Source organism: Drosophila takahashii, chromosome 2R (genome assembly GCF_030179915.1).
Source record: "Drosophila takahashii strain IR98-3 E-12201 chromosome 2R, DtakHiC1v2, whole genome shotgun sequence".
Taxonomy (NCBI): Eukaryota; Metazoa; Arthropoda; class Insecta; order Diptera; family Drosophilidae; genus Drosophila; species Drosophila takahashii.
The window spans coordinates 20,190,440-20,262,528 of record NC_091679.1 but is presented as its reverse complement, the minus strand read 5'-3'; the positions used below and the strand labels follow the sequence as shown (position 1 = coordinate 20,262,528).

Here is a 72,089-nt window from a genome sequence, read left to right as displayed (position 1 = left end):
TTTGCACGCGAATTTAAATAGGATGTTTTATATACATATGCGAGCAAGTAGCACTGTGGATCAAATTGGAAACTCACTCCCTTTACCGACGAAACAAGAGCCGGAACCAGCGCGTGCCCCACTTGAAGCTACACCCACCATCTTTCGTTGCTGTTAGAATCATTCGTTATACAAATGACTCATTTTACAGGCAATAGAATGCCCTCCAACTTTTTTATACACTGCATTGAGTTCCATTCATTAGTTTAGAAGCTACATTTCGTCAAAGTTGAAAAAGTTAGAAAAAAGGCAAAAATGCTGCCGAAATTAGTTTTATAACTTCTACTGGTTGAAGGTGCTTTGATAAAAAAAACAAGCTATTTATCATTACAATCCACCAGCAAATTAATTTGATATGCATTTTTGAAGCTTGCGACAACGGTGTTTTTTTGGACGTTTACAGCTGTTAACTGACACAACAGGGCTCTAACAGGGCTGTAATACCCCTGTTTTTCCCAACGTAAAAAATCGATATAAAATCGAACTATTGATTGATTTTTTTGTTGATGGTCTTGTTAGTTGGGTTAAAGATGTATCTTTAAGTATAAGTCATAAAACTAATTTCGGTTTTTAGGCGTGTATTTTTAACGAAGCCATTTATGCCAGCATCTTTGCATTTTTTCTAACTTTTTCAACTTTGACGAAATGTAGCTTCTAAACTAATGAATGGAACTCAATGCAGTGTATAAGAAAGTTAGAGGGCATTCTATTACCTGTAAAATGAGTCCGTTTTGGTTGAAATCGGTTAACCACAACTCAAGTTAGAAATTAAAAAAGTGTCAAAAAAAGATACAAGGCTGTAGCTTCAGTAATTTCCTAATTTCCTAAAAAATTAACGTTTCGCAAATAACGCATAACTAAGAGATGTGGCTGGCAAACTGCAATATGTTTTTCTTTTTTTTATGCAAAAGTATGTAACAGGGAGAAGGAAGCGCTTCCGACCCTATAACGTATATAAATGTGGGATAATACAAATTTTAGTTTTTTTGGGTAAGTAACAGAATATTGTAGTACACTTCTTCATTCTTGATATTACGTATGTATGTCTTTTAAAACCACGCACTGGACGACCTCGCTGAACTCTTATTGTCTAGCGTCGCTTTTTTACCCTCGATGCTTTTTGAATAAAGACTTGATATTCTTTCCAATGTACTCGATTAATATTTTATAGTATTGGATAACAAAAAATATTAGGAGAGCAATTCAAATTCAAAACAAGAGAGAACGCTATAGTCGGGTTGGTGTTCCGACTATCTAATACCCGTCACTCAGCTAAAAGGAGTGCGAGCGCTGTACTCGGGTTGGTGTCCCGACTAATAATTGTAACTCAGCTAAAGGGAGTGCGATGAATATAAAGTTTTTTTGGATTGCGTATAACTTTTTAATGAATGGTCCGATTTGAAAAACAAAATTGCATTTATACTTCTCGGAAATCATTAAAGATGTGGGCGCAGGACCCATTTTAAAATCGTAAGTGGGCGATTGTGGGCGTTAGAGGGGGCGTGGCGGTCGTCTGAAATAAACTTGCGCTGCGTAGGAAGCCAAAGAATATGTGTGGGAAATCTTAACCTTCTAGCTTTTGTAGTTTCTGAGATCTCAGCGTTCATACAGACGGACATAGCTAGATCGACTCGGCTAGTGACCCTGATCAAGAATATATATACTTTACTTACTTTATACTTCCTTCTAGCTGTTACGTACTTTTGCACGAATACAATATACCCTTTTACTCTACGAGTAACGGGTATATTTAGGTACAGGGCCTAAACCCTTGATGTCGCTCTTAATCTTACGCTGCAAGGGTGATACACTTATACTTAATTCCCCAATCCTACATTCGGCCATCCTACAATTTTAGTCGCCCCTGAATAAACTCCATTTCTCCATGAACTCTGCTGCTGTAGTTGTTAAATTCGGCCCCTCATGGTTTCCTACTTTTTGTACTTCGCAGTGCCCATGTTTCATCTTTTTTGTGAGTTTATAGGGTCCGAAAAATGTTGGTCTAAGCTTCATGCCTACCACATATTGAGTGCGTTTTATACCTACGAGATCACCTAAGTTGTAGGGGAGAGTGGGGTAATTTCGTCAGCATTTTTTAAAGCTATATTTTGTCCATCTTGAGACACGTTATCATATTTCTATTTTTATTGTTGAATGCGGTTAGCACCAAGCTTTAAAATGTGACATTCCCCTATTTTTTTAATTACCTTGGTGATTTATAAAAAATTAAAAAGTAAAACCAATACACTGGGGCAATTTCGCCACATAGAGGGGTAAAATCGCCACACCACTGGGGCAATTTCGTCACCTGAAAAATGTAGGGAACTTTACGCCTGTAAGTATGCTACACTGATCAAGCGTACCATTTTTGTTGACTTCCTATATTTGTTGCTGATGCCGGTTAGCCAGCTCGTAACTCTCTGCGCTATCTAAAACTGTTTTTAAGGCTTTAATCCACTTGTTCTGTTCTTCTCTTAAACGATATTTTGTCGAATCTTCGAGAGGAAGGCAAGTTAGGCGGCTGAGCGCATCGACGGAAAACTTAGACTCTTGTAAGTACATAGCCCATCTGGCGACTCTTGGTGGGACATCGTATTTTTTCATGGTCATCGTAAATGCTACGCAGTCGGTGACAATTGCAAAATTCATTCGCTATATTTTCGCACTGTGTAGTTTTTCTGCTCAATTCTACTGGGTGAAGTAGTTGATCTTCCGAGTCCTTTTGCATGAGAATTCCACCGAATCCGAATTTACTCGCGTCCGTATGAACTTCAGTTATGGCACAAGGATCGTACAGTCTAAGAACTAGGGCAGTGGCTAAAAGATACTTCAAAGCTAACTAAGCACTGATCGTCAAGCTGAATGTTTTTCCCGTCACGCGTCTTGTCAGTCTTGCAAAGTAGATCACTTAAGGGTTTTGCTTCCAGAGCAAATATGATGTTAACCCCAAAAATCGCTCAAGTGCCTTTCTGTTTTGCGGTGCTGGGTAGTTAACAACTGCTTTGACATTGTCCTCTGTTGGAGCAATCGTTGCGTTTTCGATTAGGTATCCAAGAAATGTGATTTTTCGCTTTAAAGACTTATCTTTCTCCCACTTGATGCGCAACCCTGCTTTAGATGCGACTTCTAAGACTTCCTTCAAAACTAAAAGTCCTGATTCCTCATCTGCTGTTGGTATGATGATGTCGTCCATGTAGACGACGATTTTGTTGTACTGCATCAGGTCTCTAAGCACAGCACCTATGCTTATACCAAATGGGACGTGCGTTATGTGTTACGATTGGCACGTGAAAAAATCACGTTGGCTAAATCTAGGGTGGTAAAAACTTTGGAACCCTGCAAACGATCTAGCACGTCATCGATTAACGTTGTTGTCCCTTTTTATCTTCAGATTGAGCCTTCTATAATCGCAACAGAAACGTTTCGATCCATCTTTTTTTGACACCAACACCACAGGTGATGCGTACTCTGAGCAACTTGGAATAACGATCCCTTCATCTAGCCATTCCTGAACTTGTTATACCCGTTACTCGTAGAGTAAAAGGGTATATTAGATTCGTGCAAAAGTATGTAACAGGTAGAAGGAAGCGTTTCCGACCCTATAAACTATATATATTCTTGATCAGGGGCACTAGCCGAGTCGATCTAGCCATGTCCGTCTGTCCGTCTCTCCGTCTGTCCGTCTGTATGAACGCTGAGATCTCAGAAACTACAAAAGCTAGAAGGTTGAGATTTCCCACACATATTCTTTGGCTTCCTACGCAATGCAAGTTTATTTGAGCCGAGCGCCACGCCCACTAACGATTTTAAAATGGGTCCTGCGCCCACATCTTTAAAGATTTCCGAGAAGTATAAATGCAATTGTATATTGTGTATATTTATACTTATCGAAATGTAGAAGACATTTTTCAAATCGGACCATTCATTAAAAAGTTATACGCAATCAAAATTTATATATCTATCTCCCTCGCACAATCCAGTACAGCGTTCGCACACCCTTTAGCTGAGTGACGGGTATTAGATAGTCGGGACACCAACCCGACTATAGCGTTCTCTCTTGTTTTTCGATTAGAGTCCTATTCTCGTAGGATGTTCGCCTCGGATGTTTAAATATTGGTACATCGTCTTCCGATATTATTTTCATCTCGACTGGAGACCTTATTGTTTGTTTCGGTTCATATCCTTTTCTACCTCAGATTTTTTGAGATTATCCAAATGACTCAATTCGATTCTGTCCACTACGCTATGCTCCTCAATCATCTCTGTGACGCACATCGCCTTGAAAGTTTCAGCAAATTCAACCTCGGTGGTTTTTGCAATGAAACGAATTCCTTTTGTGCTGAACTTTTCCATTTGTGTCGACTTTCTTAAGAATATTGTTTCCGACGATAGCTGTATACTCTAACTCATCCCGTTTGACTACGTGGAAGGTTATTGTAAAGCTGATATTGTTAACGATAACATCTAAGTCAAAACTTCCATTGGTAATCAGTTCACCTTTCCCAATGCCTTTGAGATCTTTGATCTCTTTCTTAAGCTGAATACCTTCGAATTTTCTAAACACATCATCTCTCATGAGGCTCAGATCACTGCCAAAATCTACCATAGCTGTAAAGGAAGTATTTTGAGCGCTGAAGCTTTTGTAAATAAGACTTTTGGGGGTATATCCTCAAGGACATTCGACGCTTCCTGATAGGGATGAATTAAATAAAACAACCTTTTCAGTTGAGTTCTGTATTAAAACTGAATTTTATTTTCTAAGTCCCTGCTTAGGAAACTAACATGAAATTCTTAGTCTGGTCTTATCTGTGGCCTACGCAGAGGCCGCGTCTGCCTGAGTTATTATTTGACCCCCGCACAGGAACCCTTGGCGCAGGGTGAGAAGCATCTCAAGTGATTATCTTCGGTTAGGCTCAAGTGGCCTGCACTTACAGATCACACGTGCTAACACCGCTCCCTTGTAGGGTCTACAATTTCAGATCATAGTTTATGGCTCTGGATCGATTTACAATTGTCACATGACATGCACAGAGCTTATAAAGTATTATATTTTATTTTTATTAGTGTTCGTGTGAACATTCTGGCCGGCAAGATTAGGTGTATGTGTTAATTACAATTTATTTTATTTATTCTCAAAAAATATTGCAATACAAAATTAGTGGACTATATTAATTCGATATATTTTATTTTGCATAATAATTTTGGTAACGCTATGGCTTGTAACTGCCTTCGTATTTTTATTTTCCTTATTAAATATACAATTAATATAATTATTACAATTGCTAAAATGAGGGATGCATGTCCAGTTAAATGGTGAAAGTCGAATTCCCTCAATTCTACACACAAAAAAAAAACTTGGTAAAATCAACTGTAATAATTGTCAAACAGGCCCCAACCAGCAAAATTGTCAATTCTACTAAGTAAATAGTCATTTCACAACAACAAAATACACACAATTAGCAAAGACACAAACCCAAAGCAAAAACAAAATACACGTAACTATTTTAATAGTTACGTAACTATCTTTGTTGGTCAATTTTACCAAGCAAATTTTTTTTCTGTGTAGCTTGTGAGTTTTTAAATATTTAACCTGCTTTGATAAACGATTTATTTCGTCCGTATGGTTAATTAATGACATGTCGAGCGGGTTCCAAATAATCTTTGGTATCTCGTTAACTTCTCCAATGTAAGACAACGCTAATGTTTCCTGATCTTCTAACGGAATACTGTGTTGAGCAACTAATATTTGATCATCAGTTCGAGCAGTACAATCTGACCTCAAAGTCATTATTTCTTGTTCAGGTAAATCTATTATCTTTATTTTTGATCTGCTACACTGAATTCTAGCCTAGAATTGAACTTTAAAATGCCAACTACTTTTCTTTTCCAACTCAACCCAATATAACTTACTCTCAACATTCGATTTATACCTGCAGTTCGATGCCTTATTTGGTTTGAGAGGTTTAATCTCACAACTATTGTCGTTAGCATGTCTACCAATCAATGGTATTTTGGCATTAATTATTAATTTTTTATCCACAAATAAACCTCTAGCCGTCAATAATGTATAAACCTCCTTTAATTCTGTGCCTGTTCTTTTCCCTGGCAACACTACCTTTTCAGACAAACTGTCTTTTATTCTGGAAATTTCACTCTTTAGCTGACTAGGTCTTAATATATTTGTATTAAGTCGGCCATGATTTATGTCTATTAAGAGGCTTATGATACTATGTTGAATTTTCTCGCATTCATCTATTATGTTACTTAGCTGTTTGGTTATCATAAAAAAGTTGATAGACTCTTTGTACACATAATATGATTCTTGCAATACCGCCGTCATATTCTTAATTCTTTCGTTCATTCCTTTAAAATTTGAGTTAACTTCATCAGTCGTTTTCTTTAAAGGAAGTTTGTTTCCTACACACAAAAAAATTTGCTTGGTAAAATTGACCAACAAAGATAGTTACGTAACTATTAAAATAGTTACGTGTATTTTGTTTTTGCTTTGGGTTTGTGTCTTCGCTAATTGTGTGCATTTTGTTGTTGTGAAATGACTATTTACTTAGTAGAATTGACTATTTTGCTGGTTGGGGCCTGTTTGACAATTATTACAGTTGATTTTACTAAGTTTTTTTTTGTGTGTACTTAACTCGTTAAGGCTATGCTGATTAGTTACTAAGTTTTTCATATTATCCTCCATTTGTATCCTGTCGTCTTCATCCATTATTCCAAATAGAATGTGATGAAGCGATCCCATAAAACCAAATGGAGCACGTTTACTTCTTGATTTTTTCTGAGCCATAAAAGTTTATTATTTTCTTCTATGTCTGAGATCTGCCTTTCGGTGTTACTCAGAACTAAAAGGCATTGATCCTCAAAACTATGAAGGCGTTCGCAAATTACCCTCATTTTTGGTATTAATTCTTTACCTTTTTTAAGCATTTCGAAGTAAGCGTCCATATTATAAAATATTATTAAATTCCAAAAGAGGCTACAATTTCAACATCCCCCATTGGGTCTAAATATATTGCCGAAGTCTTATTTATCTTCTCTATTGCATACCTTGGCTGATCAACTTTAGCTGATGCATTAGCAAATTGGCAGAATATAAATAATAACATAGCCATTACAAAACCAAGTTTTGAGATCTTTGATGTACCTCTTGTTTGTGTTTTCGGTTTTGTCTCTTTGGGATCAGATTCCATTTTATCGAAAGACTTTATTCCGTCTAAGGGACAAATTTTGCTTATCGGTCTAGTGATAAATCCATCTTGTAATTTCACTTCTACCACTCTAACCTTTTCGTCTTCACCCTTATGGACTTTTTCTACCTTTCCCATTGGCCACCTGGCTGGATGACTGTTCTCATCCTTCAACAAACAATTTGTCCGTTCTCTATATTTGGACCTTCTTCTTCCATTTGTTTCTCTGCTGAAGAGTATGCAAATACTCCCCTTTCCATTTAACCCAGAAGTCTCTTCTAATTTTTTGGATTAATTTCCACCTATCTAAATTATCAATTTTCTCGTTTTCAATTGGTTCAACAATCTCTAACGGTGGTCTACCAATCAAGAAATGACCTGGAGTTAATACTTCATGTTGATCCATTTCATTCTCAGAAGTATACAATGGTCTTGAATTCAGGCATGCTTCTATTTGACATTAAAGTGTTGACATCTCTTCGTTTGTCAGACTATTTCCCCTATTACCCGTTTCAAACTCCAGATTCCCAAATACCTCCGAAGTGAGGTTCTGCCTGGGGAATAAAATGCCAATCAATTCTATCTTTTTCAAGCTGCTCGGCAATCATTGTGTTTTCTTTTATTGCTTTAACGAACTCTTGATCCAACTTTCTTGAAGCTCCTACGAAATTTGTTCCGTTATCTGAATAAATATTGGTAACTTTTCCTCTTCTAGCGATAAATCTTCTTAGGGCTGCTAGAAATGCATCCGAGGTTAAATCACTTACCATTTCTAGACGAATGGCCTTGGTAGCCATACACACAAATACGGCAATGTATCCCTTAAATGTTTTTAGCCCACGATTCTTGGAACATTTAACAAAATAAGGACCTGCGTAATCTATCCCAGGATTTAAGAATGGGTACGACAATGTACATAACTCTGTATTTAGGCAGATTGCCCACACCCAAAAAAAATTCGAAAGTTTACAGTTAATGAGCGTTGTATTAAAAGTATACTACAGCTAGTGTTAAACTGTCAGTATTAATTCAAAACTAAATAATGTAGGGAGCAGACTCAATAGTGTTAAGTTAAGACTAAATAGTGTTGAGTTTATGCCCTGAGTTTAATTTCTATACCGAAGTTTCGGTTTTCGTTCCTGGTGTCAAGCCAGGATGCTCTGGTTTGGAACCTGGACATTTCGAACAGAAAAAGTGTTACCGATTTTTAATCTTATTCGACGCGTTAGTATTTTAATGGTTTGACATAAGTGTATTTTGTAAACGACGCTGCGGTCTGTTTAAGGTTTGTTTGTGAAAATTACTTGTGAAAATTTTAATATTTGCTTATTTTGGGCTTATTTAAAATGTAAGTACATTTAAATTGTGCTTTGCAGGGACCGAAAATAATCATTATTTGAGATTTTTATTTTAAAAGGCCTACTGAGGTTTTTACATATTTTAATCAACAATTTAACTGGTTTTTATGCACTTTATAGACATGAACAAATAACAGTTAATTTGCTTTCCAGATTTGTTGAAATGCATATACTTTGTGGAAAAGAGTAAAAAGAACGTTATTTTTGACGTTTAAAACAAAATATCACAGTAGTCTTTTTAAAATAAAAATCTCAAATAATGATTATTTACGGTCCCTGGTGCTTTGTGCATAACTAATTAGTAAATCCTTTTTCTTTTAACTGACACCACCTTGAATTGCGCTCCAGATGCCGGGAAACTAAGGATCTTGCAATTGGCTTGCATTTTTTCTGACCGCGGCCAGCGCAATGTTAACTTCAATATCAGCGGTATTCGGTATTCATCTGGACGGCCTTCACTCTGGAGATGATTAGCGACATAAGCGGTAAAACGGCTGCATTTGCCCAAATATGCATACATACGTACATATTTTTTACATGTATTGTATTTATGTTTATTTGTTAAATTAAAAATTACCTTCAGTAATTTATAAAAATGTAAAAAATATTTTTAATAATATATGAAAAGTACAAAACAACATTTTTTGAATTTTGTCTCTTTAATACGGGGTATAATATTTATATTGGCATTATACTAAATAGTATACAAAATAAACCTGCAGCCTAAATTTCAGTACACTGAGTGAATATAAACTGTATACTCGTTAGTTTAAACTTGACAACTTCGAAAGTTTCACTTTTATACTTTCGAAGTCCATTAGCTTAATACTCAGAGTATCGAGAAATTTTTGACACTCAATAGTTTACTATTAATGTAGAAATACTTTACTTTCTATGATCATTTTTTTTTTGGGTGCATTATTTGTTGAGCAGTATGTTGGGATTTTGCCCCAACAATGCAGATGCAGGTGATCCGAATAATAAGTAAAACGTTTGGTTATAATATCTTTATTGATAAACTGCGGCGCCTATTCTTGGCCGGTAACTTGAAACGAATAAAGTAAGAGAAGAAGTACAATGCAGGAGAAGAACAAAGTGTGGTGAAAAATAGAAACGTAATGCCAGATCAACTTAATGCTAGAGTTACCAGATTGGTACTTTGCTATTAACTGAGGTGAACAGCCAGTTTGAACACACCCTCTCAAAGTAGTAATCGCAAATCTAAATACTAGTCACACCTAGGGAATTTATACATTCGTTATGTTTGTTGCTGCTTAATCCCTTGGTCAGGACATCTGCTGGCATACGCTCCGTTTGCATATATTCGACCAAAATTTCTCCATTCCTGTGTTTCTCCTGAATAAAGTGGTGACGTACGTCAATATGCTTAGTACGAGGATGAAATCCGAAGCCTTTGACCAGTTGCTGCGCGCTTTGATTGTCATTGAAGATCCGTACCAATTCGCAGCTGTTGCCAATTCGGTTGAGTAGAGCTTTTAAATACAGGGCCTCCTTGACTGCCTCTGACATGGCCAAGTACTCCGACTCGGTGCTTGATAAAGCAACTGTCCGTTGCTTTCTTGCCTCCCAGCTTATTGCTGCTCCAGCCAATATGAATGCTTGACCAGAGTACGAACGACGATCCGATAAATTGGAGCCCCAATCTGCATCTACCACGCCATAAAGATCTTCTCCAGTTTTCCTGAAGAGGAGTCCAAGGCTCTTCGTACCGCTCAAATATCTCAGGATCCGTTTCGATGCCTTCCAGTGCTCAATGGTGTAGTTGGAATTGAATTGACTCATAAAATTCACGGCATATGCGATGTCTGGGCGCGTTGAGACTGCAAGAAACATTAGGGAACCAATTAGACTTTGATACGGATACCTTTTCATCTCGTTCTCGTTTGGTTCAGCTGAGCGTTTTAGAGTTGTCTTGGTCTCCATCGGGGTTACTGCCGGCTTGCAATCTAACATTCCATACTTTTTAAGAATGGCATCGATGTACTTTTCCTGCGACATAAAAACTGTATGTTTTTCGACGCTTTGCTTGAATGAGATGCCCAGGCACGTTTTCACTGCTCCAAAGTCCTTCATTTGAAACGATTTTGACAGATGTTCCTTTGTCTCTCGCAGCCATTCAGGATGATTCGACGCCAACAATAAATCGTCTACGTAGATCGTAACCAGCAAAAGTTTTCCTTTCTTCCTTTTTTCAAACAAGCATGGATCTTGTTCAGTTGGCTGTAGTCCGATTTCCTTTAACTTAGCTGTAAGCTTACAATACCAACGTAGTCCCGATTGGCGGAGTCCGTACAAAGCCTTCTTGATTAAACAAACAGGATTCGAGACTCGTTTTAAGGATTTTCTCCAAGAACTTGCGGCTTTGACATATTCTGCAGAGGGCGCTTGTTGTAGCGTTCCAATTGGTGCACCAGACTCCAATTTCCTCATGAACTCGTTGAAATGGTCTGGAATATCCATGAATACTTTTTCTTCAAGCTCACCATTAAGATATGCGGTGACCACATCCATCTGATGGATTTCCATGCCGTATTCAGCGGCGATTGCTGCCAACAGCCTGACCGACGTGAACCTGGCTACAGGTGAGTAAGTTTCAAAGAAATCTTCTCCGGGTTTCTGTGCATAGCCCTTCGCTACTAATCGAGCCTTCTTTCTGCCAGTTGAGGTGCCGTCATCCTTCGTTTGAAAAACCATCCTGTTTCCAATTACCTTCCGATTATCTGGACACTCTTTGACTTTCCAGGTATTGTTGAGAATCTGTGCCATAAACTCGTCCTCGACTGCTCGTGTCCAGTAGATCGCATCTCTGGAACTTTGCGCTTCCTTGAACGTTAATGGATCTCCTACAGCCGCCACAAACGCCATTTCGCACTCCTCGAACACGTCCTCAAGGGAACTATTCGAGACCACTGGATCGCCATCATCGTTTTCAGATGCATCGACTTTACTTCGATCATCGCGTACTGCTTGATATATTTTTCGCGGTCTCCCACGCTGTCCTGTTCGTAGGATTTTGGGACGACCTCTGCCTCGACGTGGTGCCGCATTCTGCTCTTCTTCGGTGTCATCATCGCTTGAGGACACATCTTGTGGGTCTGGATCATTGCAGGTCATCTCAATGGCAACACCATCCGAATCTTCGTCTTCGTAGAACTCCTGGTACTCGCTTTTGAAGCCTGAGACATGCATAAATTTAACATCTTTGCTTGTTATTATGGTACGCTTTTTCGGGGAGTACAGTCGATAGGCCTTCGATTCGTTTGAGTACCCAAGGAAAACACACTCTTCTGATCTCGACTCAAACTTTCCCTTGTTTACGCCTTTTATCAACGCAAAAGCTTTTGTACCGAACGTGCGCATGTAAACTACTGTGGGAATTTTAGATGTCCAGAAGGTGTATGGTAAATCGCCAGAAAGTGCCTTCGTTGGGCACCTGTTACGGATGTAACATGCCGTGTTGATCGCCTCAGCCCAAAACGTAGGTGGCGCCCCTGATTGTTTCATCATACACCTGGCCATTTCGACCAGTGTACGGTTTTGCCTTTCTGCGATGCCGTTTTGTTGCGGCGTGTGCGGAGTTGTCAATCGTCGCGCTATACCGTTGGTTCGAAGAAAATTGTCAGACTCCTTGTTTCGAAACTCAGTCCCATTGTCGCTCTGCAACGCCTTGATTTTGTTGCCCGTAGAATTTTCAGCTAAAGCTTTGTAGGATTTAAACGCTTCAAGTACTTCTGTTTTCTGCTTTAGAAAGTATACTGAACAGTAGCGAGAATAATCGTCAATAAACGTAACGAAATATTTGTATCCGCTCATGGACTGGGTACGCATTGGTCCGCACACATCACTGTGAACAATTTCCAGTGTACTTTCAGTTCTTCTCTCAGTAGCGCTTTTATAGTGATTCGCTGCTTGTTTTTCTGTGATACAAATTTCACACTGCGAAAGTTTGTCTCCTTGCTTGATGTTTATTCCGAATGCCTTTCCACTTATCGCCATGTTTTTTAGATCCTTCTCATTTAAATGACCCATGCGACTGTGCCACAGATCAATCTCGCTTTGCTTGTCACTAATCTTGTTAGCTTGAGGCTCAGCCGTGTTTAAGTAGTACAAATTACCGTACCGTTTTGCGCTAAGCCAGACTTCCTTATTGTTTTTCACAATTACGGCTTCTTGCTTACGAAAATGAACTTCATAACCTCTGTCAGTGATTCTTGAAACCGAAAGCAAATTTTGGCGTAGCTCCGAAACAAACAAAACTTCTTGCAGTGCTATTTCATTGTTTTTCTGTTTTCCTTTTACTTCGATATTTACTTCGCCGACTCCATTTACTTTTGCAGTGCTATGATCTGCCAAATGCAATGTTTTTTCAACTTTGGACATTTTCTCGAATATGTTTTCGTTGGGACTCATGTGAGTTGAGCATCCGCTGTCTAGACACCACATACTACTCTGTCCTTCCGCCATGTACGCACTTTCGCATATAGACATCAGCGCTTCCTTCTTGCTTTGACTTGTTTCACCCTGCTCGTTTTTTGCGTTCTTTTTGAACTTCATTTGGCAATTTCTTGCAAGATGGCCGACCTTGTTACACGAAAAACATTTCCTAGTTTCTTTTTGAAACTTCTCAACCTTAGGTTTTCCCTTTGATTTGTTTGCGTACAGTGCACTCTGCTCCTCACGGTCATTTTTCGTTCTAAGTGCTTGCGATTCTTCTAGTATTTTAACACGGAGAATATCTGGGGTTGGCAATTCGTCTCGTGTTTCAATCGCACATCGGAAAGTCTCATAGGAATCCGGCAAACTATACAACAAGAGAATCGCGAGCAGATCATCAGATATGGCCACCCCGATTTCTTTCAGTTTCTTTACTGCGTCAAAGAAATCATTAATGTGAACACGCGCGTCACTTCCTTCACTCATGCGATACAATGCTACTCGTTTTAGTAAACTAGCTTTGCGGACAGGCCCCTTTGATTGGAATGTATTTTGGAGTTTCAACCAGTATTCTCTTGCAGATGTACAGTCTTCAATTAGGGCCAACTCGGATGTACTTATGGACAGTAATATATCCGCACATGCTTTTTCGTCCTTGATTTGCCATAAAACCTTTGCTTCCTCCTCGTCAGGGCACTCCACTACGCCGTTTACATATTGCCATAAGTCATTTTTCACCAGAATAGCACACATTTGCAACTTCCATGTGTCGTAGTTCTCCGCGTTTAGCGGCTCAATTCTTATGAACGAATTTGCCATTTTTCACAGCTTCTCTTTCTCGACTTTTCACTTATTTTCGATCGTTGGCGCCTGGGCCCATAACCTGTTGGGATTTTGCACCAAAAAGGCAGATGCAGGTGATCCGAATAATAAGTAAAACGTTTGGTTATAATATCTTTATTGATAAACTGCGGCGTCTATTCTTGGCCGGTAACTTGAAACGAATAAAGTAAGAGAAGAAGTACAATGCAGGAGAAGAACAAAGTGTGGTGAAAAATAGAAACGTAATGCCAGATCAACTTAATGCTAGAGTTACCAGATTGGTACTTTGCTATTAACTGAGGTGAACAGCCAGTTTGAACACAGTATTTTGTCTGTACCTAGCACACCTGACACATTCTCTCAAATACTTCTTAAAGGAATTCTTTAACCCGAAAATCCAATATTTCCTTTGGGTATAATTTCGCATTAAGTTTATCCCTCCATGCAAAGTTTCTTTATGAGCCTTTTTGATCAATAAATTTGTTAAATGGCACTTGTCTAAAATAATTGGATGCTTTACTTCAAATTCTGCATGGAGTTTTGTAGTCTCCCTCCTACTCGAAGTATACCATCCTTATCTAAAAATGGATTCAACGACAATATCCTATTACTTGTCTTAATTTCTTTTTTTGTTTCCAGGCATTTTATCTCTACACCCAAAAAAAAATGATCATAGAAACTAAACTATTTCTACATTAAAAGTAAACTATTGAGTGTCAAAAATTTCTCGATACTCTGAGTATTAAGCTAATGGACTTCGAAAGTATAAAAGTGAAACTTTCGAAGTTGTCAAGTTTAAACTAACGAGTATACAGTTTATATTCACTCAGTGTACTGAAATTTAGGCTGCAGGTTTATTTTGTATACTATTTAGTATAATGTCAATATAAATATTATACCCCGTATTAAAGAGACAAAATTCAAAAAATGTTGTTTTGTACTTTTCATATATTATTAAAAATATTTTTTACATTTTTATAAATTACTGAAGGTAATTTTTAATTTAACAAATAAACATAAATACAATACATGTACAAAATATGTACGTATGTATGCATATTTGGGCAAATGCAGCCGTTTTACCGCTTATGTCGCTGATCATCTCCAGAGTGAAGGCCGTCCAGATGAATACCGAAGCTTGGTCGAGGAAGCTGATATTGAAGTTAACATTGCGCTGGCCGCGGTCAGAAAAAATGCAAGCCAATTGCAAGATCCTTAGTTTCCCGGCATCTGGAGCGCAATTCAAGGTGGTGTCAGTTAAAAGAAAAAGAATTTACTAATTAGTTATGCACAAAGCACAATTTAAATGTACTTACATTTCAAATAATCCCAAAATAAGCAAATATTAAAATTTTCACAAGTAATTTTCACAAACAAACCTAAAACAGACCGCAGCGTCGTTTACAAAATACACTTATGTCAAACCATTAAAATACTAACGCGTCGAATAAGATTAAAAAGCGGTAACACTTTTTCTGTTCGAAATGTCCAGGTTCCAAACCAGAGCATCCTGGCCCCACACCAGGAACGAAAATCGAAACTTCGGTATAGAAATTAAACTGAGGGCACAAACTTAACACTATTTAGTCTTAACTTAACACTATTTAGTCTGCTCCCTACTTTACACTGTGGGCAAAAAACCCGTTTTTGGTGCATAAACTCTAGATACAAAGATATTGACTTGAAATTTTTTTGGTGTGCTATTTGAAACTAAACAAAATTTCGAATTTTGTTTTTTTTTTTAAATTTGTCCCCCGCACAGTGGTTAACATTTTTTTTTTTTAATTAAGTATTTGGTGAAAATTATAATTCCTAAATATTTGGTATCACTTTGGAGAAAAATTAAACTAAAATCTATTACATGTTTAGGATCCATTATAAAATTTGAAGAACACTGAAAAAAATTTTTTTTTACATTTTTGAAAAAAATTTAAAATTATAACTTACTTGTTTTTTTCTTAGTTTTTTAGCTTTCAATATCGTCTGGTACCTCTTCCTCTAAGTCAATTTCAAATGTGCCACTTATATCCTCCATATCATTTTCTTCATCTGTGTCATCTGCGCACGAGTTTTGGGAAGTACACTCAGGGAAAAAATCAAGTATTTCGTGCTTGAATCTAGCATTTTGAGTGTCAAAAGTGAGCCAAGCAACGAAAATCTGATCTTGAGAACGAAATACTGCTTTCAAGAACGAATATTCAAGACCGAAAATACTTGATTTTAGTACGTTTTAAGAACGCTCCGGTTTAAAATTAAGAATGAATCATTCTTTAATGTAGACATATTTGTAATTGAAATAATAAAGTTTAATTAACAAAATAAGAAAAGTGCAGGCTTGAATTAAGAACGTATAATTCTTAATCTTAGTAAGATATATTCTAGAAGATAGATTATAAATGCGTAAATCAAGAATATTAAATTGTTATATAAAAAATATATATATATATATATATATAAAAAATAAGAATACTTCTTTTATTAAGATAGCAGGTGCTTGACCTTAGAGTTTCAAGTTCTTATAACAAATCTAAAATATTCTTGAAACAAGGTATAATAAAATTTCAAAATCGTTTATATTTTTGGTATTTACTTTGGTGGTTTGATTTTATTTATAGGTACTTAAATTTAACATAAGATTTTGCGTTGTATATTGTACATGAGTGCAAAGGAAGAGTAGTAAGTTCACAAATGCTAACAATACATACGATGTCGGATGGATAACCTATCTCGTAAGAATGAAAATTTTTTCAAATTAATTTCATTACATAAAATGAAAACGTTATTTTTTAAATTAACAAAACTTAAAATTTTATATAATTTTACATTAGGATTTTGTGTGGCAACAAAATAATTTTGTTTTTATTTCGTAATCCATTATCTGATTATCCATTATCCATTATCTTATCTTGTAATCCAGTTCCTGAAATAAAATACTATTTTCAAAAGCAAAGCTAACTATTTATAGCAAAAATTTTACCTTCACGCTTATCTGGCTTGGAAAAAGCAAACATCACTATGGACGGCAGTCCATGTAGTGACGAAGCGCACCAGGAGAGTGTGCGAAGGCGACTACTATATATACACAAAGAAATGAAAATCTGCTGTGATAGTCCGATCGTAATAAGTAATACACCAATCGAAAGGTATTGCAAAAACTTAAAGAATTGCATACCAAGACCTCAAGAAAATCAATTGGTTTGGGAGAGAGAGCGGTGAAAGTGTAAAAGTAAAAATTTAGAAATTTGGATCTGATGGGGCCGTTGGGGATTAATGCCCCCTCGCAATGTTTTAGTAGTTTTTCTATTGAAAATTCCCGTCGAATGAGGGGTCATATGATAAAATCCGATGCTCCGTTCAAAAGTTATAGCCAAAATAAGATTTTCTTCTTCTTCCCAAAATGAAATAATTTGTCCCTTTGTTTGTGGGTATGCATCAAATCGTGGTTTTAGGATCCTGAACTAAATTTTACTGTGCTTAGCAGCAGGATATGAACAACGTTTGTTCTACAACTTTTGGAAAAACCCGCTAGTTTGGCGGCAAATCATTGAAAAAAGCTAGATTTTGACGGCTTATAGTTTCTAAACGACCAAAGCTACAGACTCGTGCTATACCTCGTTAAAAAGGTAATTTAAAATGCTAATCGCGTTGCCTTGGGTAAAATTGGCTTTATGCAATAGTTTAAAATTTATGGCTAAAAGTTGTTTTTTTAAATCACTTTATAGAAATTTTCTCAAAAACGGCTCTAACGATTTCTTTTTAACTTTGAAACTATATAGCCCTTGAGATTCCTCAACTTGTTATATATAACACTCTTTCTCATAAAACTGCACGTTTGGGTGTAATTGAGCGATGAAAAGTGAAACCCGTTTCAGATTAGTATGAAAAACATTTAATGCTTACTTGAATGGCCAAAAACCAATTTGGCGAGAACAAATTCTTATTAGACATTTTCAAGGTACAAGTCTAACTTGCAGTGTGTAGTGACGAAGCGCACCAGGAGAGTGTGCGAAGGCGACTACTATATATACACGAAGAAATAAAAATCTGCTGTGATAGTCAGATCGTAATGAGTAATACACCAATCGAAAGGTATTGCAAAAACTTAAAGGATTGCATACCAAAACTTTAAGAAAACCAATTGGATTGGGAGAGAGAGCGGTGAAAGTGAAATAGTGCAAATTTCGAAATCGGAAAATTGTTTTTTATCTCCACTCTACAAAATTTAATCTATTTACTTAAATTATATTTACACATTTATAGTTGGTCACGTACCTGGGAATTCCTCCATTGGTAGAGTTTTTGTCTAAACTCAATGCGCAGACCTAATGGCGCAACTGCCTCCTTAATATCGTCGTCGTTCATGTATTGCAGTTGCTGGATGTTAGCTTGCGCAGCTAAGATAATGCACAAAAATATTTAAATTTATGTAGATAAATAAAGTAAAAGTAAAGAAAGTAAAGACAATTTTCCTAAGTAATGAGATATTTGCTAAAAACTATTTTTGGCATTCAATATTAAAAACGGATTTTCTATGAATTTAGCGTACATATGTGAGATTCGCATGATTAGTTGACATCGACATACATACATACAGCTGTGAAAAAAATAATAGCACCACTAACCCAAAAAAATTTTAACTAGTCACCCTACTCACATTTTTTAACTTTTTTAACTTTCCAAAACGGGTTTTAAATAGTAAGACTAAACATAATTTGAATATGAAAAAAAATGTTAGCTTTATAAAATGTTTCTGGACTTATTTAAGAAAATCTATGCAACACTGGAAAAACGTACGAAAAAAATAATAGCACCACTTCTCTAAAAATAGAATAAAAGGTAGAAAAATGACAAATGGGTAACTTAATCTTTAGTTGGCGGTAGCTAACAAGTAAATCTAAGTTTAAAGTGTAAATATCTTTTGCGATTTTTGGATATAATGACTTACTATCGATTAAACAAGCCAGGACCCTACCTATAAAGGAATTGGGGCCCAAAACTCATGATATATTTTGAAAGTTATTCGGAAATGATTTAAGACGTTTTAGATTAACTGTATAAACTGTCTTTAAAAAAAAACTCGAAGATTTTTTGTTGTGTTATGGTCAAGCGAGTACACAAGTCACTGTATATTGCTGACTGAGTACTTTCGAACTCTTTCTTTGCTATCCTGACCGTGATCCTGGCCGGATTTTATTGCTCAAAGATTCATTTAAGAAGTATTTTGTATTCAGTTTAAGCTTTCAATTACTACCGTATTACTATTTACATCATATGATGATTCATTAACGATGTATTCATCCGTATTGATCTTACTTTAAGAAGGAAAAACAAGCCTATGTTAATACTAGGTCCATGCTCAGTAAATGGATGTTTTGGTACCATGTTCTTGGTCAATTTAGGTGTTTAGAAGACACATGACTTATAAAAAGGATTTCTTCTTACCCAATTTAACTTTGCCTTCACACATTCTCATAAGTTTGCGGGCATTCATTTGTAAGTTTTTTTGACGAGCCCTATGCCCTTGTAAATGTGTTTCGCATTTCGGCTAGGATTTTTTTTTTAAGTGCATGTTTTATAAATTTGTTTATTGAAACATTATCTAACTATTAAAATATTCGATTTTATTTTAAGCACGTGTTTTAGTTTAGTTTTGGCCCTGATAAGATTCTTTGTGCTTTGTGATATAACATTTTGGAAGGAAAAATGGGCCCGGACTCGGTTTTTCTGTGTTATTCCTCAAAGTTTTTGCCATTCTTAATGAAGATGATCCAAAACCTAACCAATCAAACCGGTTTTCATGACCGTTTTCCATCCAATATGTTTCTTTTTTGAATATTATTCTTTTCCAACTTGGAAAATTTTCCACATGTCGTTGTATTGCCAAATGGTAATCAATTTGATGTCTGGATATCAAAAGAAGTTAGTTTTAGTCAAATCTCATAAAATATATCCTTTATACACAAGAATATTAGCGCATCGTAACGTTTTTTTTAAAGAAAACGGAAGTGGTGCTATTATTTTTTTCGGCCTTTTTTTGACTTTTTTTCTTAAAATCTGAAAAAATTATATGTAGACCATATTTTTGATATCCGTATCAATTTTTTCAAATTGGTGGAATACTAATCAAGATAATAAAAAACACTTCTTATATAAAAATCCCCGTTTTCCACATATTTCTTTAATATTAAGAACCTGTGACGAAGTGGTGCTATTATTTTTTTCGCAACTGTATGTACTTATCGCGGTATTACTTTCAATGCACATGCATACATTCATATGTACATACATACTTAAATACATACATACTTGTGTACATCTATGAAAGACTGCATAAGTCAGTACAGAAATAGGCCTAAATTATAATAATTCCGATTAGAATCGGAAAATTTCTAATGAAAGTAATACCACGAGCATTAACCCGATTTTTTTTCTCTTTTTCGATATATATACACGTGTATATATACATATGTGTCCTAGCGCCACAACGCCGGCCTTTAAATCACTCACTCATTTTTAAGCTTTTGTATCATTAAACTTGAAGAAAATTGTATATTTACTTATTTTATAATTGAAGGAAAAGGAAGTTAGTAACTATAATGTGAGTACCGGCGTTGTGGCGCTAGGGCACACACATATGTACACATATAAGAAACTGCACGTGTCCCTGTAGTTCGCCGGGACTGGTCCCGAACTAGCGAAATCGCCATACACCGGGGGCTTGGGACTAACTCCCGTTCATACCACCCGCAATGTAAATTTCTATCCACTTTTACCACGGCATGTCCTAGGCGGTGGTCATATGGCGAAGTTCTGCATTACCTTTCGCCACAAAAGGGACCGATAGGTGGTCCCATATTATACCCCTTTTCGCCACAAAAGGGGCCACCTATCGGACCATCTATCGGACCACCTATCGGTCCCTTTTGTGGCGAAAAGGGGTATTAAATGGGACCACCTATCGGTCCCTTTTGTGGCGAAAAGGGGTATGAAATGGGGTTGGTGTTTTCAATACCAAAAAAGCTGAATGCTATGAAACTTCCCAAGAAAAAATACTTTTTGTTAAATTAATTTATTGTATTATAAGTAGACAATTTTTCTATTTTTTTAATTTATATTTATTGAACAAATTCCTCTGCTGACACGTTTTTGTTGAGTGCCTCATTGTTGTTATTATTTGATTTGGATTTATTTTTAAAAAATCGTTTCTTTTGCAATTGAATTGCCTTGGGAATCAATATTTCTGCATTACCAGATTCTGAAACAATATCTAAAAAAAAATAAGATTTTAGTGTTTTAAAATAAAATGAGAACAGAAACTAACTTCGGCAAGCCAAAGTTTTAATACCCTTGCAGCTTTCAGGAATAAAATTGTGACTAGAAAAGCATAAATATAAAATAAGAATAACCAACAGTTAAATGTAGACTTATTTCACGCTTTTGAAACTTGAACCGACAGACAGACGGACATGGTTAAATGGATTTACTTTATAGGTTTGAAAAGGTCTCCTTTACTGCGTAAAAAACTTCTGGACTAAATTATAATTCCCTCTGCATGGGTTTAAATATATATTTTAAGATTTTGTTATACAAGCCTGTTTACATCAAACCATGTTTTAAAAGTGAAAAGCAGAAAAAGACAGAAAGAAATAGGATTAAAGACAGATGGCATTCTAAGTAAATAGATTGAAATTGAATCAAGAAACTAAGTGTAGGGGAGAGTGGGGGAATTTCGTCAGCATTTTTTCAAAGCTATTTTTTTGTCCATCTTGAGACACGTTATCATATTTCTATTTTTATTGTTGAATGCGGTTAGCACCAAGCTTTAAAATGTGACATTCCCCTATTTTTTTAATTAGCTTGGTGATTTATAAAAAAAATAAAATGTAAAACCAATATACTGGGGCAATCTCACCACACAGGGGGGTAAAATCACCACACAACTGGGGAAATTTCGTCACCTGAAAAATGTAGGGAGTTTAACGCCTGAAAATATGCTACACTGATCAAGCGTACCATTTTTGTTGACGTCCTATATTTGTTGCTGCTGCTGGTAGTCTGTTCGTTAGCCAGCTCGTCAAATATAAAAATATGTATTTAAAATAGGTGCGAATTTACCCTTAGCGTAGGGTGGCGAAATTTCCCTAGACCGTACTTTTTTAGAAATAATTATTTTTCTTGCGAAATTAGGCGCGAAGTTAAAAATCACTGACGCAGAAATGCACATTATAGCACTGTGTATTATATAAAAAATCGTGTATCTTATTCCTTTTGAATTGTGGCATACAGAAAAAATTTCGTCGAGAACTAAATGTAGCTTTTGAACTGTTAAAACACATTTAATATTATAGCTTAATTATTTTGGCCTTCTGTACAAAACAAATGCATTGGTTGTGTCTGGCCGTCTTGAAGGACTGAAACAAAAAAATTATATATTTTTACGACTTATGGATTCCGAGATATTGCAGGTGACGAAATTGCCCCTGTGACGAAATTCCCCCACTCTCCCCTATTATAAAAACAAGAGAGAACGCTATAGTCGGGTTGGTGTCCCGACTATCTAATACCCGTCACTCAGCTAAAGGGAGTGCGAACGCTGTGTCGGGTTTGTGTCCCGACTAATAATCGTAACTCAGCTAAAGGGAGTGCGAGGGAGATAGATATATTTTTTTTGATTGCGTATAACTTTTTAATGAATGGTCCGATTTGAAAAATGTCTTCTACATTTCGATAGGTATAAATATATACAACAAAATTGCATTTATACTTATCGGAAATCTTTAAGGATGTGGGCGCAGGACCCATTTTAAAATCGTTAATGGGCGATTGTGGGCGTTAGAGGGGGCGTGGCGCTCGGCTAAAATAAACTTGCGCTGCGTAGGAAGCCAAAGAATATGTGTGGGAAATCTCAACCTTCTAGCTTTTGTAGTTTCTGAGATCTCAGCGTTCATACAGACGGACAGACGGACAGACGGACAGACGGACAGACGGACAGACAGACAGACGGACAGACGGACATGGCTAGATCGACTCGGCTACTGACCCTGATCAAGAATATATATACTTTATGGGGTCGGAAACGCTTCCTTCTAGCTGTTACATACTTTTGCACGAATCTAGTATACCCTTTTACTCTACGAGTAACGGGTATAAAAATTCTTTTACATTTTGATAAGTAAACACAATAAAACTGCATTTTTACACAGAGAAAATTATCAAAAGTTTTAGGTGCAAAATAAGGGGTGAAACATTTTAAAAAGTAAAACGGTTAATACAAATTTATTTTATTTTGCATTTTCAAAACGTTTTTATATGAAAACGGCACCTAAAACGTTGTATAATTTTCTCTGTGTATTTTCCGAAATATTGAAATTTTGTAAATCGTATATAAGCGATTGTGGGCGTTAGAGGGGGCGTGGCACCCTTTTAAAACAAACTTGCGCTGCGTAGGAACTCCTAGAATCTGCATGCAAAATGTCAATCCTCTAGCTTTTATAGTTTCCGAGATCTCAGCGTTCATACGGACGGACAGACAGACAGACAGACGGACAGAGGAACATGGCTAGATCGACTCGGCTAGTGACCCTGATCAAGAATATATATACTTTATAGGGTCGGAAATGCTTCCTTCTAGCTGTTACATACTTTTGCACGAATACAATATACCCTTTTACTCTACGAGTAACGGCTATAACCACAACAAATGTACTCCATTTTAGATCAAAGGATTAGTGTCCAAAGTGTCCAATAAAATTTTATAAAAATTATCTCTTTTACCTTATACCGTTAACAGCGAAAGTAAGTTTCGAACTGTTGTTACCCTAGTATTGGGGCTAGACCAGTTTAAAAAGTATATTGACATTTTGCAACGTTTCTCGAAGGCTTTGCAATTGACTTTAAAATTATGTAGGAAAAAGTTATAGCCAAAAGAAGAGCCTTTCCGGTGCAACCAGTCTAACCAAACTTTTCTCCCTACTCGTGCCCCACTCTTCCCTACGAATATTTTAGCTTCTATGTTCATTTTTTTCGGTGTATCCAAAAACAGAATGTTTTCAACTTATAGCTTCTTTTTCTTTTTTATACCCTTGCAGAGGGTATTATAATTTTGGTCAGAAGTTTGTAACGCAGTGAAGGAGACGTTTCCGACCCCATAAAGTATATATATTCTTGATCAGGATCAATAGGGGAGTCGATATAGCCATGTCCGTCTGTCCGTCCGTCCGTCTGTCCGTCTGTTTCAATACCGTTTGCGAGCTCAGTTTAAGAGCTAGCAACTTAAAACTTTCACAGTCGTCCTAAAACATGTGTACGCAGATCAAATTTGAAAACCGACCCGATCGGACGTCTATATCCCATAGCTCCGATAGGAACAATCGGATATAGCTTTCACAAAATTAAGATATTTCGCTCAGTGTAAGAGCTTTTGACATGAATCGTATTCTTTTACGCATACCTTGATCAGGGTAAAAGCGCGTGCCTATCGGACGTCTATATCTTATAGCTTCCATAGGAACAATAGGGAGAAATCGGTCAAAATTTGATGTTTTTCAGGATATTTCGGGCAGAATATAAGCTATTGACATGAAACTTTTCAAATCTTATACATACCTTGATTAGGGTAAAAGCGCGTGCCGATTGGGCGTCTACATCCTATAGCTCCCATAGGAACAATAGGGATACAATTTTATTTTTTTCAATTATAAAATATTTTGTTCTCTGCAAGGGTATTAAAACTTCGGCTTGTTGAAGTTAGCTTCCGTCCACGTTATACCCTTGTAGAGGGTATTATAATTTCAGTCAGATGTTTGCAACGCAGTGAAGGAGACGTTTCCGACCACATAAAGTATATATATTCTTGATCAGCACCAATAGCCGAGTCTATCTAGCCATGTCCGTCTGTCCGTCTGTCCGTTTCTATGCGAACTAGTCTCTCAGTTTTAAAGCTATCGCGATGAAACTTTCCCGAAGGTCTTCTTTCTATTGCAGGTAGTACATATGTCGGAGCGAGCCGGATCGGACCACTATATCTTAAGGCTCCCAAACAAATATAAGAAAATTCATTGTAACTTTGTAGGAAGTAGGCGTTTTGATTCTTGACTACTTAAAAACAAAATTGAAATAAATCGAAACGCTGAATCTGAAATCCCTGGAACTGCACCGAGTGAGTATTCTTTTATCTACAAGGGTATATAAGCTTCGGCTGGCCGAAGGTAGCTTCCTTTCTTGTTTTAAATAAAAAAACAATCTAAGTGGCTTTCATTAATCTTAAAAATTGAATTCATGGAAAGGGACAAGTCAAGTGAAAATCCTGGCTGCAAAGGACTCAAATATAAAGAAGCTGGACCCCCGTTAAAGCTAAAATTGGCATCTGCTCTAAGATAATATTTCACTTTTCTTGTACATGACACCAATTTTTTTTTTTGACAAATTTTAAAAATTAATGTAAACCGAAATTATTTTACCGTCTTACCAATACAAATACAAATTTTTTAAAATCCCTGCCAATTAATTTGAATATGCGGCGTGGGCGGTGGATGAAAACAATGGTCCGATTCAAAAAGCAACAAAAACCGAAATTACAGCTTTATCTTAATAGTATATATACAAAATTTCTAAATTGTATCTCTAAAACTAGAGTTTATGCCAAAAAAATAGACTTTTTCCCATAGTGCATTGACGACGATCCTTTTTAAATTCCGGCAAGGCAAGGTAGCAGTATGTGCTGATATAAAGGAAATGTTTTTGCAAGTGCAAGTCCGTAAGGAAGATCAGGATTCGTTGAGATTTCTTTGGAGACATGGTAAACGCGATGCTCAGGTTGATACATACAAGATGACAGTCCTTATATTTGGAGCAGCATGCTCGCCTTCATGTGCTCAATATATAAAAAATATTAACGTCGAAAACGCTGAGATTTACAGGGAACGAGTAATTGATGCCATTCAAACGAAGCATTACGTGGATGACTTCGTAGCTAGTTTCGAGTCTGAAGATGATGCCCTCCAAATCAGCCGGGAAGTCAAGAGGGTCCATAAGTTGGGAAAGTTTCAACTCAGAGGTTTCGTTTCCAACTCAAAGAAAATTCAGCAGTCCCTTAACAACACGGAGGAAAACGAATTGGTAGCACCGACTGTCCAACTAGACAGCGACACGACAGACAAGATTTTAGGAATGTGCTGGGATAGTCGGTCTGACAAGTTCGTATTTGATCTTAAGCTAAACCGAGTGGATAAAGAAATTGTTAAAGGACTGAAGTGCCCCACTAAACGCCAACTGCTGAGTTTGCTTATGTCTGTATATGATCCCTTTGGTATGTTAGCAGATCTAATGATACATGGCAAGATCTTGATACAAGATGTTTGGAGATCTGGAATACATTGGAACGACTTGATGCCGGACAATTTGTTTTGCAAGTTTAAGCTTTGGGTACTTGAATTGGAAAAGGCAAAACAGTTTGAGTTAAGTAGGTGCTATCTGCCAGAATTTTTGTCAGCTAAAGATAACATAGAGCTCCAAATTTTTGTTGATGCGAGCGAACAGGCCTTTGCAACTGTAGCATACTGGCGCATATGCTGTGGCGGAGATACAAAATTAGTCTTTGTTGCTGGTAAGACCAGATGCGCACCGTTAAAAATGTTATCAATTCCCAGACTTGAGTTGCAAGCAGAAGTGTTGGGTACGCGTATGAGAAAGACCATCTTAGATAATCATGATGTCATTTTAAATGGAACAACACTGAGGTCAGACTCCCGAACTGTCATCTCTTGGATTCGGTCAGATCATCGACCATTTGTTGCTCATCGGGTTAGCGAAATTCCTGAAACGACATCTGAAACAGATTGGAGCTGTGCCAACGCACTTAAACACAGCAGACAAGGCAACAAAAGCCACCAAGTGTCCAAAATACGTTACCGGAAGCGAATGGATAAGCGGTCCAGAGTTTTTGCTTGCTGAAAAGGATTCTTGGCCTACGATGGACTTCAGCTTTTCGTCAGATGACGGCACAGAGAGGCGTAAAACTACCATGACTGTTCAAACTACCCAGTTTATAGATATCAGCCGATTCTCGAATTATCTTCGATTAAAACGCATGATGGGATGGTGCTTGAGGTTCGTAAACAATTGTCAAAAACGGATTCAAGAAAGGGAGAAAGGAGAATTATCTGCCCATGAATTATTCCTCGCGGAATTAAAATTGTGCAAGGTGGTACAAAATCAAGTATATAAATCAGATAAGGTGGCTGAGTTACAAAGATCTCAATCTGGAGCCAAGAGCAGTTCCATTTATAGCCTTTTTCGAATCTAAATGCTCATGGAGTTTTAGTGGTTGCGGGAAGATTGGATTATGCCATCGACATTCCAATATCTCAACGCCAGCCAATAATATTGCCGTCCCGAAATATCTTCACTAAACTTATCGTTAGATGGTATCATGAGGCATACCATCACCAAAATGACGATACCATTGTGAACGAAATAAGACGCACGTTCTGGATCACAAATATAAGAAAAGCGGTTACTCGGGCAAAATCACTTTGTCAACATTGAAAGAATTTCAAAGCCAAACCAATCACTCCTTTAATGGGTCAACTGCCCAAAGAGAGAGTGACACCGTATCAACGACCGTTCTCCTTTGTAGGACTAGACTACTTCGGCCCAGTTTTTCGTCACCATCGGAAGGCGACAAGAAAAAAGATGGGTTGCACTCTTTACGTGTTTGACCGTAAGAGCCATGCATTTGGAGCTGGCTGCCGATTTGTCCACCGACGCATGCATTTTGTGCATACGAAACTTCGTAAATAGAAGAGGTATCTCCGTAACTATAAAATCAGACATGGGAACAACTTTCGTTGGTGCCGATAATGAGCTAAAAAAGATCAAAGACCTCTTTGACTGGGATTATATCAAATCAGAAATGGCAAATAAAGCAATTGATTGGCAGTTCAATTGCCCTTCGAATCCCAGTTCAGGCGGTGAGATCAACCAAACGTGTTCTGAGTGTAACGCTTAAGGAGAAAGCTCCCCACGTTGAAACGCTAAGGAGTTTGCTAATTGAATCTGAAAATATAGTAAATAGCCGTCCTTCGACTTATCTTCCCGTTAACATAGAGGATAATCAACCTAGAGGAAGTTGGAAAAAAGGAATCATCATAAGCACAATTCCAGCTAAAGACGGCAACATCAGATTGGCAGAAGTCGAGACATCCTCAGGGATTCTTAAGCGTCCAGTATCAAAGCTAGCAGTTTTGGATGTATTGGGTAAAACTCCATAGTTGTTTTACGGTGGGTGGGATGTTGCTAGTTCATTAAAATCCATATAAATTTATCGCCATTTACCCTTTAACTTATCAGCCCGCTTTCGATATTTATGCCTTATCACGAGATCGCGTCGCCCATCACCGAGTTTCAGTTTGTGTAAAGAAGTCGCGACAACACAATTTAATAAATGTATCTTCATTTTCTGTTCAAAACTTGCGATTAAACTTTATAATTTGTTCATAAATAAACTAAAAGCATAGTTTAAATGAATATTCTATTTGGTGTTGTCTTTTGCCACACGGAGTGGCAACATGCACTGTTAACTTGATATCAAGTTAGCAGAGCAATAACATTATTTAAAAAAAATATATATTTAGAGAAGAGCAACAAATTTAATTGTTTCACGAATAATTTACGGATAATTAACTTTATGCATAATTAACGGCAAATTCTGAAAAAACAAGAAAGGAAGCTAGCTTCGGCCAGCCGAAGCTTATATACCCTTGCAGATCATTCCTATTAATTAACAAATCGCAAAAATGTTCAATTTTCTAATATTTCTCATTAATTTTCCGATCGTTTCTATGGCAGCTATATGATATAGTCGTCCGATTTTGATCAAATTAAAATTGAAATTCGGAAATATTTAAAAAGAGTCATATCCTAGAGTAGAAGATAAAACAATAAAAACCAAAGAAGCTAGAATTTATTTCCTATTACTTTTCCATTAATTTTCCGATCGTTCCTATGGCAGCTATATGATATAGTCGTCCGATTTTGATTAAATTAAAATTGAAATTCGGAAATATTTAAAAAGAGTCATATCCTAGAGTAGAAGATAATACAATAAAAACCAAAGAAGCTAGAATTTATTTCCTATTACTTTTCCATTAATTTTCCGATCGTTCCTATGGCAGCTATATGATATAGTAGTCCGATTTTTTAAATAATTAATTCGAAATTCAAAAATATTTAAAAAATAACATCCCCAAAAGTAGAAGGTAATATTTCAAAAAACACCGAAGCTAGAATTTTTTAAAGTTTTTTTTTTCCGATTGTTCCTATGGGAGCTATAAGATATAGTTGTCCGATCCGGTCGGCTCCGACATATATACTACCTGCAATGGAAAGAAGACTTTTGCGAAAGTTTTGTCTCGATAGCTCAAAAACTGAGAGACTAGTTTGCGTAGAAACAGACAGACGGACAGACGGACAGACGGACGGACAGACGGACAGACGGACATGGCTAGATCGGCTCGTCTTGTGATGCTGATCAAGAATATATATACTTTATGGGGTCGGAAACGTCTCCTTCACTGCGTTGCAAACTTCTGACTGAAATCATAATACCCTCTGCAAGGGTATAAAAATTTGTTGGAAAAGTCGAAGATTAAGATATCAAGTTAGCAGAGCATCCAAAAACTTTTAAAAAAACTGAGCGACACATTTTTTTCTTTCACGAATAATTTACGAATAATTAACGGCAAATTATAGGAAAAAAAATTTTTTGAAAATCAAAAGTTGCACTGCTTACTTTATGCATATAATCCAAAGAAGATGTGGTTTTGGTAAATTGTATTCTAAATAACAAAACCGATGACCCCATTTACAAATTATTGGAGAAGTTTTCCAGCATTGAAAAAATTATACGAATAATAGTATATTTAAATAGATTCATTCGATCAAAACTTAAGAAAGAATCTTTTCCTTCTTTTCTATCGGTAAAGGAGCTGAATCGAGCTGAAAAGATCGTTATTAAAAAACAGCAAGAATATCAATTCAGTCTACACCCAAAAAAAAATCCGAAAGTTTACAGTTATTGAGCGTTGTATTAAAAGTATACTACAGCTAGTGTTAAACTGTCAGTATTAATTCAAAACTAAATAATGCACTATGGGTAAAAATCCCAATTATTTTTTATGAACGGACCATACTTATCGATTCTAGACATCTTCATTTGAAAAAAACCGCTTTCCAAAAATTTTTGGTGGCAAATCTTTAGTGTTGCCACTGCAACAAAGTTGACTGATAGAGAGACCTTTCAGTGTCGAAAAAATCAAGAAAAAATTAACCAACTTTGTTTGTCTATTGTGTGGTGTCAAAGAAGACTTTCATAAATCTAAAAATGGAAATTCCTTGCAAAGGTATTTGTTAACGTAAATTAGCTTAAAAGTTTGCTTTTATGTGTCTTGGTGTCCAACTGTGAACTGTTTTATATATGTATCTTTATAGATTTGAGCTAGCAATTGTGTTTGTCTTTTGTGGAGTATAACTTCTTAATGGCACAGAGTTGCAAAGAAGTAAAAACGAGGAATTAACCACAATAGTGTCCTTGTTGCCATACAACTAATCATTTTTGCTCATTTTTGCTCTTTTTTGGTAAATTTGCGTTTATCTAGCCAAATATGTGTATCTTTATAGAGTTGAGATAGCAATTGTGTTTGTGTTTTGTGGAGTATAACTTCTTAATAGCACATAGTGGCAAAAAAGTAAAAACGAGGAATTAACCACAAAAGTGTCCTTGTTGCCATACAACTAATCATTTTTGCTCCTTTTTGGTAAACTTGCGTTTATCTAATTTGATTCAGCGCTTACATGTAATTCTGATTGCCATAAATTGTCATTACCCTATAAATTCAGAGAAATTCAAAATATTCTGTTCTTAAACGTTCACCGTGTATAGGACCAATTACTTTTGGTATCCCATGTCGCCAACTGTGCATAAAATTTTAGTACACGGATACATCATAATTGAAAAGTCAATTGTTCCTGTTGGCTCCTTAGCAGAAAGTGCATCAGAAGCAAGACACAAACTTTTCAAGGCAGACAGACAATATCATGCCAGAAAATGTAGCAGGGCTGACAATATGTCAGATGTTTTTCACAGAGCTTTGGATACGTCTGATCCCTTACTATCTAGTTTCTGCTTAGTTAAAACCAAAAGGATGCGCCTGCCAGCAGAGGTAGTCGATCTTTTGGATTCGCCAATCATATCCTCAGGTGTTAACCACAATGACGAAGGTACACTCAGAAAAAAACACCGTGCTAAAATCAAGCAAAATCAGTCTTGATTTAAGAACGATTTCATACTTAACAAGAAAGGAAGCTAGCTTCGGCCAGCCGAAGCTTATATACCCTTGCAGATCATTCCTATTAATTAACAAATCGCAAAAATGTTCAATTTTCTAATATTTCTCATTAATTTTCCGATCGTTCCTATGGCAGCTATATGATATAGTCGTCCGATTTTGATCAAATTAAAATTGAAATTCGAAAATATTTAAAAAGAGTCATATCCTAGAGTAGAAGATAATACAATAAAAACCAAAGAAGCTAGAATTTATTTCCTATTACTTTTCCATTAATTTTCCGATCGTTCCTATGGCAGCTATATGATATAGTCGTCCGATTTTGATTAAATTAAAATTGAAATTCGGAAATATTTAAAAAGTGTCATATCCTAGAGTAGAAGATAATACAATAAAATCCAAAGAAGCTAGAATTTATTTCCTATTACTTTTCCATTAATTTTCCGATCGTTCCTATGGCAGCTATATGATATAGTAGTCCGATTTTTTAAATAATTAATTCGAAATTCAGATATATTTAAAAAATCAAATAAAAACACCTCTTAACGAGGTAAAAAACTAGTGACGAACGCACATTCAACATACAAAAGTTCTGATATCAACATTTGTGACGAAAAATTATTACACTCGTCATTAAATAGACTTTCTAATATTTTCTCATTCGGCCCGCCCTAGCAAACTATTCCAGCCTTTTTCCCTTCACAGGCATTTTCTATTGCAGCGTGCCGAATGAGAAAATATTAGAAAGTCTATTTAATGACGAGTGTAATAATTTTTCGTCACAAATGTTGATATCAGAACTTTTGTATGTTGAAGGTGCGTTCGTCACTAGTTTTTTACCTCGTTAAGAGGTGTTTTTATTTGATATCAGAAGTTTTTGTTTGTTTACTTTTGCTCTCATAGGTGCTAATATAAACATTTAAATTTAAATTGGTCATAAATCATAATTTTTAAACTATTGTATTTTAACGAATTCAGTTAAAAAGGCGTTGAAGTATTTCAAAATACCTTTTAAACGAGGTATAGCACATGTCTGTACCTTTAGTAGTGTAGAACTTACAAACTAACGAAATGTAGCTATTTTTAGCTTTTTCCCGCTAAAGTAGCGGCTTTTTCCAAAAGTCGTAGAACAAAAGATTCCTATATGGAACTCTTAAGTGCAAATTTACTGATTCCATGACCCTAAAATACAGTTCGGATACCCTCACACAAAATTCAATACTCAGGGAGCGTTAGTAGTTCGAGCTTGCAAAAGTGGCTATTTTCGTATAAAAATAACTTTTAAACGTGACTTTTTACAGTAATGTGTTATATACCAAAATTTAAGGAATCTCAAGGGCTATACAGTTTAAAGTTTTAAAGAAAATCGTTAGAGCCGTTTTTGAAAAAAATAAAAAAAAGCTAAAAAAAAAGTTTTAAAAAATTGTCTTTTGTTCATATTTTTTTAACTATTACATTTACACAAGTTGCATATAGATGGCGTTTATAGCATTTCAAAATACCTTTCAAACGAGATGCAGCACAAGTCTGTAGCTTTAGTAGTATAGAAGTTACGGCTTTCCGAATTTTAGCTACTTATAGCTGTTTTCCCGCTAGACTAGCGAGTTTTTCCAAAAGTGGTAGAACAAAAGTTTTTTATATCGATGTGATGAACGTCATATCAAATTTTCAAAACTTAGAAAACATGTTTTGGACAAACTGACAAACTGACAAACAGAATTAAATTTTCATTTTGGGAAGACGAAGAAAATCTTATTTTGGCTATAACTTTTGAACGGAGCGTCGGATTTTGACAAATGACCCCTCATTCGACGGGTATTTTCAAAAGGAATACAACTAAAACATTGAGAGGGGGCAATTATCCCCACCGGCCCCAACAGCTCCAAATTTCGAAATATTCACTTTTTTACTTTCACCGCTCTCTCTCCCAAGCCAATTGATTTTCTTAGAGTCTTGGTATGCAATCCTGTTAGTTTTCGCAATACCTTTCGATAGGTGTATCATTCATTATGATCGGACCATCACAGTAGATTTTCATTTCTTCGTGTATATATAGTAGTCGCCTTCGCACACCCTCCTGGTGCGCTTCGTCACTACATGGACTGCCGTCCATAGTGATAACATCCCCAAAAGTAGAAGGTAATATTTCAAAAAACACCGAAGCTAGAATTTTTTAAAGTTTTTTTTTTCCGATTGTTCCTATGGGAGCTATAAGATATAGTTGTCCGATCCGGTCGGCTCCGACATATATACTACCTGCAATAGAAAGAAGACTTTTGGGAAAGTTTCATCCTGATAGCTCAAAAACTGAGAGACTAGTTTGCGTAGAAACAGACAGACGGACAGACGGACAGACGGACAGACGGACAGACGGACAGACGGACGGACAGACGGACAGACGGACAGACGGACAGACGGACATGGCTAGATCGACTCGTCTTGTGATGCTGATCAAGAATATATATACTTTATGGGGTCGGAAACGTCTCCTTCACTGCGTTGCAAACTTCTGACTGAAATCATAATACCCTCTGCAAGGGTATAAAAATTTTAAGAACGTTTCGTACTGAAAGTTCTTGAATTGAGCACGATTTAAACTTAAATGCCAATCAAGCACAAATATTCTTAAACTCAATACAAAAATACTTCAATTGAGTTTAAAAGTATTTTTTTATACCCTTGCAGAGGGTATTATGATTTCAGTCAGAAGTTTGCAACGCAGTGAAGGAGACGTTTCCGACCCCATAAAGTATATATATTCTTGATCAGCATCACAAGACGAGTCGATCTAGCCATGTCCGTCTGTCCGTCTGTCCGTCCGTCTGTCCGTCTGTCCGTCTGTCCGTCTGTCTGTTTCTACGCAAACTAGTCTCTCAGTTTTTGAGCTATCGGGACGAAACTTTCGCAAAAGTCTTCTTTCTATTGCAGGTAGTATATATGTCGGAGCCGACCGGATCGGACAACTATATCTTATAGCTCCCATAGGAACAATCGGAAAAAAAAACTTTAAAAAATTCTAGCTTCGGTGTTTTTTGAAATATTACCTTCTACTTTTGGGGATGTTATTTTTTAAATATTTTTGAATTTCGAATAAATTATTTAAAAAATCGGACTACTATATCATATAGCTGCCATAGGAACGATCGGAAAATTAATGGAAAAGTAATAGGAAATAAATTCAAGCTTCTTTGCTTTTTATTGTATTATCTTCTACTCTAGGATATGACTCTTTTTAAATATTTCCGAATTTCAATTTTAATTTAATCAAAATCGGACGACTATATCATATAGCTGCCATAGGAACGATCGGAAAATTAATGAGAAATATTAAAAAATTGAACATTTTTGCGATTTGTTAATTAATAGGAATGATCTGCAAGGGTATATAAGCTTCGGCTGGCCGAAGCTAGCTTCCTTTCTTGTTTGAGACTGAATCAAACTTATTTCCAGTTCAGAAAGTGATTGCCATATATGTGTGTTATGTAACAAGTTCTCGTTTATTAAATGGTGTAAAGGTAATAATAGAAAATACTACTTAAAAACATTATTATTTATAATAATTATTATTTTATTTATATCGCCAATTATGCATTTGCAAGGTAGGAAATTACTAAAAACTTTAAATGTGTACAGAAATTCTAACAATGTAATATAATATATTATATAATATAATATAATACTTCTAATAATACTTTATTGCTACGGGCAGATTATCCCATTCAATTTATTAAAATTGAAATATAAATATTTTCTTGGCTCCATTTGATACTTTTGTTTACGTAGTGTGGCCGTCAGACCGAAGCCTGAGGAATATTTCTCATTTGTCGTTTTTCTATAAATAATTCGGACGGTCACTCTAATTCACTCAAGTTTTACAAGCGTGTTCGTGAAGTGAAGTTTTTAAGTGGAATCACAAACATAAAGCGATCGGTAAAATGAGTGGAGAAGACAGCAATGATGATCTTCACGAACTGTTAAAGTTGAAAATTAAAGAAGTTTACACTTATCTAAAAGGTAAGCAAAGTGCGCGTTTTTTCTAATACATATGGGACGCTCCATATCAACCCGGCCACCCCCCTTTTTTTTTAATTTTCTATGTGGAAAGTACCACATTGATTGCAAAGCCCCTTGCTTCCAATATTTTACCTCATACCCATTTTTTCAATGTTACCACTCTTTCGCCGTATAATCGCGTAAAAAAGAAAACACAAAATCATTTTTATCCTGCGAACGAAAGAAACAATTGGCATGGTTCAAAATCAGAAAAACCTGTCTTTCCATAGCCGGTTACGAGAAAAATAATAGATTTTATTAGACCGTAGATGACCAAGCGATAGCGTTTTTAAAGTCTAAAAGTAGGATTTCGTCCAAAGGGCCAGTCTGCAAAAATACCATTATATTTTTCTCAGAAAGCCCCATATTTAACGGATTTTATGCCACTGATTTCAAAGTGGGATCTCTCTTGAGGAATTAGCTATGAATTCTTTTGTACGTTTTTGTAGTAGTTAACTGTCAGAAAAAGCTAATAAGTAATATAAAATAATCGTATATGCTTTGGAAAAAATTAACAAATCAATGAAAAGAATTCATAGCTAATTCCTCAAGAGAGATCCCACTTTGAAACCAGTGGCATAAAATCCGTTAAAACTCGGGCCTTTTGAGAAAAATATAATGGTATTTTTGCAGACTGGCCCTTTAGACGAAATCCTACTTTTAGACTTTAAAAACGCTATCGTTTGGTCATCTACGGTCTTAAAAAATCTATTATTTTTCTCGTAATCGGCCATCGAAAGACAGATTTTTCTGCTTTTGAACTATGCTGATTGTGCCTTTCGTTCGCAGGTTAAAAATGATTTTGTGTTTTCCTTTCAGCGCGAATATACGGCGAAAGAGTGGTAACATTGAAAAAATGGGTATGAGGTAAAATATTGGAAGCAAGGGGCTTTGCAATCAATGTGGTACTGTCCACATACAAAAAAAATCAAAAAAGGGGGTGGCCGGGTTGATATGGAACGTCTCATATGTATGTATGTATGTTTTTCGAATCAAGGGCACCCCTGTAGTTCTCAAGGGGGCCGGTGGCACTTTCGGGGTAGAAAAGGGATCGACCACCCAGTGGTCCCTTAAGGGTCAATAGGTGGCGTGTGTATTTTTTACAAGAGCAAAAGAGTTATCGGAGAGTGAACACTTCTATGTGAACACTTCTATATGAGTTAAAAAAATTGTAAAATGAAATTTTTGACAAGTATATAATGATTTTAATAACGAATACAACTTTATTTTGTTTATATAAAAAACAAATTTAAAAAAAGTTAAAATAATAAAATAAAAACTTGATAATGAGATAAAATAAAATAATAAATGATAGAATTTTATTTCTTTTTATATTATTTATATTTAATAATGAGCAATTTAGCTGCAGCAATATTTTTAACAGTAGCGGTGGTTCAGTAGCAAAACGTTTTCTTTTCTTCCATAACAAGCGGATTTTATTGGTGCTTAGATATATAAAATAAATATATAAGTACCTAATTTTATATACATAGAACTAAACAAAAATAATATTAGCGAATGTTTTTATTGCCATCGATTATACGATATCGGTAGTCGCAATATTAATCGTAACGGATTGCCATAACTACCCAACCCCGCTACCATCACTAGCCCAACGTTTGCGCCAAATTTTGTAAACATGTATTTAATTTGTCTTATTGTGCATTTAAAGTGTTATATTTTGTTGTGATCTGAAGTGTCGTCAACAGGTGAGTAACACCATGAGTTGTGCAAGTGAAATACCTAATAATGTGTGATATTTAGCCATGAACAGCAACAGGCACATTCGTCGATTTGTTAAAGAGGAGAAGGAGAAATAGTGGTGCAAAGGACTCCTACGTAAGTCTTTTTTCTTTGATATAAATATTTTAGTGAAATTTTCTTCCTTTTTAGATTAAAGCCATGAGATCGTTGTTGCTGCCAGAAGGGGGTTTAAAAAACTTGCGGAGGGCTCTCACATATGAGTTTGTTGTGGGATTTAATGTTAAAGGCCTTTCTGGAAAAAAAGCCGTAAACTCCTTTACACATTTCTATGGTGCACTTCACGGTAGGTTATTTTTATAACTGTATTTTTTATAATACACTTAGTTTCTTGATTCAATTTCAATCTATTTACTTAGAATGCCATCTGTCTTTAATCCTATTTCTTTCTGTCTTTTTCTGCTTTTCACTTTTAAAACATGGTTTGATGTAAACAGGCTTGTATAACAAAATCTTAAAATATATATTTAAACCCATGCAGAGGGAATTATAATTTAGTCCAGAAGTTTTTTACGCAGTAAAGGAGACCTTTTCAAACCTATAAAGTAAATCCATTTAACCATGTCCGTCTGTCTGTCGGTTCAAGTTTCAAAAGCGTGAAATAAGTCTACATTTAACTGTTGGTTATTCTTATTTTATATTTATGCTTTTCTAGTCACAATTTTATTCCTGAAAGCTGCAAGGGTATTAAAACTTTGGCTTGCCGAAGTTAGTTTCTGTTCTCATTTTATTTTAAAACACTAAAATCGTATTTTTTTTTAGATATTGTTTCAGAATCTGGTAATGCAGAAATATTGATTCCCAAGGCAATTCAATTGCAAAAGAAACGATTTTTTAAAAATAAATCCAAATCAAATAATAACAACAATGAGGCACTCAACAAAAACGTGTCAGCAGAGGAATTTGTTCAATAAATATAAATTAAAAAAATAGAAAAATTGTCTACTTATAATACAATAAATTAATTTAACAAAAAGTATTTTTTCTTGGGAAGTTTCATAGCATTCAGCTTTTTTGGTATTGAAAACACCAACCCCATTTCATACCCCTTTTCGCCACAAAAGGGACCGATAGGTGGTCCCATTTAATACCCCTTTTCGCCACAAAAGGGACCGATAGGTGGTCCGATAGATGGTCCGATAGGTGGCCCCTTTTGTGGCGAAAAGGGGTATAATATGGGACCACCTATCGGTCCCTTTTGTGGCGAAAGGTAATGCAGAACTTCGCCATATGACCACCGCCTAGGACATGCCGTGGTAAAAGTGGATAGAAATTTACATTGCGGGTGGTATGAACGGGAGTTAGTCCCAAGCCCCCGGTGTATGGCGATTTCGCTAGTTCGGGACCAGTCCCGGCGAACTACAGGGTTGTGTCTACTTGCAGTCAGTCACAAAAGTATTCGTTGCGAGGTGGTTCATAAACAAACTAAGTTTTTTTTTAACATTAAAGTAACCAATTAATTCTTTTATTAATTTTTTTAGTTTCAACACATTCAAAATATCTAAAATAAAATAACATGATAATAATTTCTGAAAAAATTATTAAAAGAATTAATTGGTTACTTTAATGTTAAAAAAAACTTAATTTGTTTATGAACCACCTCGCAACGAATACTTTTGTGACTGTCTGTATATGTACTTCCATGTTCATAAATATAAACATTTGGAAAACGCAATTTTAAATCTTTCCTAATATTTTTTCAAGGGGAAATTACAAACATCGACAGGAAATCATAGAGAGGTAAAATATATGAAAATAACGGAAAAAAAGTGTATTAAAGCAAATTAAATAATTTCAGATTGATTTACCACAAATTCTAGCAAAAAACGAAAAAGCCACTTTAATTTTTAAATTTTTTGCCAAAGAAAATCGTTTGGACTCAAAATATCGAAAATTATTAAGTAACATTATTTCGGAATACATGGTAATAAATGATATTTTACCAAAGCAGCCCGTACTAGATAAAGTTGCTTTTGATATTACAACATTGTTCGATTGTGAAATAAAGGTTTGCCAAATCAAAAAAAAAAATATAAAATAAATTTAAAATAATAAAATCAATTGATTGCAGGAAACTTATTTTATAAAAATAAAAGGAAAAAAACCGGGTGGACTGCTTTACAGCAATTGGTACAATTTTCAAACAAAATTTAAGGAGTCATCTATTCGCAAAAATAAGGAAAACATCCCACCTAGCCAAGTACTAACTTTAGGTAAATTTTATTTTATTTAATTTATTTATTTATTTATCTTTTTATTTATATTTTTATTTTCATTTCTATTTATTTTTTCTATTTTTATTTTACTTTCATTTATATTTTTTTTTTCATTTCTATTTTCATTTTTATTTCTGTTTTTTATTTTTATTTTCATTTCTTTTTTTATTTATATTTTTATTTTCATTTCTATTTTATTTTTATTTCTATTTCTATTTTCATTTATATTTTTATTTCACTGTTTTCTTTTTGGTTTTGCTTCTATTCAAGCTGATGAAGTCGCAGTCGACTTGGATTGGCTTAAATACAATATTGAGCCGAGGGAAGTTGTACTCGAAAAATGGTCTAATACATATCAATGGAGGTTTGATCTTTTAAAAACAAACATTTCATTAGAAAATGTTTTTGAAGATTTTCCCATTTTAAAACAGTCATTTGGGTATCAATTGGTAAGTCTCTTAGCCTTCAGCTCATTTCCAATATGTAATTTTTAAATTTCGTTGCAGATCGAAGCTGATTTTCAAAAAGCGTATGAAGGCAGCAGCCATTATTTTGACCAATGGGACACTTTTAAAACCCGTTTTGTATCAGCAGCTCTTTTGAAAATTAAGGATAAGCAAAGCCTTAATATTTTAAAGTCGTTTAATGAACAGTTGGAAGGTAATATATCTTTTAAAGTTTAATATTAAATGTAATTTGGCTTTACTTTGAAAACCATACAAACATATTTCGCAAAATTTATTTTTTCACATATTTGACTTGTTTGAAACTTTGGTAGTTCCCATAATTATTTTTTATTTATTTTGTTTTAACAATTCCTTTTTTTTTCAACAGAAACTCAAAATCTTTTGGTACTACTGCTGATGCATGCTGTTTTGCCTCCAACGGCAAGGATAAAAAGGAGTGACAAATTAAAAAGGCTTACAGTAGAGGACTCCAGGATCGCATTTGTTATTTGGAGACCCACTGTTGGTGAAATAGAAACCTATTTAAAAGAGATTATAGAATTAAGATACCTAAGTAAGACTACTTTGCAACCCATTATTTGTCTAAAAGGTTCAAGCCCTTACGACATTACAGAGTATTACTTGTATGTCTCAAGTGTATTTTATAAGTTTGATAATATTCTTAATTGTTTGGACGTATGTTTTAAGTGTTTCTTTGTTTTAAATTTAAAATATCCGGTTGAGTGCTCGTTGTTCTGGACATTCATTCAGAAATTTTTTTACAACATTCATTTAACAACAGATTTAAAAAGCAGATCGTTGTCCGAGTTATTGAAAGAACTTCAACCAAACAACATTAATCTTTTAAAAAATGATGTTGATATGCAAACTTTGTAAAAGTCGTAGTTTTGACGATATAAATATTTTCATTTCTCATATTAAAGAGTTACATACGTATGACCCGTACATACAACTTCCTTGTGGATACTCTGATTGTTCTAACGTTTTTTCCAGTTTTAAACATTTCAAGAGTCACATGCTAACAAAAAATGAACATCAATCTGAATATTTTAATGAAGTCGTTCAATCGGAAAATGATATTTTAACGTATCCAGAAAGAGACAATATAATATTTCAGCATGAATTGCCTCAAGCAAAAGAAAGTATTCCGATGGACATAGAAGAAGAAAACTTATATCAACATTCATTCGCATTTAATTTAAATTTAGGTTCACAGTTAAATTTTCCCCGCAGTGAAGTTTATAAGATTCAGAAACAAGTAGAACTAAACATAACAACTCCAATACATAAAGAAATCAAATGTATTTTAGAAAACACTTCAACCTTAAGTGAAATTAAAGAACGGCTAGTAAATTTGTCTACTTTTTGTGAACATCCTTTTAAAAACGTTGAAAACGAATATAAAACCATTAAAAATCTTGAAAAGTTAAATTTATATAGGGAGCCTCAGATTATCACAATTAACAGCGAAATTGCCCCACTAAGAGTAAAAAACAAAATGACTTTAGGAGATAAAAAAAATAAAGGGGTCATATTACCTTTAGAGTTTCAGTTAAAATCTTTCTTCGAGCTTCCAAATGTTTTTAAAAGCTGTATGAAAAATCTTAATTTCTATGAAGCTCAAACAAAAATTACAAATTTTACAAACGGACTTTTGTGGAAAAAAATTAAGTCAAACAATATAAAATTCCATATTTTTTATACACTGACGATTTTGAAATAAATAATCCTTTAGGACCACATCGCAGTCCGCTTACAGGAGTGTATCTTTCCTTTCCGTCAGTACCTCTGGAATACAATACTATTTTTACAGCAGCTATTTACAAATCAGAAGACGTTAAAAGACTAGGCAATTCTAAATGTTTTTTTAAATTTATAGAAGTGCTAAAGAAATTTGAAGATAGAGGTGTTCACATAAAAGTAGATGGCGAGGAATATACAGTTTATTTAATCCTTGGTTTAATACTAGGCGATAACTTAGGGTTGAACGGTATTTTAGGATTCACCACTTCATTTGTTTCAAATTTTTTTTGGAGGTTTTGCAAAATATCAAAGCAAGATAGCTATGTCTCATTTAATGTATGTACTCAAAGCTTAAGAAATGAAGAAAATTATAAAAATTACTTAAGCCTCTCAGATCTCTCTATGACGGGAATAAAATCAGATTGTCTCTTTAATCAACTTCAAAATTTCTCCGTAACATCTAATTATGCTGTAGACATTTTGCATGACTTATTTGAAGGCGTGCTGAGATATGATATTTGTCATATTATTATGTATTATATTAAACAAAAAATATTTGACTTGGAATTCTTGAACATAAGAAAAACAGATTTTGATTATGGAGAAGCTGAGATAGGAAACATATGTCCAGCCTTTCAATTAAATTTATTAAAAAAATTCAATATCAAAGCAACTGCTCGTGAGCTATTGACCTTCATAACATTCTTTCCGCTAATGATTTCCGATAAAATTCCCAAGAACGATAGTGTTTGGCAATTTGTTAAAAATTTACTTAAATTAATTGACTTAGTAACTTTATCAGACTATTCTAAAGACGATATAAAAACTTTACAATCAGTAATACTTGCTCATAACCGAGACTACCAGATTTTATTTGAAGACAATTTAAAACCAAAACATCATTTTTTAAACCATTACCCCAAAATAGTTGAGCAATCGGGTCCATTAAAATACTTGTGGACATTTCCGTTTGAAGCTAAACACAAGTCTCTGAAATCGTATTGCCAAAACACTATGTCCAGAAGAAATATTTTATTATCCCTTTCTATGAAAATTAGTTTTCAGTTTGCTAAGAAGTTACAAAACTCAAAAACTAATGAGTTAGTACTAAGCAAAACAAAGTGCTTTGTAAGTAACTCTTTGTTTTACACAGAAATTTCAAAACTTATACCATATTCTCAACAAATTTGTTGTTATTCCTTTGTCAAGCTACGAAATGTCTTATACAAAAAAACATTTATATTATACTCATTTGAACCTTTTTTTAAATCTTTTGAGATTAAAGAAGTAATGTTGGTGGAAAATGAGATAACATTTTTGTGCGTTGAAATTGAAACTATTTTTTGCGAGCATACAACCTGCTTCATGAAAACTGGATATTTAAATTATAAATTAATTAGGTTATCAGACATATGTCACCCACCCGCACAATTTATTTTACTTAACAACAACAGCTATATTAAGCCAAAATTTTATTTTTAATTATATTTTGTTTTGATATTATGTTTAAAACGTAAACTATAAAGTGTGTTGAAATGCTAGAAAAGTGACCTCGAGTCCGATAAAGTGCTCAATAAAACATTTAAATAAAAAAAAACATTTCTAGTTTTTATATATTTAGTTGTGGGTTTATTTAAACAAATTTAAAAAAAAATTACAGCCTTTTTAGGAACATATTATTAAAAATGCAGGCATCGTTTTCTAAAACAAAATACATATTATTCTAGATTTATGGAAAATGTTTTTCTTTCTGGGAAACAATTTTCTTAATTTCGAATTTTTTTTCCTTTAAATAAGGAAAAGTTTTTTAAAAAACATAAAACTTTTTCTTTGGGTTTAGAAAATATGTTTCTATATTAAAAAAAACGGTATTTCTATTTCTTAGAAAACCTTTATTTCTAATTGTAAGACATAACTTTTTTACTTTCTAGTAAAATATTTCTCAATCGCAGATGTTTTTTTTTTGTTTTTTAGAATAAAACGCCTTTGATTTTAAAAACCTACTTTCTTTAATATAAACAAAATCGCCAGTAAAGCAAATCCGTAGGCGATTTTCTAAAACCAAAGGCGATTCTAGGCGTTTTTTTTTTTTGAGTGTGAGTGGCATCTTACCTACCAGGCTCTCTATCAGGGCAGGATTTTGTAAATGTTGAGTGGCATTGGCAGATTTCAAAAATATAACTAAATTGTCAACCTTAGATGCAAATAAGACTATCTTTTCTAAGTTATTCTCTGTTACCGGCGTCATTTGGTTAACCATATTCATCTGACTGTTAATTAACATTTCTGGCCTTCCATATGTAAACTGAAGCCGCTCTGTAATGTACCTTACATTAGCCGGATTAATTGATAGACCCTTAACCTCTTCTCTAGCTACTCCTTTTAGACTTTTCTGCAATCGTAAAAGGTTCTCCAAGTTTGTATACCCATATGCGTTCGATGCTTCCCAAAACATAGTTGAGAATACAGGCCATGATTCTGGATTTCCATTGAATTCTTGGATGTATATTTCGGGAGTGCTGTTGTTCAACCATGTTACTATTAATGTCACCAATACCATTCCAATTAACCCCATTAACATTATCAGACCCGTACATACCGACATTTCTAGTTTGACGACCGAATGTTTCTCCAGTGATGACAGAACCATGACATCCTCCAGTAGGGCCTAGACCAAATGCTTCTTCGTTAAATGCGTTCGCGCCTCCAGTAGCGCCCTGAGTATCAGCGCCTCCAGTAGCGCTACGAGTATAAGCGCCTCCATGAGCGCCAGCAACAGCGCCTAGCCTAAGCGCTGATCCAACAGCTCCATGAGTATAAGCGCCTCCACACTCATAAAAAAAATCGAAGAATTTCCTTAAAATCTAGGAAATTCTTTCTTGAATTTTTGCCAAAGGCGACCTCACCTTTGTTTCAAGAAATGGTTTTTTTTAAAGGCACCATTAAAACAAGAAAAAATATTTCTTAAAACAAGAAAGGGTTTTTTAGAAAGCCACCATAAAAACAAGAAAAAATATTTCTTAAAACAAGAAAGGCGATTCTTGTTTCAAAGGTGGTTTGTTTCTTGAAAAAAGGCACCTTTTAAACAAGAAAAGTTCTTTCTTGTTCAAATTTCCTTTAAAAAAATTGTATTTCTTAATTTAAGAAATAATATTTCTTGAAAGCAAGTTTTATATTAACACTGAAACCCTAAAAATAAAATGTAACTTGGTTTTTTCTTTTGCATATTATATTTAATTACATTTAAAACATTTAACACTTAACATTTAAACATTTTTAAATAACACATTTTTATTATTACCCAAGGTCTGTTGAACTTCATATGACCTAAGGTGATCCATTTTCTTCGCCTTTCCTCATCTAGAAAAAAAAAGAGTTATTGGGATATCAATGATTTGTTTTTAGATAAACAACTTTTTTGAAATAATGTAATGTTAATAATAGCCAAAATACAAACACGTTGGTCAGACGACCGAGAGAGAGGAGCAAGACAGGTAGAAAATGAAGGGTTGAAAATCGAATTTCAGAGAGAGAGAGGCACGGGAGAAACACGTACATACATACATATATATTTACATACAGTCCTTTGCGCGAAGGGAGACCGAATGTAAGCAGGGCAGATCGTGTCAGTTTTAAGAAGGTGAAGAGAGAAACGTCGCGACGCGTAGGTCAAGCGAGCGAGAGAGAGGAGCAGAATATGAAAGGGTTGAAAATCGGGTTTCAGATCGGGTGAGCCGCGTACATGCAAATTAAATTTGATCGTTGTGGTTGATTTAAAAAAATAATTTTTTATTTTATAATTTTTATTTATTGGTAATAAACCTTAATTCACTAACTCACTATTACATCAAGACACTTTTACTTTTGATTCTAAGATTTGACCGATCGAGGTTTCAATCCGAATAAGACTAACCTCTTAATTCTGAAATCTTCTCCAACGAACCTCGGCCAGAAGCTTTTTCTTTTTTAAGCTTCTAGAACTTTGATTTTTGTTTAAAATAAAAGCTTATGCTGAAACTGTCGCATCTCGTTGTGAAATTAAATTATGCTGACCGATGCAATTTTGATTGAAAATCGGAACGCAATACTTTGGGCTTTGAGCGTGAGAGTTCGGCTTCGAACGGAAGCTGTTATTTACTTTACGATAGGTTTATTTATCTTAGCCGGACGGTCAAGCGCGGCCCTCGAAGTTAATGAAAAAGGCGGAGGCAGAATCTCAAACAAAGGCAAAGGCAATTTAGCTGGGATTGAATTTAAAAATTTGTTTATTAATTCCATAAATGGAACCGTTTCACGGGCTGGATAACTCTCCCCCTTCTAAAATGGATCGTCCCGATTCATTATGGATTTCGTTTAAATGATCTTTTAATTCTGTTAAAAATATATCTTCGTTAGGTTTTTCAGACTCTGGCCGTTGTTTTTTGGTTACAAACATATTTCTGTATTTAATAATAGGTAGAGAAATCAAATATATAATGATTAAAATTAATAATATAAAGGATATAGATATTTTGGTATTATTAATTTTAATGAATGGATTTAAAATATTTATATTATCTAAAGAGAGTTCTGAGTTATTTGAAAATATATAATCGGATATTTCGTAATTTTTGAAGTGGTTTGTAGTAATATAGTTAAGAATTTTGTTGTCTAAATTGGTATATGAAACGTTATTTATTGTGGTTGTACCATTAAATGTTATTAAGAATGAACCACCTATTTCGGAATTGTTGACGATGTTGTTACCATTTATTAAAATGGCACCATCTTGGATAATGTCTATTTTTTTATTTTTTTCTCTTATTTTTTTACAAATTGATTGTTCACCATTTATTAATCGGGTAAAACATGTTTTCTCTTAACTTAAAGTGCAATAATTATTAAAAAGTTCTTTCTTAAATGTAGACATTTCATAATATGTATTTTCGCATTTTGCGATTTGATTACTTATTAATAATTTTCCATCGATTTAGGAAATGGATCGAGTGTAATATATTTCGCATCTATTTTTTATTATTGGGTATTTTATATAAATTATTAAAAGTTCTTTGTGTAATGCGATTTTGAACACAGAGATATCCATTAAGTCAGCGATAATTACTGGCTTTTGCGCGTGTTTTAATATTTCTTTTCTATCTTCATTGTTTAAAATTTTGGTGTTAAAAACGTCAATTTTTGCAAGAGTAATAGTATCAATTAAGTTTTGTAGGTCAAATGTTATTAATCGTAAGCGATGTTTTCTAAGTGGTAAATCTTGATCAATAAAAACCTTTTTAAAATCTTCAGAGAGAGATTCTATTTCTTTGAACAATTTGGAATTAATAATATACTGTTTATTATTATTTTCAATTAAGTCATTGATTTTATTTTGTACTTTTATGAAATCATCATGATCCGGAGTTCCAGCCAACCATTTCCACACGGTGCCTAACTCATTTATTCCCCTTTTTGTTCTAGCTGATATTAACTGAGATAAGATTACTTTGATTACTTCTATGTCGTACTTAATTTCCCATTGTGACCTTTTATTTGAATCCTTTTTTATAATATCTGATTCTATGTCAAGTATTTCCTTATAAAAACTTAAATTGGTTACGTGGAATAAATCGTTGTAAGATTCATAGGTGAGTACATCCTTGTTGTCTTTGAACAGAAAAAATTCATGGTTCGAGTAATCAATTATTTCTGAACTGGCCAATATTATGATTGATAAAATATGTATTAAAGAATACATTTTTTGGAAGTTTAAAAAAAAAGAATTTATTAATGCTTAATATTATCTTTGTGAATAATTCTGTTTCTACTGTTGATTATTATTTTATTAGGCATATTATCCTTAACTATTTGCTTCTTATATCTTGGTTTTAGTTTATTTCTTTCTCCATATTTCTTTTCATAAACAACTTGTCCTACGTGATATCGTTTTTCTTTTCTGTTTTCATTATGAGTTTCTAACATTTTCTCCTGAGTATTTTTTAATAATTGTGGAATATTATCGTGTTCGATTTTATTATAAAGAATGTCAACAGGTTTTTGGTTTGTTGTGGAATGAATACTCTGATTATATTCCTGAGCGGCTCTTATTACGATTTCGGAATAGTCAGTTAAATTAAATTGTTCTTTTATGCAGCGAGCTAATTCTGTTAATGTCGAATGTGCTCTTTCCACTTGTCCGTTTGAGGTACTTTGTCTTGGGTCTGCGTAATGTAGAGTTACACCGCATCTTTGTGCAAAGGATTTAAATTGAGCTGAGGTAAAGCTCGGTTCGTTATCGGTCATAATTACCTTGGCTTGGGGAAAATGTTGAAGTAGTTCCATTACTTTATTTTCGATATTTAATTTATTTTGAATTTCTTTAACTACTAGGAATTTAGAATACGCGTCAATACAAGTTAAAAAAGTTAAACTTTGCGCATAATATATATCAATGTGTAAATTTTCGCCTTCTTTAGTTGGGATTGGGGCTTCCCCAATTGGAATTTTAATCGGGTGTCTGTTATATTTGTTCTCATTGCAAATTTTACAATTTTTTATATATTCTTCTAGTTTTACAAATAGATTGGGCCAATAATATAATCTACTGATTTGTTTATGATTTTCGTCTAATCCACTATGAGCTCGATTGTGTGTTTCTTCTATTATTATAGCTCTATCTTCGGCGTTTTCTACGTCTTGTAGAAAAAAGAAATTTGTTAGTAAAACTATTTCTTAAAGAAACTTGAATATGATATAAATCTTCTAAACTACAATGAATTCCAACTGTTATGTTAGGTGGAAGATACTCTCTTAAAATGCTTATTAAGTTCTCAACTGTATCATATTCGATTATGTGTCTTGTCTTGTCAAAAATATCCAATGACTCATGTATTGTATACCTCCCCGTTGTTAATAACAATTGTTGTTTAAATTGATTTAACGGTTTACGGGTCTCTTGTATTACATTTTCAAAACTACTTTCAGCTGAATGCTGTGTGTCTTGGTCTGAGTTTGACTGTTCAGAAACGTCTATATCGCTGTTTGTAATATTATTTATTTGTATTCATGATAATGCATCGGCTACAACATTTGTTGTTCCGGGTTTGTATATAATTTTTGGGGTAAAACTTTCAATAAAAGAATACCATCTTTTCATCTCTACGTTTGGATTTTTATCCGAAATTGTGAATGATAAGGATTGATGATCCGTTTGTATTTCTATGCCAATTACTCCATATAAATAATTCCGGAGATTTTTTAAAGCCCATACTATAGCTAACAATTCTTTTTTATTTGTGGCATAAAGTTGTTCCGTTTTATTTAATGTTTTTGAAATAAACGTAATTGGTTTATTATCCTGTGTTAGTACTGCCCCGATAGCTACGTCTGATGCGTCTGTAGTTAAAACGAATTTCTTACTATAATCTGGCTGAACTAATTCGACTTGTGCTATTAGATTCTCTTTTAGCTCGTTGAAAGCTTGTACAGCTGATTCGTCAAACTGTATTGAAACTTTAGTAGATATTCTTTTAGAAACCTTTCCATTTTCTCCTCCTAGATATTTTGTTAATGGTTTAGCAAATTTTTGCATAGTTACGGACAAATTTCCTGTAATACCCTGTTAAGCCTAGAAAACTTCGGAGTTCTCTAATATTACGTGGAATCGGATATTTTGTAATTGTAGCAATTTTTTCGGGATCCGTTTTAATTACATTATGAGAAACAATGTACCCTAGAAATGTGGTTTCTAATTTAAAGAATTTAGATTTTTCAAGAGAAATCTTCATATTTGCTCTTTGCAAAATATTAATTATTTTAATTAAATCAGCATAGTGTTGTTCAATAGTGTTTGAAAAAATAATTATATCGTCCATATAAACATGGCAAGTTTTCCCTACTTGTTCTCTTAGGATATCATCCATGGCTCTTTGAAAAATTCTGGGTGCGTTTGTTAACCCAAAAGGCATTCGTAAAAATTCAAATTTTCCGTTATTAATAGAAAATGCTGTTTTTTCAAAATCTGAATCTTTCATTAAAATTTGGTGGAATCCAGATTCCAAATCAATTGTTGAGAAGTATTTAGCCTTTCCTAAATTGGCTAATATTACTGACGGGTCTTGCATCGGGTATCTATCCGGTATAGTGTTTTCGTTTAGTTTTTTGTAATCTATTACTAATCTATGTTTGGGACTGCCATCTTCATTTTGACCTTTTTTGGGTACCACTAACACTGGAGAATTATATGGACTTCTACTAGGTCTTATAATATTTTCCTTATGCGGTTATTCCACTACATCATTCGGATCATTCATTAGTAAAATTTTTTCTCAGCCCATACGATTTTACGTAGGTACGAGCAAGATCCGATTTACAGTAGCTCTAATAAATGAGCAAAATTGTACTTTTTAGATTCAATTTTGCTCATACAAAAAAAAATAAAATGGTGGCCTTCGGTTTTTAAAATTTTGCTCATTAATTGCTCATTGCAGCTGACATATATCTGTCTTGCTCGCACCTACGTAAAATCGTATAGGCTGAGAAAAAATTGTTCTAATGAATGAGCCGACCAATGTAGTGGAATAACCGCATGAAGCATTCTATTGATTTCCGTATTAACGAAATCTGAAACTGATAAGGCATAAGGATATTGTTTACTATAAATTGCCCTGTCGTTTTCGGTGTTTATTTCACTCCGGATATCGGTACGAAATGGGATTTGTAAATTTATTTTTGAGTGTTCCTCCTCGATTATGTCAATTATTTTCTTCTCCAATACTTCTACTCGATTTGTACTGGTCATATTAATATTGTTCATTTTATTTCCCTTTGGCTCATTAGTTTCAATATTTTTTATTCTTTTGTTGACGGAAAAATCTACGTCGGGGTGTTTAGGATTTTTAGATCCAAAACTATTTAATTTTTTGTTGACGGAATTTTCATCGTCGGCGCGTTCAGGATTTGTTGATCCAAAACTATTTAATTTTTTGTTGACGGAAATTTCATCGTCGGCGTTCTCAGGATTTTCGAATCCCAAGCTTTTCTCACTATTTTCCACAAATAATGAATCTGTGTCTTTAGTACTTTTATAATCAAAATATTTTTATACCCGTTACTCGTAGAGTAAAAGGGTATACTAGATTCGTGCAAAAGTATGTAACAGCTAGAAGGAAGCGTTTCCGACCCCATAAAGTATATATATTCTTGATCAGGGTCACTAGCCGAGTCGATCTAGCCATGTCCGTCTGTCCGTCTGTCTGTCTGTCTGTCTGTCTGTCTGTCTGTCTGTCCGTCTGTCCGTCTGTATGAACGCTGAGATCTCAGAAACTACAAAAGCTAGAAGGTTGAGATTTTCCACACATATTCTTTGGCTTCCTACGCAGCGCAAGTTTATTTTAGCCGAGCGCCACGCCCCCTCTAACGCCCACAATCGCCCACTAACGATTTTAAAATGGGTCCTGCGCCCACATCTTTAAAGATTTCCGAGAAGTATAAATGCCATTTTGTTGTGTATATTTATACCTATCGAAATGTAGAAGACATTTTTCAAATCGGACCATTCATTAAAAAGTTATACGCAATCAAAAATTATATATCTATCTCCCTCGCACTCCCTTTAGCTGAGTTACGATTATTAGTCGGGACACCAACCCGACACAGCGTTCGCACTCCCTTTAGCTGAGTGACGGGTATTAGATAGTCGGGACAACAACCCGACTATAGCGTTCTCTCTTGTTTAATAATAAATTCTTTTAACGGAAGAATATTATTTTTTTCTTTAATTATACTTATTTCATTTTTTTCCTCATTATCATAATATTTTAACTTTTCTGTTTTCCCTTTATATTCCAAGACTCCCTTTTCTATATTTATTATAGCTCCTATTTTCCTTAGTAAATTGAACCCAATTAGAATTTCAGATTCTAATCCTTCTATTTCATAAAATAAATGTCGTGTTCCAAATATATTTATAATATGGTAATACTTAATAATTGAATACCCATGAACTGTAGTTACTTTTTTATATATTGATAATTCATTTTTATTTTCAAAAATTCCCCTTTTTATATAACAAGCAGTGGCTCCTGTATCTATTAGAATCTTTAACTGCTTCTTGGTTATTCTGTCTACCCTATTTAAATAAGGCATTCCCCTGTAGGGGTCTCGTCTAAAAAATGATCTTCATTAATGTTATTTAATCTAGTTACTTTATTTGCTGGCTGATTAACAGTTCCATCTGGTTCCCTTTTTTGAGCTTGAGTTTGCTCTTTATTTTGATTTGAGCGATAGTAATTTGAACGATTATTATTTTGATAATAATTATTATTATATCTTCCTTGATTATTATTTGCCTGCCAATTATTATTCGGCTGCCAATTATTATTCGGCTGTCGATTGTTATTAGGTTTATTCTGGAGTTGAATCGAATGGTCAACATCCATTGGCTTAACAGCTTGTTGCTTTTGAGTGTTATTTTGGTTATTATTTTGCCAAAAATTTCCCTTTTGTGGCCAGTTATAATTTTGGTTATTACCCCAATGATTGCCCGTTTTATTATTATTATTATTATTCTGTCGTACTTGATCAAATCGTAAGTTGTTTCCCTGGTATTTATTTTCATTTTTAAATCCATTAAATCTGTTTGCAAATTGAGCACGGAAATTGTTTGATTCCAATTCTTGTGCCTTTGCCAAAGCATTGGGCAAATCTGGTGGATTTAATGAGAAAAGAGTTTCTGATATAGACCCATTTAGTCCGGATATAAATATTCGTAGAGCGTTGCCCCTTATTGTTTTGTTTGTTTTCTTGGTAATTACACTGTCCTTTCCGTGTGTCATTATGGTCTTGTTTATTAGTAAAGTCATTTTTTTATTAACTTCGTTATAGTATTCTGTAACTGTCATTCGGCCCTGCCTGAGAATACTTAGTTCTGACTCTAGAATATGCATTGGTCGTTATATACAAAATCCAGTCTAGATAAGATAGCTTGAAAATTTAAAACGGTGCCATGGTTGGTAAGAGCATCATGGGCAGCTCCCATAATTTTATTTCGTAAAATTGTTAAAGCGATAAAGTATTGTTCACTTTGAATTTTATAAAGACTCATAACAGTTTCTGCAGCTTCTCTCCAACCTACATATTGTGTCGGTTCCCCGGTAAACTTTGGTAAAGATTTTACCACTTCAAGTGTTGTATCGCACTTTATAGTTGGGTCGATTGTTTGTATTTTATAATCCTCCACAGTGTTTGTATCTGTGGCTAGTCTTCCTTCTAAACCTTCTATTTTCCTGCTTACTTCATTCAACTGAACGTTTATTAATCTATTAATTAATTCCAACGTTAGGCCGCCAGCTGTGGCTATACTACCTGCAGAGAAGTTTGGTGCTGAACCTCCGGTTGCCATTTTTAAATTTAATTCACCGAAACTATCTATTAAATTTTCCAGATTGCTTTTTTTTTTTTTTTTTTTCAATGGTATTTTTTTAAAAAATTTGCTTGTCCTAAATTAATTTTCTTTTTAAACCCTTTATTAAAAATAAAATTATATTTATCCTCACGATACTGTCCGATGGGGTCTTCTTTCAATTTTGTACTGTGAATATAACTCTTCACCTTGCGTTCTCTGTTATTTTGGGACTTAGTGAGTACCTCATTGTGCACCACCAACTCCGTTGAGTTATAACAATTGGCGACGAGGAAAAAAAAAGAAAATAAAAAAAAAATGGACGCAGCAACGCTGGAAGCTATTTTAAAGAAACAACAAGACTTCCTAGTGGATATTTTGGGTGCAAACCGAACTTGGATGACACAGCAAACCAACCAACAAATGGAGAGACTTTCACAATTAAAGGAAGAGCACCAACAAAATAGCAGTTCAACCATAGCCTCGCAAAGTCGCCATGTGCCGGCATTCGCGCCGTTTATTAAAGGGAAAAATAATTGGGAACTCTACATTGCACAAATGAAACAACATTTCGCAGCATATGACGTCAGCAGCAACGATCACAAGAAGGCATTTCTTTTATCGTGGATTGGTCAAGATATCTTCGAACTAACTTTACGGCAGTGAAGACATACAAAGCAAACAATTTGACGAGCTAATTGCAAAGCTCTCCGCGCACTTCAAATCAGGAATACACGTACTCGCATCCAGATACGAATTGTTTTCTCTTAAAATGAAACAAAATCAATCATATGCAGAATGGATTGCTGAATTACGTGGTATAGCTCGCAACTGTAAATATGTTTGCAGCAAATCAACATGCAACACAGAATTCGCAGAAGACCTTATTCGTGACATTATAGTTCTAAATACGCCACACGAAGCCGTACGCACCGCAGCGTTACAAAAGGTCAACCCAACTTTAGCAGACATCGTTTTAATAGCAGAAAGCTTTGAAACAACGCAAGTGCTAAAGAAAAAAATGTCAGCAGAGAAAGATGCCACAAACGAAGTATTTCAACTTAAACGCAACTTTAACAAGTATAACAAGTATCGCAAAACAGACGGCATTGACTCATCAAGTAGCAAGCTCCAGTCCTGTTCTGGATGTGGATCGCATCATCCACGTGAAAAGTGTAAATTCCGCAAAGCGCAGTGTCACAAATGCAAGCGTGTGGGCCATATCGCACCGGTATGTAAAGCGAATACAATGTCAGATTCCAGAAAATCAAGGACTCCTGAAGTAAGCCAACTTCTCTCTTTGGAGCTACAAAGAGCAATTAACAGCATTTCACAAAAGAAAATCGGTCGCAAATATTTTGCCGAAGTTCGTGTAAACAACGCAGTAGTCCGATTCCAATTAGATTCTGGTGCCACTTGCAGCGTGATTGGAAAACAGACATACGCAAAATTGGGAAAGCCCATTCTGGAGCCAATGGACGAAGAAAGCCTTGTTTGCTATGGCGGCAATCAAGTTAACATTTTGGGTACTCTAAACGCAATTATTGAATACAAGAAAAAAAAATTAACAGCAAATCTGATCGTAACAGATGTTCAACACAACAGCGATATTTTAGGAACCGATCTATTGGACGAGTTAAAGTTGTGTGCGTGCCAAGCACACATTGTACACGCAATTGCACCAATAACAACAAAAACACATATTGATATGAATTTTTTTGCAGAAAAATATCCAGCTGTTTTTACCAACGCACTCGGTCATTGTAAGTCGTACAAGGCCAGCCTGCACTTGAAGCAAAGTTCAACACCAAAATACATAAAATCACGCCAAATACCATTTGCCTTAATGGATTTGTTTACAAAGGAAGCCAAACGCCTGGAAACATTGGAAATCTGGAAACCAGTTAAGTTTAGCCAGTGGGCAGCCCCCATTGTTGTGGTACAAAAATCAGCAGCTACCATTAGAATATGTGGAGATTTCAAAGCCGTAAACAACTGTTTAGAAGTAGACCAACACCCATTACCTCGAGTAGAGGAAATTTTCCATAAGCTGTCTGGAGGCAAAATCTTCGCAAAAATTGATTTATCAGATGCCTATTTTCAAGTTGAATTGGAGGAAACAGCAAAAGGGCTTATGGTAGTCAACACTCCACTAGGTTTATTTGAGTATCAACGTATGCCATTCGGAGTAGCTAGCGCGCCCGCTATTTTTCAACGTATGCTTGAACAAATCATTGCTGGTATACCGAGGACAGTAAATTATCTAGATGACATCATAATCGCAGGTACGTCTGAATCGGATCTTGCATGTAACGTTGAATCTGTGCTAAGCCGCCTTCAAGAAAATAACTTGACATGCCGCATAAGCAAATGCAGTTTTATGGAAACGAAAATTGAGTATTTAGGCTACATTTTGGATGAAAATGGTACCAGCCCAGCACCCTCGAAAATTACAGCGATACAAAACCTGCCGCGCCCTTGTAGCGGCGACTGAAGCGACGTTTCTTTTAGTCAGCCTGAAAGTAGTCTATGGATTTTTTTTCAGTTTAATCTAAGCTCGGTTTAAACCCTAATTGGCAGCTTCGCTTAATCAGTATTTTGGGTTTTGGAGATGCCAACTGATAGGGACTATCGTAATATCGTAGCATCAGCCGGTCCAGGGTAGCTCTGGAAAGTTTATGACCTGATAATCAGCTGCGATGCATTTCCGCCGGCAGCCTAGGCCAACATATTCCGGATCCGTTCTATTTCTTTTCAATCGAACCGTCGTGGCGTGCACATGCACAAGAAAATAAAGTTCCGAGTCCCATCCAGAAAATTCTAAACCTAAACTCGGGTACGCGTGCATATCGCTAGTATTGCGATTCGAGAGTGAAAAGTTAAATAAAGAGAGCAGCCAAGCTAAAACGTTTCCCGTAAGTTCCCCGCCGAATTGCTAGTTTTCCGAATCTAATTCCATTCGTGTCTTAGGGATTTAAAGTGGAAAAATACAGGCGGCCCGGCTCCTAACGTGCGTGCCGGCCAGCAGCGAGTTTTCCTTTGGGTAGGATTGGCAAGATTACGGCCGTCAAGACCCGGGAAAAGTTCATCATAACCCCAAAACGTTATCGGGGCCCAATCGCAAGGTAGATATATTCGAGAATAGTGTCTGGTATTAGGTTTTTTTTACCGTTTCCGCTCCCAATCGTTAGGTTGTGAACAGTTAACGGGATGTAAAGTCGAGGTCGACAGGCGTATCTAACCAACAAAAATATACGGATGTCCACTGGAGCACCTCCGTGAAACCAGGCGTCTCTAACTGTCGAAATCACATGTGATGTCTCCGGGAGCACCCCCATAAAACCTGGTGTACCCAACCATCGAATCTACGGATGTCCCCAGGAGCACCCCTCTAAATCCAGGTGTACCTAACCAACTTAATCACATGTGATGTCCACTGGAGCACCCCCATAAAACCCACGTGTATGTAACCTACAAACACACCTGTACTTTATCCCCATGAGGCCAAACATATACATGGGGACGCGTATGTGATCACCAGCAGTGTCGCACACATCAACAGCAGCAGCAGCTTCCACGCATGCGCAGCGAACTTACGGCGGTTTTTCGCGCACCTGGCGGTTTATGCGTTTACACACCTACACAGCCGCAAATCCAACACACGTGCGCGTGATCTTTTGGCAGTCTACACACACATGAGCAGCAGCAGTGGACATGTGTGAATAAATTTTTGCGACGTCTCCGAAGCAGATCTTCATATATTTTTTTTTAGTGATATTTATATTTCTCTGATCGACATGTACATAAGCACCCCCATGCAGCCACGGTCTGCTCATACATACGTGGGCGTAGTCCAACACAACCTATAATTTGAACTGAATTTAACCCTCTATTGTTTTTGTGGAGAAAATTACTAAAATTTGCGAACGTTTCTAACCTGCAACTAAAGTCGAAACCATATGGAAACAAAACCATTGGAAAATCTATAAAATATAATGAAGTGTTTAAAATTAATTAGTTTATCATAAATACAACCTAAATTTAATTACCTATTTTCGCGTGTTATTTAAAATCGTTTTGCAAAATATCGAGTGTTTTGAGTATATCTTAACCCTATGGTGCATGACGCCATAATCTTTTACAGCACACCGGAGTCGGGAGATCGATCTTTCGCCGAAGGATAAGTTGCCGTGAGTTATTTAATTGTTTCTTTACTTTATGCATCCTTATATTTTGAAAACCAAACATAAACTTTCCATTAAATGGCCACATAAATAATACTTGGGTCCCGAATCTAATGATGAAGTTTGCCTTTTGATGAATTTTATAAACTAAACTGTTAATTAACGAATACAATAATGTAAAATATTAGTGACTATTAAGTACTTGCGCAAACATGAAAAGAATTTATTTGAATTTATATTTAGTTTAAACACTGAAAGAATTTTGAAGTCAAAACATTTAATCGATCTTGAGTAAATTAAAACGAACGAAAGAAATTGGCCTTGTACACTGAAACAAATTGAAATCTAAACTAAACTTTAAAATTTACATACCCATGCCATTGTTTAAACTATATACCTATTACTATATTGCGATTGAAATTATATGCTATTTCTCTTGAATATTAATAATGTTCTATTTCCGTAAATTGGTTATTAAAATGGAGGCCTAAAACCCCAATCAACTGAACTCAGCTGATGTTTCCACGGTCGTAGGGTAGATAAGGGGTCACCAGAGCCATGCTCTTGCGGCAGGTGATCACAGGTAGGGAGGGCAACATGCGAGCTCAACAACATCCGAGGCTTCGCATTCATTAAGATTTCTCACTTTCCTTTCTTTCATTTCTTTCTTTTCTTTCATTTATCCTTTTTCTCGATTCCTTGAGTTCTCGTTTTTCCGAATTTATTTATATTTTCTTCCGGTTTAGTTAACTAACTCATGATTTTGTCGCAAGCACGCTCAATTCTTGGTCTGTTAATAATAATGTGTAGATAGTGTCAGGATCTGTATAAAGCAAGAACAACACCCCCAAAGCCGACGAGTTAGTGCCGGACCCTATAGCGTGCCCCGCAAGTACAGATTCCTCGATTCAAACACTTTAGTCGAACGTTACACGCTACAGTTATAATTCATTATTATTAATAAGAAAAGTGGCGCTCAACGTGTAGGGGCCTTACTGAATAATTTTATTCGATAAGACTCACTGGTAAATAAATTCAATTTCTTTCTTTCTTTTGATTTCAACTTTACTTTCTATTTTTCTTAAAATTCTTTTGGTTAATTTTTAATTGTCTTGGAAAACATGCTGAGTGAATATTAATATTTCTAGCTGTCCGAAATTAAAGGTAACTTAAGAATTTTCCTAAATTTAGTAGAAATGATTAGGTTGCTATTAGTCTGAGGAAAACAGAAGGACAAAAGTTCATCTAGGTCTTCTGGCCCAGCTTAAAACACCAAGTTGTTGAACTAACAATTTTCTCTAAATTAAAGATAGATATTAACTTCACTGTTAGGAAAATACTGGCATCACTTTAGAGCTGCGCCGTATCCACAAGTAGTTGGTGAAAATCTTTAATTTATTATTTTTCCAGAAGTATTAAATTCTTTTGTCATAAGCTGGAATACATGCAAATCTGTTTTAGAACAGGCCACTGTCCGCTGTCCGTGATAAAGAAGTAACTACTTCCCTCCTTTTGTATTATGGAATAGGTTCTATAAACTTAAGCGTCATTCTTTTATTTCCGTACTTTCTATACCTTCCGAGAATCTTTACTTTTAATACCTTTCGACTCGTGTAACATCTAGCAAGGAGTTCAGTAATATCTTTTCCGCATATTTTTTTTTATATACTCTTTTTGGGTTTTTTTTCCAATTTTTTTATAGAAATATAAATAAATTTACTTGGTTAAAACTTTGGTTGCAGTTGGTTTTTCTAAAAGAATATTGTATTGTTATCTGTGTGCATTATGGGTCTAGACCGATCTCCGAATAGGGAGGCCGAAGGCGGCCCAGCTGCCGTTTGTCCGATATGTAAAGACGACATTACCGTCGTCGAAAAGTTTACAACCTCTTGTCAACATGAATTTCACAAGAAGTGTATAGAAGCTCATTTTAAGAAAAGTGCACAATGTCCAGTTTGCAAGTCTGCTTGTAAACCCACAGCTGGGAAGCCACCTGATAGTTCGGCGCTACAAACTCGCAGTCGATCAAAAAGTAAGCAGCTGTCTGATGGTACCGATAATTCACCGGTAGATGGAGGACCTTCTACATCAGGACTTAACACAAATACCAATAACAGTGGTAATAATGCGACAAGCGTAATAACCGCTAACGCTATTACTTTACTAGCCATGGAACGGAGACTACTCTCTACTCTTTCGGATAAAGTGACAGAACTAATTCAAAGTTCTGTAACAGACAGTGTAACAAGAGCTTTGGCGTCACAAACTAGTCGCGTTGATAATATTCCGCAATCTGCTCCTCAAGGTATAGGACTTATGGATAGTCGGTCCGATTCATTGAATGAACCTCTGGGAAATTCCCGTCTTCATATGGTTTCTCCTGGTTCCCAAAGAAGTGCCACGTTTGATTTGCTGAATCGACCAGATAAAGTTGTGCATATACTAAATGGATGGAAGATTAAATAGGGGTATCGGTAGACAATTTTATATACAGAGTAGAGACGCTCACGAAGGAAACGTTAGAAGGAAACTTTGCTGTACTTTGTAAGAATGCAAGCGTGCTTTTTGACGGGAAAGCCAATGAATTCTATTGGCGTTATCACAAAGCACATGGCGAAGTTGTCTGGGATTCATTTTGTTCAGCCTTACGTCTACAGTTTAGACAGAGTAGGGATGACGGAGATATCGAGGAGTTGATTAGGAACACTAAGCAAAAGCAAAATGAAACTTTTGATTGCTTTTATGAGACTATATCAGCATTAGTTGATCAGCTAGATGTTCCATGGACGCCGCATAAACTTGTTCGGGTCCTGAAGAACAACTTACGTCCCGAAATCAGACACGAACTTTTAAATATCGAAATTAAATCTGTTTCGGAGTTAAGAGAGATTTGTCGTCGACGTGAAGACTTTTTGGCCGATATAAAGCGGTATTCGGGATACGCTCGAAGTTCTACTTTTAAGCGAGAAGTCTCTGAGCTGAATCAAGACCAAGAAGGTATTGAAGGAATAGAATCCGAAAATGAGGTAGAAATCGAAGCTTTTTCTTTGTTATGTTGGAATTGCCGCAAGGAAGGGCATAGATATCAGGATTGTGTATCTGAAAGACGAGTCTTTTGTTACGGCTGTGGAGCAGCCAACACATACAAGCCAAATTGTAGTAAGTGTTCAAAAAACTACAAACCCGGCATGTCGAAGTCGCCATTCAGACAGAAGTCTTCGATTGCCGTTCGGAATCAAGCCACAATGACCGACGAATAGTTGACGCAGCTATAGTTGTGTCACCCACTCTCCCTGACGAACAAAAACTATCTGCTAGTCCTTTGCTTCATAGCAAAATCCAAGAATTAAAAAACTTGGTTATCCCGGACATGGACCATATACCTGAAATGAAACAGCATAAATCTCGTAGTTCAAAGCGTTTACAAGAATTTTGGCAGAATGTTAGGGAATGCAAACTCGGTCTAGAGTATATTAGCTCTCTTCCTGCAGGACCCAAGGATCCTCGACCGTTCTTACCAATTCGACTTCTAAATCGTACAATTTATGGTTTACTAGATTCTGGCGCTGCAATTAGTTGTATTGGAGGAAATTTAGCTTGTGAAGTATTAGATAACCACGATTATAAAGCAATCAAAGCTAATGCCTCCACTGCAGATGGAAAATCTCAACAAATAGTAGGCCGAGTAAAAGTTGATGTAGAATACGGTAACGTTAAAAAGCCATTGATGATTTACATAATACCCTCACTGAAGCAAAATTTGTATTTGGGAATAGATTTCTGGAGACTGTACGATCTGCTTCCAAAGAGCTTAAATATTTCCGAGTTAGAGGCTTCTAATACTAACGGAAAGGTCGAAACCGATCAACATGATTTGTCCGAGGCTGAGAGAGCCAAATTAATGAACGTAATTAATTGTTTTCCCTCTTTTTCTCAAGAAGGTCTCGGCAAGACCAACTTAATTTCGCATTCGATCGATGTGGGTACGGCAAAACCAATAAAACAACGCCATTTCCCCGTCTCACCCGCTGTAGAGAAGGCTATGTATGCCGAGATCGATAGGATGTTAGAATTAGATGTGATAGAGGAGTCTGAAAGCGCTTGATCTTCTCCCATCGTAATGGTAACCAAACCTGGAAAGGTTAGGATTTGTCTGGATTGTCGCAAGGTAAACAGTTTCACAGAAAAGGATGCTTATCCACTTCCCCAAATTAGTGGCATTTTGAGTCGTTTACCAAAAGCAGAGTACATATCGAGTCTTGATCTCAAGGACGCTTACTGGCAGGTGCCTTTAGACGTAGCATCTCGTGACAAAACAGCGTTCACAGTTCCTGGTAGACCCCTTTACCAATTTAAAGTCATGCCGTTCGGGCTGTGTAATGCCACGAGCACAATGTCGCGCTTAATGGACAAGGTCGTCCCAGCACATCTCAGAAATGAGGTGTTCATTTATCTAGACGATTTGTTGGTAATTTCTGCTAGTTTTGAAAGGCATCTCGAAGTGTTAAGGGAGGTAGCTCTTCACATAAGGCATGCAGGTTTGACGATCAACATTGGCAAAAGTCACTTCTGCATGCTGCGTGTGCGCTATTTAGGTCATATAATAGGAGACGGTGGAATACGCACCGACCCTGAAAAGGTGGCTGCTATCACGAATTTTCCGCTACCCCGAAGTTTGCGCAGCTTGAGAAGTTTTATGGGTTTGTGTGGATGGTATCGCAAGTTTGTTCCAAACTTTGCTGCACAATCCGCTCCTCTGACTGATCTGATGACCACGAAACGGAAGTTTAGCTTGACGGATGAGGCAATAAAAGCTTTTGAACAGTTAAAGCGTTGTCTTAGTGAGGCTCCGGTCTTGTGTAGCCCCGATTTTTCAAAACCATTTGCAATACACTGTGATGCAAGTAAAACCGGTGTAGGTGCAGTCTTAGTGCAAGTCTCTGAAGAAGGAGACGAGCGTCCTATTGCGTTCATTTCGAAGAAACTGAACAAGGCTCAGCGTAACTATACAGTTACCGAGCAAGAATGTTTAGCAGCGATTGTTGCTCTTAAGAATTTTAGGGCGTATGTAGAAGGGCATAAGTTTAAAATCATAACCGATCATGCGTCATTGAAATGGTTAATGTCCAATCATGACCTAAATTCACGCTTAGCTCGATGGGCTTTAGCGTTGCAAAGGTATAATTTCGACATTGAGCATCGGAAGGGTTCCCTTAACATAGTTCCCGACTCATTGTCTCGCGTCAACGAGGATACAGTAGCCGCTTTAGACCTGCGAGAAGGGTTGCTCGTTGATCTTAACTCTGAACATTTCAAGTCCTCGGATTACGTTGATCTTGTAGAGAAAGTAGAAGCAAATCAAGCCAATTTTCCTGATCTCAAGACCGACAGCGGTTATGTGTATCGAAAAGCCGAGCACTTGACAGGAGAGCAAGTTCACGATGAGTATGCGTGGAAGCTCTGGATACCCAGAGAATTAGTACCCGAAATCCTTTCGCGAGCGCATGATAGTCCTTTGTCGTCCCACGGTGGCATACACAAAACGATCGAGAGAGTGAGACGGTACTATTTCTGGCCTGGCCTTGTATCAGATATAAAGACTTATATCAATTCGTGTGAGGTGTGTAAAACCACAAAAGCTCCAAATCAGGTACTTCGACCTCCCTTAGGGAAAGCCCCTGAAAGTCAGCGGTTTTTCCAACGTCTTTTTATCGACTTCCTTGGACCTTATCCTAGGTCGAGAAGTGGCAACATCGGAATTTTTATAGTTTTAGATCACTTTTCTAAGTATGTGTTTCTAAAGGCAGTTCGAAAGATTGATTCTGGAGTCGTGATAAAATACCTTGAAGGAGAATTGTTCATGGCGTATGGAGCCCCGGAAACAGTGGTATCCGACAATGGCTCGCAATTTCGCTCTCATGCTTTTCAGAAGCTCATGCAGCAGTACGGCGTTACTCACACACTGACTGCTGTGCATTCGCCCCAGGCTAACGCGTCTGAGCGCGTTAATCGGTCTGTAATCTCCGCAATCAGGGCTTACTTGCGCCCTGACCAAAAGGACTGGGACGAGTATCTAAGCAGGATATGTTGCGCTCTAAGATCCTCGGTGCATGCTAGTATAGGGACTTCTCCATACTACATGGTTTTTGGACAACATATGATTACTTCCGGTTCCGCTTACTCGCTGTTAAGGAAATTAAACTTGTTGGATGATCGATCCTTGAAGTTCAATCGGGAAGATTCGTTTGACATTGTTCGTGATAAAGCTAGTAAGCGAATGCAGGAAAAGCACGATGAAAACGAAAAGCGTTATAATCTTCGTTCTCGAATCGTGTCCTTTGCCGAAGGGCAAGAAGTATTCCGTCGTAACTTTAAACAGAGTTGTTTTCAGACTGGCTACAATGCCAAATTCGGTCCTTCTTTTGTAAAAGCTAGAGTTCGGAAAAAGCTAGGAAGCGCTTATTACGAACTAGAAGATTTACAAGGACGGTTGTTAGGCACATATCATGCGAAAGATATCCGACAGTAACGCGTCTTCAGTCGTTAATCAATCTAGGGTATCAGCAAGGACATACCCTAGCCTGATTCTATCGGGGGGGCTTTGTAGCGGCGACTGAAGCGACGTTTCTTTTAGTCAGCCTGAAAGTAGTCTATGGATTTTTTTTCAGTTTAATCTAAGCTCGGTTTAAACCCTAATTGGCAGCTTCGCTTAATCAGTATTTTGGGTTTTGGAGATGCCAACTGATAGGGACTATCGTAATATCGTAGCATCAGCCGGTCCAGGGTAGCTCTGGAAAGTTTATGACCTGATAATCAGCTGCGATGCATTTCCGCCGGCAGCCTAGGCCAACATATTCCGGATCCGTTCTATTTCTTTTCAATCGAACCGTCGTGGCGTGCACATGCACAAGAAAATAAAGTTCCGAGTCCCATCCAGAAAATTCTAAACCTAAACTCGGGTACGCGTGCATATCGCTAGTATTGCGATTCGAGAGTGAAAAGTTAAATAAAGAGAGCAGCCAAGCTAAAACGTTTCCCGTAAGTTCCCCGCCGAATTGCTAGTTTTCCGAATCTAATTCCATTCGTGTCTTAGGGATTTAAAGTGGAAAAATACAGGCGGCCCGGCTCCTAACGTGCGTGCCGGCCAGCAGCGAGTTTTCCTTTGGGTAGGATTGGCAAGATTACGGCCGTCAAGACCCGGGAAAAGTTCATCATAACCCCAAAACGTTATCGGGGCCCAATCGCAAGGTAGATATATTCGAGAATAGTGTCTGGTATTAGGTTTTTTTTTACCGTTTCCGCTCCCAATCGTTAGGTTGTGAACAGTTAACGGGATGTAAAGTCGAGGTCGACAGGCGTATCTAACCAACAAAAATATACGGATGTCCACTGGAGCACCTCCGTGAAACCAGGCGTCTCTAACTGTCGAAATCACATGTGATGTCTCCGGGAGCACCCCCATAAAACCTGGTGTACCCAACCATCGAATCTACGGATGTCCCCAGGAGCACCCCTCTAAATCCAGGTGTACCTAACCAACTTAATCACATGTGATGTCCACTGGAGCACCCCCATAAAACCCACGTGTATGTAACCTACAAACACACCTGTACTTTATCCCCATGAGGCCAAACATATACATGGGGACGCGTATGTGATCACCAGCAGTGTCGCACACATCAACAGCAGCAGCAGCTTCCACGCATGCGCAGCGAACTTACGGCGGTTTTTCGCGCACCTGGCGGTTTATGCGTTTACACACCTACACAGCCGCAAATCCAACACACGTGCGCGTGATCTTTTGGCAGTCTACACACACATGAGCAGCAGCAGTGGACATGTGTGAATAAATTTTTGCGACGTCTCCGAAGCAGATCTTCATATATTTTTTTTTAGTGATATTTATATTTCTCTGATCGACATGTACATAAGCACCCCCATGCAGCCACGGTCTGCTCATACATACGTGGGCGTAGTCCAACACAACCTATAATTTGAACTGAATTTAACCCTCTATTGTTTTTGTGGAGAAAATTACTAAAATTTGCGAACGTTTCTAACCTGCAACTAAAGTCGAAACCATATGGAAACAAAATCATTGGAAAATCTATAAAATATAATGAAGTGTTTAAAATTAATTAGTTTATCATAAATACAACCTAAATTTAATTACCTATTTTCGCGTGTAAGATATCGGGACACATAATGGCTAAAAAGTTTATTTAAAATCGTTTTGCAAAATATCGAGTGTTTTGAGTATATCTTAACCCTATGGTGCATGACGCCATAATCTTTTACAGCACACCGGAGTCGGGAGATCGATCTTTCGCCGAAGGATAAGTTGCCGTGAGTTATTTAATTGTTTCTTTACTTTATGCATCCTTATATTTTGAAAACCAAACATAAACTTTCCATTAAATGGCCACATAAATAATACTTGGGTCCCGAATCTAATGATGAAGTTTGCCTTTTGATGAATTTTATAAACTAAACTGTTAATTAACGAATACAATAATGTAAAATATTAGTGACTATTAAGTACTTGCGCAAACATGAAAAGAATTTATTTGAATTTATATTTAGTTTAAACACTGAAAGAAATTTGAAGTCAAAACATTTAATCGATCTTGAGTAAATTAAAACGAACGAAAGAAATTGGCCTTGTACACTGAAACAAATTGAAATCTAAACTAAACTTTAAAATTTACATACCTTATTTTTCCATTATTATTATTTACAATTATTATTACATACCCATGCCATTGTTTAAACTATATACCTATTACTATATTGCGATTGAAATTATATGCTATTTCTCTTGAATATTAATAATGTTCTATTTCCGTAAATTGGTTATTAAAATGGAGGCCTAAAACCCCAATCAACTGAACTCAGCTGATGTTTCCACGGTCGTAGGGTAGATAAGGGGTCACCAGAGCCATGCTCTTGCGGCAGGTGATCACAGGTAGGGAGGGCAACATGCGAGCTCAACAACATCCGAGGGTTCGCATTCATTAAGATTTCTCACTTTCCTTTCTTTCATTTCTTTCTTTTCTTTCATTTATCCTTTTTCTCGATTCCTTGAGTTCTCGTTTTTCCGAATTTATTTATATTTTCTTCCGGTTTAGTTAACTAACTCATGATTTTGTCGCAAGCACGCTCAATTCTTGGTCTGTTAATAATAATGTGTAGATAGTGTCAGGATCTGTATAAAGCTAGAACAACACCCCCAAAGCCGACGAGTTAGTGCCGGACCCTATAGCGTGCCCCGCAAGTACAGATTCCTCGATTCAAACACTTTAGTCGAACGTTACACGCTACACCCTACAAATTTAAAGGAACTGCAAGCCTTTCTTGGTAAAATAAATTACTATAATAAATTCATCCCGAATTTTTCACAGGTAGCAGCCCCTTTAAATACATTACGTAAAGCCAACGTCAAGTTTCAATGGAGTAAGCCACAGGAGGATGCATTTATAGCCTTGCGAAATAAACTGTGCAGCACATCACTTCTAGCTCATTTTGATGACAGCCTTCCAATTGTGCTCGCAACTGACGCATCGCCTAATGGCATAGGAGCCGTAATTTCGCATACGTATCCAGATGGATCTGAAAAGCCAATCGCTTATGCTTCGAAAACTCTGGATGAGCACCAGCGCCGCTATAGTCAAATCGAAAAAGAAGCTTTGTCGATCATGTTTGGAGTAAAAAAATTTCATCAATATTTATATGGCCGCAGCTTTACTCTCATTACAGATCACAAGCCACTCGTGTCGATTTTTAACCATAACAAGCAACTCCCTTCGATGACTATTCAACGTCTACAAAGATACGCAATTACACTAATGGCATACCGATATTCTATAAAGTACAGACCAACAGACAAACACAGCAACGCCGATGCTTTATCGCGTCTACCAGAAGGCCCGGATACATCGTTTGACACTAAGGTGTGTTTACAGCTCCATGTGGAAAACCAATTAGCGGATTTCCCTATGGATGTGAAGCAACTAAGAGACCTCACAGCAAAGGACAGCGCACTTCAACGAGTCAAGTGTTTCATTGATAATGGATGGCCAGCTAAGCTATCTCCGCAAAATCAGGACTTGCAACAATTTTTTATTCGCCGTAACGCACTCAGCATCGAATCTGGAGTCATTCTATTGCACACTGACTTTGTTCGTGTTATAATACCAGCAGCAGCTCAACAAAAAGTTCTTAAAATGCTACATATTGGACATTGGGGAATTACGCGAATGAAGCAAATGGCTCGCAGATATTGTTATTGGCCCAGCATGGATATACATATACAGAAATTTTCAGCACAATGTACTTTATGTCAACAACATAGCAATGCTTCACCAGCCCGTGAATTTTCTTATTGGCCTGCATCAGCAGAGCCTTGGCAGCGTATACATTTGGACTTCGCCGGACCCTTCTATAACGCAATGTGGCTTATTTGTGTTGATGCACATTCAAAGTATCCATTCGTAACAAAAATGCAGTCTACAACAGCCGAAGCCACAATCAACGCTCTTAAAATCATATTCGCCAGCGAAGGTCTTCCCGACACCATAGTCACGGATAATGGAAGACAATTCATAGCTGCAGAATTCCAAACTTTTTGTGATACGCAAGGCATAAAACACCTCACATCGGCCCCGTTTCACCCCGCATCTAATGGGGAAGCAGAACGATTTGTTCGTACTTTCAAGCAAGCATTCAAAAAAGCCGTGGAGGAAGGTAATAGTACAACGAACTCACTTTTAACTTTTTTGAGCTCTTTCAGAAGCACGCCTATCCCGAATTTAAATAAATCTCCGGCAGAGATGCTTCATGGTCGTCAGCAGAAAACCCTACTGGACCGACTTCTACCTCCAATACCTATTGTTGCCAGCCCTGAGGATCGTAAACATTCATTTAACGTAGACGACCCTGTTTTCGTTAGGAACTTTTCTGGAGGTCCAAAGTGGATTTTGGGCACGGTTAGTCGCAAACTTGGAAAGATTATGTATGCAGTCCAAAGCGATCAAGGAATGCTCAGGCGACATCGCAACCAAATGAAACCACGTAGTCCCTGTTCAGTCAACGCTTCAACTAGCACCGCACAAGATGATCTAAAACAAAATCAACAGCCACTCCGCCGATCAAGCCGATTACTTCAAAAAAAAACCTTAACGCCGGTACTTCAAAATAAGAGGGGAGGAGTGATATATATATATCGAGCTAACAAGTTATGTGCCATCGCTATTCGATATCTAACGGCTTTTCTATTCGATGTATCGATAAGACCGGCCCCAGCGAGTCTTGTATTGGTCACTTCTGGAACACACACGTATTTTTGATATGAGCCATTAATTTCAACTGAAGTATAACTAATAAACTTAAGTAATGTGAATATAACTCTTCACCTTGCGTTCTCTGTTATTTTGGGACTTAGTGAGTACCTCATTGTGCACCACCAACTCCGTTGAGTTATAACATGTACGATGATCTTCTTGTTGTCGATAGGGAGTTAAAAATTGTTTCCAGTGTTGGCGAGGGATTGCCCTACAGCCCTTCCTTCCTGTCAATTTTTCTTTGGTTCTGATTATTTGTTTGTTGTTTTTTGTTGGTTTTGTATTTTTATTTGTTTTTGTCGTTTTATTTTTATAGTGTTCTTGATGTTTGTGAATTAGATCTTCAGTCCACCAATTAATCAACTTAATGGATTATTTCATTTATTGATTTCCATTAAAAATTTTACACCGATCACTGTTTTGTGTTGGATGTCTTAATTTTTCCAATAAAAATTTGAGTTCTTGGCTGCGCGAGTTCCGTTTGTTAATTTAACTTTATTTTTCATTAAATTTTTATTTTTTGTAACTTTTTAAGGACACAGCCCCACGTTAGCCGCCAATTAAATTTGATCGTTGTGGTTGATTTAAAAAAATAATTTTTTATTTTATAATTTTTCTTTATTGGTAATAAACCTTAATTCACTAACTCACTATTACATCAAGACACTTTTACTTTTGATTCTAAGATTTGACCGATCGCGGTTTCAATCCGAATAAGACTAACTTCTTAATTCTGAAATCTTCTCCAACGAACCTCGGCCAGAAGCTTTTTCTTTTTTAAGCTTCTAGAACTTTGATTATTGTTTAAAATAAAAGCTTATGCTGAAACTGTCGCATCTCGTTGTGAAATTAAATTATGCTGACCGATGCAATTTTGATTGAAAATCGGAACGCAATACTTTGGGCTTTGAGCGTGAGAGTTTGGCTTCGAACGGAAGCTGTTATTTACTTTACGATAGGTTTATTTATCTTAGCCGGACGGTCAAGCGCGGCCCTCGAAGTTAATGAAAAAGGCGGAGGCAGAATCTCAAACAAAGGCAAAGGCAATTTAGCTGGGATTGAATTTAAAAATTTGTTTATTAATTCCATAAATGGAACCGTTTCACGGGCTGGATAACTTGCATAGATATTTACATGCATTATGTATACATAAGTATGTCAAACAAATACAACATATTTTTCTTACCTTTGAAGGTTTTAAAACAAAATTACAGCTTCGACAAACAAATTATTTGGCTGATGCAACTGCAGGTATTTTCACTCTGAAAAATAAATAAAATGCGAGTAATAAGATAAAGTTATTATAGAACTGTACACCCACAAATTTATGTACAAATGTATGTATGTACGTAGCCCTTAGCTAAAAAACAATTCACCTAAATTGGTATACGCTTGGTAAAGAGATTTGAAATGTATTCTTTAATTACATACATACAATTGTACGCCCGCTATACAAAAAATTATATACATATTAACATACCTTTGAATATTCGGAAAAAGGCTTCACCCCACCGGGAAAATTCCTCTGGAAAATAACATATTTTCAAGAGGTTTCTCCATAGAAGCGGAAGGGACTAAACCTCATTCACCCCTTACATTTCTTCCATCTCTGGTTTCAAAATACACGGGGGTGACACAAAAAGTAAGGGGGAAATGAGGTTTCTATCTGGATCTCTGGCAGAAGAATCCAGGACAAAATCCACTGGTTTTTCGACTTCCCGCCTTATAGATTTTCCACACGTACCCAGTTATGGTTTTCCTCCACTTGCAATATCTGCTTTTCTACACCCTCCCAGTTTTGGTTTTTCCAGACCCTCGCAGTTTTGGTTTTGCACTGCTTTGCAGTATCTGATTTTCCACAATAAAAATCATGTTTTTTGTAATATTTGTTTGTGTATTTATTAAAAAAATTTACAATCGAAGCATTGGAACTACATATTTTTAATGCCTCAAGCATTACCGGGTTTTGCTTGGCCGAATGCAGTTCTTTTTAATGTATTGTATGTGTACGGGTCTCAGTTCAACAAGGAAAATATCAGGCTACTATAGATGAAAAAAAGTGACAAAAAGTACTTTTGTAAAATCCATTGTAGCTAAAGATATAGAGGTCGCCCAGCTTTGTGATTAAACACTCTTGAAGTTAAAGGTTCAAGGTACCACTTCCGCTAAATTGTGGCTCTGGGCTACGAAAGGTTTTCTTATTATTAAGCCGCAAAAAGTGCCTAAAAATCGAAAATTTTGGAACTTTGACCACGGATTTCTAAAAACTTCGACGTGATGGAAAGTTTCCAAGTATGAGGTAGTAATCTACAGCTAAAATTCTTTCAGGTTTTGTAGCGTTTATTCTTGGGCCAAGAAAAAGTCTTGATTTTGTCGACCTGTGTTATTTTATTTCACAGAAAATGTTTAAAAATGTAAAAGACAATAATTTTTTTCTTTGTAATTTAATGTAATTCCTTGATAAATGTGATTAAATATTTTAATCGTCTTACCGTGGCTTTTCTCTATAATTTTGTTGAATCCCACATTCACTCTTATTATTATTTGAAAAATGTTGAGTAAAATAAATTAATATTATCATTATAGACATTATGATAATAGTTATATAGTTTAATTTTTTTGATTAACAATTATTAATATTTTTTCTACGAATTTTAAAATTACTAAAAATTAAAACTAAATGTGAGAACAAGTCTTTTGGTTTTGGTGTGAATCATAGGATTTTTGAATATTATAAGCTGGTGATTTTTTTGTTAAAAAATATTATAATCGTAGTGCCACAGAAATCACACAGCGCATAAGTGGCCTGATATTGATGCTACTCAGAAACCCACCCCCATTTAACGCTCAGAAATTATCTATCCCCACACCGCCGCCTACAAAAAGGAACAGGATTTCAAGAACACAAAAACCAACTTCTCACTTTCCCGCTGGGACCTCTTATCCGCTTGAAAATCACGTCCATCACTCACGAATTTTTTTCACAACTGACGCTCGGGGGATCATAGAAGTCGGTAGCCGGGTAGTAGTCGGGCCGAGTAGGCCCTTCGTCCCACTTCGTTTTTCTTGTCGTTAACATTCGGCAGCCGAAGGAAGTCAATGGCTACTTTCCTATATTCTAGGGTCATTTCATTCATATATTCAAAGGTGATTTTGTCCTTAAATACGTACAAAAATGTTTTGGCTGCGACGGCAAAACAAACATATGAGATTTTCATTTTTCTATTTTTAAGAAAAATTCTTTCTTGAATTTTTTCCATCAAGAAAGGTTTTCTGTATTCAAAGGACAATTTTCTAATAACAAGAAATTTTATTTTCTATTTTCAAAGGTAGGCCGATTCAATGGCGAGATTTCCAAAATTTAGAAATTAATTTTTATCAGTGCATGAGCGCCAAGATTGTGTGGATCTCCAACTGATCCATGAACAAGTGCGCCTCCAGTAACGCTACGAGTATATGCGCCTCCATGAGCGCCAAGATTGTCTGCGCCTTCAGTAGCGCCATGAGTATTAGCGCCTCCATGAGCGCCAAGATTGTGAGGATCCCCAACTGATCCAGGAACAAGTGCGACCCCAGTAGCGCCATGATTGTGTGCACCTCCAGTGGGGACAAGATTGTTTGCGCTGCCATGAGCGCCAAGATTGTGTGCGCCTGCATATGCGCCAGGATTGTCTGCGCCTCCAGTAGCGCCATGAGTACTAGCGCCTCCATAAGCGCCAAGACTGTGA

The 72,089-nt window shown here is 36.0% G+C and overlaps 1 protein-coding gene and 1 long non-coding RNA gene across 2 annotated transcripts; both read left to right on the top strand.

Moving 5' to 3' along the window:
• The first annotated feature begins 36,710 nt into the window (after positions 1–36,710).
• LOC138912710 (uncharacterized) lies at positions 36,711–38,014 on the top strand. Its single transcript, XR_011418261.1, has 4 exons — positions 36,711–36,983; positions 37,039–37,113; positions 37,168–37,321; positions 37,798–38,014. It is a non-coding gene; the product is annotated as an uncharacterized lncRNA (long non-coding RNA).
• A 612-nt stretch (positions 38,015–38,626) lies between these two features.
• On the top strand, positions 38,627–40,663 carry LOC123002491 (uncharacterized). Its single transcript, XM_044392670.2, has 6 exons — positions 38,627–38,775; positions 38,834–39,043; positions 39,107–39,248; positions 39,522–39,700; positions 39,758–39,911; positions 40,086–40,663. The coding sequence occupies exons 2-6, from the start codon at positions 38,957–38,959 to the stop codon at positions 40,592–40,594; spliced, it is 1,071 nt and encodes a 356-aa protein (XP_044248605.1). The 5' UTR covers positions 38,627–38,775; positions 38,834–38,956; the 3' UTR covers positions 40,595–40,663.
• The last annotated feature ends 31,426 nt before the right edge of the window (positions 40,664–72,089 follow it).

Excerpts from the sequence above, each read along its gene's own strand:
- LOC123002491 (XM_044392670.2), top strand. The coding sequence starts at position 38,957 with ATGGTAATAAATGATATTTTACCAAAGCAGCCCGTACTAGATAAAGTT. Across the intron at positions 39,044-39,106 it reads TGTTCGATTGTGAAATAAAG|GAAACTTATTTTATAAAAAT; the intron begins GTTTGCCAAATC and ends AATTGATTGCAG. Across the intron at positions 39,912-40,085 it reads GTTTAATGAACAGTTGGAAG|AAACTCAAAATCTTTTGGTA; the intron begins GTAATATATCTT and ends TTTTTTCAACAG.